Genomic DNA, 57,929 nt, shown 5'->3' with positions numbered 1-57,929 from the left:
GAACTGAGAAAAGGGGGGCCTTAAATAGGCTCAAACAGCCGCGGCAGCTATGCGTATGAGAATCGCCTTCGGAACAGATGTTTGCGTGTGGAGCTCCTGTGAAACAACCTCGAAACAACTATGCGGCACGAACTGCTCGCAGAACGGCCAAACGGTGAAATATTCATGCATACTCAATGTGGAACGTTCACGCGCATTCGGCGTTTCACGCATGAGAAGGAGTTTTGAAACTCCTATCAAATCAGGATCATTTCTCCCTTACCGATTAGATCATCTCATAACTTAATCAGACCTGACCTGGTTGAATCCAATTCAATCAAATTTGATCCAGACTTTTATGCTCAATCAAATTAAGATAATTAGTGATCTAATTACTAATTAATCCTCCATTAATGATAGAGTCTAAGTCTAGTGGGACTCTTCTCTAGGATCTTCGTCCAGTAGAACTCTTCAGTAGAGTCTCCGTTTAGTGGGACTCTTCAGATTAGCCATGTGATCAGAGAGAAACTTCTAATGTGTATAACCCCATAGGTTCGAACCTAAATCGGTAGCATAGAAATTGATTTCTGTACCAATTGGAGAACCATCTAGCAATGGTATCCGACGTTCGGATAGGTCGAATGTATGTAAAGCAATACTCAAGAACCTATTTGGATATAGTTATCATATAATTCATCCCTTTGACCCTTGATGCTAGGATGACTTAAAGTTTAAACTGTCAACTCTTAACAGTTCATCCATTACGTGTCTCAACCTGATAAATCCTGTAACTCCTTACAAGGATTGTCCTGGTCAAGGTCTTACTAAATTGAAACACAAAGCATTCTCTCTAATCTCTTCGAGTGGTCAATTCCATCTTGACTCATGCACCGACTTCACAAGTACTTGACTATGCCCAGAAATCTTTCGATCCTGAATTAGAAATTTAGATAGTCTAGCATCAAAGTACAGTGAGTTGCTTGTAAATCACCGTGGTGATCTTAGGTCGGAGGGATACTTATATCCATATCCCTTCGGAGTGACTCTTGATAGCAAAGTACTCCGGAGTTGATCACATTCAGTGAAATATACTCCTACATTTCACCTGCATACCATACCAGCATCTCCACACTTCTTGGTTAAAAAGACAACTAACTTATATGGTACACAACGACCTATACTTGATATGTCTATCATCCTAGTAATAGCATATCATTTGGTTGCGAACTCATTTAAGGACTAAATAATAAATCTTCTTTTATCAATTTAAAATAGTCCTAAGGATTTTCATCAAACATAGAAGTTCGATATAGAAGATATACAAGTTTATGATAAAAATTATCAAATAAATATTTTATTAATTAATTTATATACAATTATATTAATTAGTACAACCGTCAACAAGCTGATGATTGATTTTGGGACACATTTTCTAATACTGTAAATCTATGACTCATCTGTCCATAGGGGAGGTGAACCGTGCACTGATCTCAAATAGATTGATCACTGTCCTCCGTGATGATCCTTTGATCAAGAGTATTTAGAAATTAACCACTAATTAATGTATGTCTCAAATTCTTAGCTCTTTAAGAATATATAAAAATCATCTTTGTTAATTTATAGGATAAATTATGAACACATAAATATGATTGGAAAGAAAAAGTCCTTTATTAGTAATAAAAAGATTACAAGTATAAGTTTAGACTTTAAAATTACATAATGTGCCAGCCAACAATTGGCTTCTAGGACACAAATCTAACACTACTATCATTGGTGGCAATGGTGGCTGATGGACAATATTGTTAGGTCTGCTATTGGAAGAGTTGGGGAGTATGCAAGGAGAGGATCGAAGGAGAAGGGGGAGGATAGATAAAAATGTTTAAAAGTGATTAAAAATATAAATAATAAAAAATGATGAGTTTATGATAAGGCTTCGTGGAATCAGGATCGTCGATCTTCACAAAATTTATCAGGTAACTTATAATCCAGACTATGTACAAAATACAACTTTTTATTATTTTAATTATTTTAATATATATATAATAGATAAATAAAATAAAATAATTTTTAAAAAATTTGTATCTTGTGCATTGCACAGGATTATAAGCTAGTTTTACTTTGATGAAGCAACCATGGCTATAACGAGCAATGTGTTTTATCATTTTTGATGAAGATAGAGAGAGAATCCCTGACTATTATGATGGATGAAGAAAATTTCAAAGGCAATTACTATTTGTTGCCGGAAAAAAAAGAAAAAGAAAAAAAAAAGGTAATTACCATTTACCTCCTACCAAAAAAAACAAAAAAAAAAAACACACCTTTTCCCAAATTGAACTCCGTTTCCCCACCCACCCCGGCTCCTTTTACCGGGTTCGGATCTGAATCCTAGACCCTTTTAGAACGCCAGGGTCGTAGCCTTTCCGCCAAGTCACCGGAGGAGAACCCATTCCCCCGCCCTTCTCTCCACCGGCCTCCTGCTCCAAACCTCTCTGCTCTGCGCTCTGGGCGTCACCCTTCTCTCTGCTCTGGGCGTCACCCACTCGATCGATATGAAGAGGCCGAGATGTGTTCTTCTTCCCGGGATCTCGATTTTTCGTCTCGTCCTCATTTCTTGCGTCTTTCTGTTCTCTATTCCTAGTAAAGCAAACCAATTCTCTTCTTTTTCTTTAAAAAAATGTTATTTGTAAATATTTTGCATGGATTTCCCTCTTATTTAAAGACAGGAAAGAGAATAAATTGACTGCATGCATTTGGAGAAGTCTATCAAATTTTCTTGGGAAAAGTTGGGAGATTTCACAGGTTTCTAATTCATATCGTGAGAGAGAGTAAGAAAGGATAGAGGTTGGAAACTGCTAAAATCTAGTTGAATTTTAGATATGATTGGCAGGAGTAACAGAAATAATTAAGAAAATAAGAGTTGGCAGCCAGTTTGGGTAATAATGGTAAGAGGACAGGTTTTGTTTAGGATAGGTGTGAAATTATTATCGTTCATCAGATTCTTTATTGTTCATGAGTTTTTTTTTCCTCCGAAAAAAAACTTAAATATGAGCTTGAGGGTGTTTCCTAGGTTTGTTTTTTATGAATTGTTTTTCGTTTTCTTTGTGCTATTGCAATGGTTGATTTTGTCCCCCAATTGCAATTACATTATTTTCAGTTCCTTGAAAATTAATATAGGAATTTGAAGCAATGAGTCAGAAAATGAAGATCAGCTAAAATTTTTTGGAGCATGCTTTTCAGAGTCAAAGCATACGACGTATGCATGCTGACCTACAGTGCTTGATTGTTGCATGGGTAGTTTCTTTACCTAGAGAAATTTGTGGTTTACTATATCAACTACAAACATTATGGAAGTTACATCCAATCCAAGAGAGAGAGAGGGGTCATGGAATACTAGGAAACATTTGGATATTGAGTTATAAAGGAATTTGTGGTAGTTGATAGAATAGACGAAATAATTCAGTGCAAATGGAAAAGGATATTTGCTTTTATTTTTTTTTGTTCTTGGCATATGTATCTGTTGATTTATTAAAAGGTTAAAATTTGCAAGCACAATAAAGATTCATGGTTCGTGTGGTTTGATATCTTTCCATAAAATGCTCTCAAGTTGTCAACTTTATATTGTATTGGTTTCTATGATCATGGGTGAAGGTTTTAGAGTTTTCAGATTGGGACATATCTTTTTGCTTAAAGTTGTCACAGAACTTCTATTTCTGCAGGAGGTTTTTCATCAAAGGCAGTTACACTTGGGTCAATCCAAATTTCTAATACTCATGAATTTCTAGCTGGCAAGCCAACCATTTAATTTTACTGTAGAGGAGAGAAAAAGATAATATTGCCAGATGTGAAGGAGAAACACTTTTTCTACACTTTCAGGGGCAAAGAGTCTTGGCAGGTCTATAATTCTTTCATCACATAGATGACTCAAAATCTATTATGTTGCATAGTTATTTATGTTATGTTCTTATTTGTCGTCCACACTAGTTTCTCTTGGTGTAGAGCGAACAAACTTAGATAAATCATATTAGCACAAAATACATAAGCAACAATCATTCTCCCATCTATTCATTGCTAGCGTTAATAATTGTGCTCACCTTAGGAAATATTATCCTACCATGTCACTGGGTATATACCTGGTTTGGTTTCGAGGGAAGTTTTTACTAAATTTGCAAGCAAGAATTACTTCATATTTGGTCAATTTAAATTTGCAGCAATCAAAGAAAAAATTACTAATATATTGGTCCCCTTGGTGCTCCTATGCTTAAGACTGTTGGAGGCTTGATCTGAGTTATAACCAGAATACACCTTCTTTTGAGTGCTTATAACTAAAGGAGAAATGATTTGGTGATGTGTATAAGGTTATTGTTTTCTGAATCTACTCATGTCCTCATCTTATAGTGAGCTAGTGTTCTACTGCTATGATAACATAAACTCAGACTCAAGAATTTCTCTAGAAGTTTGCCAATGGGACTTGGTTCCCGCCATTAATCATAAAATTTTTTTCAAAAAAATCTAAAGTTCATGAGGTTTGTCCTTTTTAAGATGTTAATGACTGAATTCTTTCCTTCCCATTTCTGCATTCATCTTTCATTTCATCTAAAGCTAAATATTGTTCAAACAAAGAATTTTCAAAGATATTAGCTTCAGCAGAGTCAACATGCCCATCTGGCTGTTGTACTTCTGTGGGGAAGAAAGAACCTTGTATTTGTTTTTCCTACTATAAGTTGCAATAGGTTATTGTATGTTGATTCAGTAGCCACAATCATTGTCATGATCCTATTTAAGAGGCTAGAATTCTTATAGAGATGAGATGGGGCCTATAAAAATGTTCATTTGAGCACTTGTTATGGCAGCAAAGAAAATTTTCCCACTTTCCTCCAACTTTGATTGAAAAATGAATTTCTTCTTTAATTCATTATTTAAGAGTAAACTCTGGGTATGTTTTAGTTTTATATAACACTTTGTTCAGTTTCAAAAGTTTACTTTATTTTGTAGCTAGTTTTGTCAATTTAGTGTAACATTTTCATGAACAATTGATGCTTTTTATGTTTTTGTTACTGGCATGAAGAATAAATAGAAATCCATCTATGTTTATCTTAGCATGCTTCTAATTAATAACCACAAGACAAAATGACTTATTGTTTAGAGGTTTTGACAATGGTAAACAAATCTGGACAGCCCTCTGGTAACAATGGAGATCTTAAACTTTCAGAAAATTTTCTATTCTTACAAGCATAAAACATCCATAATGTCCTCTCTGTCATCTAAGGACACTTATTTTAAGCAATTAGGTCTGAACCCAATTTCATGGCTGAGCATGGAACTGGAATTTTGGGTGTCTATAGTTTAGAAAGCAGAGTTATTATTGTCGATATTATAATGCAGCATCATGATGTTAGCACTGGCTTAAAGAAAAATATTGGCAAATCACCAATATATCACTTCTGTTCTAAATTGCATATGGATATTGTAATCTGATGAAGGCTGGGCATGCTTCAATGTTTTGCTTAACATCTGACTGGGATCATAGATTTATAATTTCAGTTCCAAATGTATGTGTGGATAATCTTTTAAAAAGGAAATAACTTTGAAATACTTTATCTTTTAATTAGTTCCATCATTATATGAAAGATGCTCTTTGGAAAAGGATAACATCTGATGAAGATCAAGACATGCTTCTTCACATTCTCTTTGCTATCTCTGACTAATCTTCAGCATTGACAGCAGCTTTTCTTTTTCTTTTTTTTTTTGGAGAAATAGGAGGGCTAAAATGCCTGCCTACATTTCATTGAAATGATGAAAGGATATACAAGGTTTACATTGAAATTCTGGGGAAAACAATGTGGAACAGATAGTAGATATCTTATTTGCGATTTTGCCTGTCAGTTGGGAAGTTCAGTGGAGCTAGTTACCTCTGACTCAATCAGTAGTTGTCATGGCATCCTGGGTGGTCTTGTCAAAATTTCTGTTATTACTCTCTTTTGATACGCCAGATGCGTGCCATAGCTAGATTGTCCCATTCTTGCTGAATAGAAAGTTGCAAGTCATGTGTCCAAGTCGACCAGAGGGACATGAGTTTGGTTGGTGCAGGCTTGCTAATATTTCAACAAGCAGGAAATGTTGCCAAACCTGGGTCATAAAATTGCAAGATAAGAATAGATGATCATTAGATTCTGGTGCAGACTGACAGCACAAAATTTGAACTTTTGACTTGTTTTAGCTTTGAACTATTGTCTTTCATCAATACTACCATACTGGTGAATGTGAAAGTTCGCCAGCAAGCACTCTCTTAAGCAAAAAATTACCACCTATTGCAGATATTAAGGCACTTCAACAAATTCATAATTCTCTCCTATCCACAAGTCCTAGTAGCAATCAAGGACATTCTTATATCTGTTTTTGCCTGAGACCTCTACTTACTGACAGAGGATACTGCCATCTATCAATGTCTTGGCTTTAAATACAGAGACCTAGCTGCCAAGAAATGTTTGCATTCAGGCAATTCACTATGATATACTATTCTACTTGCAGCCTCTGACAGAGCTTACAGACAATAAGTGCAAGCGCTGTGGTTTGTATGAGATGGACAGTATAAAATCTGATGATGTTTTTGATGAGTGGGAACTGTGTCTTGATGATTTTGTTGATGGCAAATCTATACATTTTAAGCAGAAGGAGTTCAATGCCACATTCACATGCGAGGAGTGTAGAGCTGCTGCTGGTGCAAATCTCTCTCTCTCTCTCTCTCTCTCTCATGGGTGCGCGTGCGCGCACACACACAATGGCTTTGTATCTGCTTTGATGTTTTTGCCCTGACTATGTTGTTGACCATTGTTCCTGTTGTAGATGCTGGTATAACTTCTGGCTCAAAGAGTGGATCTGTTGACAACAAAATGCATGTGGTTCTAGTGATAGTTATCAGTGCATTGGTTTCTGTTATAGCTGCTGCTGGAACTGTTGGTGCATACAGATACTGGCAGAAGAGGAAGAGGGAACAAGAACAGGCTCGATTTCTAAAGCTTTTTGAAGACGGAGATGACATCGAAGATGAACTTGGTCTAGGGCAGATATAACAACACTGTGGCAGAGCTTGATTTTGATTGTCAGTGTACCATACAGAGACTGTCGTATCAATTTCTGATGGATGTTCAACGGACATCAGAAAACAGTATCTGGATCAGATACCAAGGGAGCTTACCGAGTGGACAAGTACTTGTATTCTTGATTCTTTATGCCAGCATAGTTTTGATGGTGTATATTGTTATTGGATCTAACACTGTGAGTTGAAGTTCCACATGGTGTTGTATCACTATGAGATGGGGCAGAACATATTCAAATAGACTTGCAAGAGAGAACTTGAGCCTTTGATAAGAATTTCATGGTCTTTTTATGCTTTGCTAAGCAAGAAACGGCAATCAAGTCATTCCTTCCCACCAGCTACAAGGAAATTTGATCATGTATAATCCTCATTAAGCTAGTCAAGCTGGCTCTTCTTTTAATATATATATATATATTAAAAATATTTACAGCACGATCATCTTTTGTATATATATATATATATATATATATATATATATATATATATATATATATATATATATATACATACATATATACATATACGCGCGCGCGCACACACATATATATATATATATATTAAAAATATTTACAACATGATCATCTTTTGTGATAATTAGAGTTAAACCATATGCATAAACCCCATGCACGTGTTTGGAGAGCAAAGAATCTCCCAGCATAGTTTTACCCTCCAATGTTTTTCCATGAATAAAGAAATCACTAATTCTGAGCAAATACATCGCAAGAGAGTTGGCACGCTGAGCCAAGGCGGTGAAAAAAGCTATTTTAAGTGCATTCAAACATTGCAAAACACCTGAGGGACATTGGAGAGGGAAGGAACAGAGAAAACATAGAAACAATCAATGAAAACAGAGGAAAGATAGAAAAAAAAAAATAATGAAAGGAAAGTACCACAGCCATCATCTAATTAAGCTTTCCTTTCGGCCATCCTTAGCTTTCATCTAAGCTTTCCTTTTAGCATCTCCAAGCCTCTCAACCGATTGGGACTCCTTAGAACGGGAAAATAGAGAAAAATAGAGAAAACATGAGAAAAATGAATGAAAATGAAAGAAAGATAGAAAAAAAAATTAAAAAAAAGCACCGAAGGGAGATTGGAGGGAGAAGGAATAGACACTATTAAAAAACTGAGATATATCTACATGAAAGATACATGAGTAAATATCTAAAAAATATGGAGATACACCTATACTTACGTTGGTACATATGTTTGGTTAAACATGGGTATGTCCGGTGCGGATGTAGCTTATACCCATATTATTTTTTTTTGTATGTGTATCATCTATTTTATCCATGTAACATCTAATGTAGGTGTGAGTGTAGACATGGATATAGATCTAGTATACACCCTTCTTTATTAAACGTGGGCAACTAAATACATACGAATCAGAATTTATAGGAGTTACCAAAGCATGGATATAAATAGACCTCTACTATTAATAATAAAATGTGGGTACATAATCAACTTTTAGACTTACTGTCTTGTCCAATTTAAAAAAAATAGATTACTTATAATAATAAATAAAATAGAAATGGTGTATTGATAACTTATTTAAGTATCCTATACCACTGAATAATATATGAAGATTAGTAGCTTTAAAGAAATGAAACAACTACAAATAAGATCATCTTCATCATTGTATTAAAGAAAATTGAATATATATAGTGGTAGTCTCAAAAAAAATATCCCAACAACCCTTTTAGTTTTATCAAAATCCAAACAACAAAGCCATACACCAATATCAGATTTATGAATATAAAAGAAAGTAAACACTAGAATTTAAAACATAGAATAATAAGTTCCAGCTGATCTCTTGCACTTTATACATAAGTTTTAAGCTTACTTTTGTTACACCAAAAAGAGAATAAAGTAAACTTGAATTGATGATACCAAAAAGTTAACTTTACAAAATTTAAGAGTTCATTAACTTATGAAGCCATCAGCAAGACAATTCTTATCTTTTTTTGGCACCATCCATCGTATCTCCGACCTGAATCTGCAAAAGAAAGAAAACATAAATTATATATATATATATATATCATTTTAGAGCTTAAGCTACTATTAAAAATATATGTGTAAAAATATATGTGTATAGATACATATATAATCTTTCTACCAATCAATATGAGTGCCCACAGTATGTTTCATTAAAGTTCGACTTTTGTCCTTTACAAGCAATGAAGCATCAGGCTCAGTTGTATAAGAAACAGAAACCTCACAAAACACATCTTCCAAACTCTTACCCATTAACATCTTACCTTTATTATCAGAAATGAATGTTCCTTTGTCTACTTTTTTCTATGGGACATTCAATAAAATAACTTCTTTATCCTGCAAGTACTGATTTCATCAGATCCAATCAACAAGTCCTGATGATTCACCACTATGATAACATCAAACCATTCTATTAAAATTTTTAAATTCATAAAATTAAATTTCACTTATCATTTTAAATGATTCAAGAATAGGTGGCGTGTTCACTTGAGGTGAGGTTTGTTCTGCTTGATCACCATTCTCTAAAACAACTGAGTTAGCCAGCTTTCTTAAAAAAATATTAAATTATGAGTGTGGCACAAAGTAATGATATCATAGATACCTCTGAGCTATGCTTGCTACTAATTTATGATATTTTATCTATCTTTGGCGAATGATAATCAGCTTCTTTCATATTGACAATACTCTATTAATAAATGAGTATAATTAACTTAAAATAAAAATCAAATGGTAAGTAGAGTGAATGGTCATCAGCTTTTTACATGATACTTTCACAATTTAAAAAAAATTAGATGACAATTCTGAAAATAAAGATTGAGTTATCCAATCTCATTCACATGGAAACAAAAAAAAATTACATATCCAACTAGAGTACCTACCGAAGCTGTTGAACCACAAATATTTACTATTTGGACTTGGAGAGTTTCGACTTATCCTGAGAAAACATAAGAACAATTAATGAAAATGAAAGAAAGATGAACAAAAAAAAAAAAAGACAGCACCCCAGCCATCATCTAAGCTTCCCCTTCAGCTGCTCCAAGTCTTCATCTAAGCTTCCCTTTCACCCACTCCACACCTCCCATCCGATTAGGACTCTTGAGGATGTGAGGATGGGAAAATAGAGGAAAGATGGAAAAAACATAAGAAAAATGAACGAAAATGAAGGAAAGATGGAAAAATAATTAAGGGAAAGAAAGCCTGAGAGAGATTGGAGGGGGATGGAACGGAGAAAACATAAGAAAAATCAATGAAAACTAAGGAAAGATGGAAAAAAACAAAATTAAAGGAAGGAAAGCACCTGATGGAGATTGGAAGGGGAAAGCTAAAGCCGATCATGATGGAGAGAAAGGTGACAGTGGACTGCGAGGGCTTGAGAAATAAAAAAATAACATCATGGAGACTTTCAAACTTGACATATAGCATGCCAGGAGATTATTCTATGTTCTTATATATCAGCACGGGATTTCACCCCTAATACCCATTTATCATTTTACTAATATTATATAGATGATTCTTGATGCTTCATGGATTATGTTATATAAATGTGGCTAGCTTGTGATTACTATCTATTGGCACAATTGTAGACTATGCATGGAAACCTGGTGATTAGCTAGCAACAAAAGAAAAGATCACCTAGATAAGAAAGCACACGGATATATTCAAGAATGAGAGCGATCAAGAATGCCCTAGATTCGAGAAGAAGGGAGAGAAGATAAGGCAACGGTAGAGTTTTTGGGAGAAAGATCTTTATTTCATATCTGTATTCAGCATACAATATAGGAGTATTATAATCCTTATCCTAATTACATGTATATATATCTACCTAAAAGGGTCAAGTCCAAGCTCAACAAAACTCCCAATAGCTAACCCATTGTACACTCACCGAGCTCATGTACATCTATATCTCGCTATGCACTCATTTTTTAGACTTAAACCTAGTCCAAATCATGGATTAGCCCCTTAAGATTTTTTTAATTAAGGTCCTAAGTCACCTAAGATCAGATCCGACCATAGGCCCAACCAGTAGACTTATACTGCTTCTATCCGACCTAGAAAATTGCCCAGCCGAGGTAATTGAGGATGCTCGAGCCAAATGAGCCGCACCACATATTCGAAGCAAATACCTCAGCTTTGTCTAATTCACCTCGATGTTTGGGTTGACAGCCACCAAGATAGCTCACTAACTTGAGCTACCCTCGATACCACATCGGTCCGAGATATTCCAATGTGAAGAACCCTTGATATCTCCCTGATCCGAGGTATCTGTAGTACCTCGGATCCCTTGATTTCTCTACTGCTTCTTTGGTTGATACTTCGGCTGGCTTGCTCCCTTAACTCCTTGCCTTTTCTGTATTTTAAAGGCTCGAAAGTACCACACCTGAGCTCACAATCTCTACCTTGGTGCTCTCAAGTCTTTGTAAACTCAGCTTTATCCTTCAAAACCATCCGAGTTTCACACATATAAAAATTATCTCAAGAAAGTACCTTCGTGAGTGCATTCGACTGGTTCTCCTTTGCATGGACTTTCATAAGCTCTACTTCACCTTCCTCCACCAGCTCTCTGATCCTGTAGTACCTCACATCTATATACTTTATTCGAGCATGATAGACTTGAAGGAACCAGATCTAGGATTTCAGGGTTAGATCTTGAAACTTTTTCAAGATCAGACAGCGGAAGACTAAAATAAATCAAAATTTATCTCATAAAATTAGAGAATCCCTAGATCTAAGATCTTATTATATGATTATTATATGGCATTAAATCAAAAATTAAAATATGAAGAGCAAAAACTACATGTTGATCATATCAACATGTTTCTATACTACATCTAATATATGTAAAATATAATAAATCAGATCTAATACCTTGCAAGTTAGACATTCTAACTTTGCTGATCCAAGCTTGAGGATGATGTTTCAAGCTGCACATGCGTCCGACCTCTAGGAGTCATCCACACGAGCCCACGAATCACGATCAGAAGTCTTGGTCCAAAAAATCAGCACAGTATGCTAGTACTGTGCTGATCCTTCTTCGATGGTCGATCAGATGCCTCTTTCTTCTTGATTTAGACTCTTCCAAAGATGAGAAGTAGGAGAAGGAGTTTTAGATATGAGACACTCTCAGAAAACTCATAGATAGAGGAAGAAAAGAGGTGAACTCAGCAATCCTAGAAGAAGACCCTCTTCTTCTTCTCTTTGCTCTAACCCAGACACTTAGTATTGTGTCTATTATATCTCTAGGCCCCAACATCATTTCTTCCTGATTTTCACATGCCCCAAAGGTCTCTCAATGCTCTATAATCCACAAAAATTTTAAGAAAAAATTTATCTTAAATAATGAGATATGAAGAATCCTTATCTAGATCAAATACCTAGTCAAGAAAAATCCAAAGAGGGCAAGACAAGTGGTGCCCAACTCTTGGACGCCTCCTCCTTTTTTTTCTACCATGGACCACCAGCAAAGGGTGCACAATATATGCCATAAAAGTCACAAAAATCTCAAAAAAAATTTGAGAAAAATCAGTGTTATAAGGAAAGAGTTTTGGTTTTCTAAAATTCTATCTCATAGAATTTGAAATCCAAACTAATTCCTACTTTGACTTGGTCCACAATCACATTCTATGTAAGAGAGAAAGAGTGGAAAGCTTTGGACATGCATGAAGGCCTGAGAGAGAAGGCTTTGTCACATAAAATAAGAAAGAGTAGGCATGGGGGGCTAAGGTGGCGCAAGGTGGAATCTTAGTCTTACTAGGATTCAATCTATGACCTGTTCAAATTTGGTTTCTCAAACCAAATCAACCCAATTAAAATAGGTCTTAACCCAATTGAGAACCTAATTTAATCAGATTAAATTAGATTTAAATCTAATTTAATTTTTTAATCAAATTAAAAATTAGGTTGACCCAAGTCCTAATTGGATTAGGATTAGTTTTTTCTTGCACTTGGCTTATCCAATAAACCAATTGGACTTGATCCAATCAAGCCCAAACCAAATCTAATTAAATCATATTCAATTAAACTTAATCTCAGCCCATTGGCTTAATCAAATTAAGCCAATTAGCAATCAAATCGCTAATCGATCCTCCTGCAACACTTGCACTAGGTTAAATGTCAATCGTATTGATCGTTTAACCCTAGAACGATTCTTAATCGTTGATCAACCATCCGATTGGATTGTGAACTTTAATGTATGTGATCTCATAGGTTCGAACCTAAGCTGATAGCATAAGAATAAATTTTTGTACCAATCGAAGTGACCATCTAGCAATGGTACCCGACGACCGGATAGATTGAATGTGTAGAACAACATCCTTAGAACCCATGCGGATATAGTTTCCATATAATTCATCTCCTTAACCAGAATGCTCATAGGATAGCTCAGAGTTCAACTGTCAACTCTGATCAAGTTGTCCACATTGTATTTCAAAATATCAAATCCATCTGATGGATTACCCTGGTCAAGGTTTTGCTAAATTGAAATACAGCGACTCATTCTTCTCCAACTCTTGGAGTGGTCAATCCCATCTTGATCACACTCCGACTTCACAAGTACTTGACTGTACCCAAAAGCTTTTCGTCATTGAATTAAAAATTCAGTTAGCCCAGTATCAAAGTACAGTAAGTTGCTTGCAAGTCACTGAGGCGATCTCAGGTCTAAGGGACACTTATACCTATATCCTATCAGAAATATTCTCGACAGTAGAATGCTCTGAAGTTGATCACGTTCAATGATGATGTACCCTTACATCTCACCTGTATGCCATACCAGTATCTCTACACTCCTTAGTTAAGAGGACAACCAACCCATATGGCCTACAGCGATCTATGCTCGATAAAAGCTGTCGTCCTTATTAACAGCCTATCATTTGGTCGTGAACAGTTTTAAGGACTAATCGATAAATCCTCTTTTTATCAAACCTAAATAATCTTAAATACTTCATCATAACAATAGAGTTCATTAGAAGATGAAAACTTGTGATGAAAATACCAAAATTATATTTTATTTATTAACAAATCAATTATAATACAAGATTGCTCAACCGTCAATAGGTTGACGATTGACTTTTGGAACATATTTTCAAACAACTCCCACTTGTCCTAAAGCCACTCGGCACAGTATCTAATACCCATCTTCGACTTGTGATTGTCGAACTCCTTTATCGCTAGGGCTTTAGTGAAGGGGTCGACCAGGTTCTTCTTTCCGTTGATCTTTTGAAGATCGACATCATCTCGATCCACGATCTTTCGGATCAGGTGAAAGCGGCGCAAAATGTGCTTCGTCCGCTGGTGTGCTTTGGGTTCCTTCGCCTGAGCTATGGCACCAGTGCTGTCACAGTAGAGCAGGATCGGACCATCGAGGGAGGGTGCTACTCCAAGCTCGGTGATGAATTTTCTCAGCCACACAGCTTCCTTCACGGTATCCGATGCTGCGATATACTCCACCTCACAACCAGAGTCTGCCACAGTATGCTGCTTGAAACTCTTCCAGCATATGGTTCCATCATTCAGAGTAAAGATATAATCCGACACGCTTCTGCTGTCATCATGGTCAGATTGAAAGCTGGAGTCTGTGAACCCTACAAGTTTCAGATCTGACTCAACATAAACCAACCATTGGTCCTTAGTATTTCTCAAATACTTAAGGATGGCTTTAACCACTTTTTAGTGATTTTCTCCAGGATCAGATTGGTATCTACTTACTACTCCTAGTGAGTATGCCACATCTGGCCTTGTACATGTCATGGCATATATGATAGATCTCACAGTCGAAGCATATGGGACTCTACTCATATGCTCTCTCTCTTTAGGAGTTATCGGACAATTCTTCTTAGAGAGAAATTTCATGGCCTATCGGTAGATAGCCCTTCTTAGAATTCTCCATGCTGAACCTCTTCAGCACAGTGTCTATGGACGTGGACTGGGATAACCCAAGTATATTTTTAGATCTATCCTTATAGATCTTTATCCCTAGGATGTAGGATGCTTCACTAAAGTCCTTCATGGAGAACTGCGATGACAACCAAATTTTTATTCCCTATAGTGTGGGGATGTCATTCTCGATTAAGAGAATGTCATCCACGTACAAGATAAGAAATACCACAACTGGATCATTTACCTATTAATAGATGCATGGCTCTTCTCCGTTCTTAACGAAGCCATACGTTTTGATCACCTTATCAAAATACATGTTCCAACTCCGAGAAGCTTGCTTCAATCCATAAATGGATTTCTGAAGCTTGCATACCTTGGACTCATCTATGGATGTAAACCCCTCAAGTTGTATCATATACACCTCTTTGGTCAGCTCTCCATTCAGGAAAGCTATCTTTACATCCATCTGCCAGATCTCACAATCCAGATAAGCAGCTATTGCAAGCATTATCCGAATGGATTTGAGCATTGTCACAGGGGAGAACATCTCGTTATAGTCAATACCATAATGTTGACGATACCTCTTGACAATTAGATATGCTTTATATTTCTCCACCTTTCCGTCTGCATTCTTCTTCCTTTTGAAGACCCATTTACACCCAATGGGTTTAACCCCTTCAGATGGGTCAACCAATGTCCATACTGTTAGATGTGTGCCCTAGATGCTAGATTGGCTGACATATTCCTGTACAAATCTAAAGATAAATTTATAATTTTGACTATAAATCAATAAATGGGTTATTCTTCTATCACATTGTGTATATTGTGTCTGTGATACATCCTTTGAGTTAGTAGAAATGTCAATTCATATTTTTAAGAGTTGAAAATTTAAGGCATGAATTTATATAACTAACTCATAAATAGCTCCTAACCATAGGATCATCATGAGGATGGTGATCGATCTGGAAGGTTAGTGTACGATCGCTTTCTTAGGGTAGATGTGCCTTGAATCTACTGTGTGGAGACACCAGAGTGAGAGTACAGGTATTCATTGAGAACGAGAGTACTGAGCATGACCATATTGAGCAGTCATAAGGAAGTCTACCTTCTCGTCGATAACTAGCTCGATGCTGCAGTTGTGTATCTAGTTCTTTGACCTGAGGTGTATCAACAGTTCACCTTGAGTGTGTTATAGTTTGACTACACCATAACTCGATCTCCTAGCCATTCAAAACCCTGAGGTGTATGTTGGCTGTAGCATATTCATTGTAGGAACTAGGTCGCACCAAGATGGGATCTATCAACCTCGGTAGATGAGAGGAGTAGTCCTATGATGATCGAAAGATCGAGTCCTTAAGTCCATAGCCATGGCAGAGTGAAATAATGAAAAAAAAAATTTCTATTGAGATTTCACATCGAACTCGGATCGATCGATTAACTCATATAACTGATATTGGGTTTGACGAGTTCACCTTAATCCTAATTCAGTCGGAACTCATGATAGAGGAACTCAATCACACAGATAGCTACACCGAGAGATTCATCTTCAGTTCTGATGGGTTGCCACCACATACTGCTAGGTGTCACTGGTGGATTTTGAGAGTAATTAGAATGATATTTGATGATCGATCATTCTAATTGTCTGAATCAGAAGAGTTCTGGTCCATCGAAAGGAGTTTCGATGATGTCGATGATGAGATCACGACATGTCTCATTATCATATAGAATTGAACCTAACTGGATCACACAATATAAAAATTTTATCAATAAAATCATTGACAACCTGCTCCTTACTGGTTAAGGCGGTGGATGGGCAATCCAAGGATTTTAAGTTCAAGTCATTGTTTTTGCTTATTATATATACTGCAATGCGAATGGAGATTATTATCCAAGAAGAAGATTTCCTCGATGAGCGATGATTTAATAAATAGAAACCCTAGATTTCTTGAAGGAGATGCTGCAAAGAAATCTTTATAGTTAGGGTTTCAAAGAGAAGGTGAATGAAGGTTCGCTCTTACCTCACTGGGAAACCTCCACCTACTGGGCCTGTCTACGCACCATCCCCGACGGACGATGGGGGAAGAACCTAAAAAATGTCGTGGTGGCCAAGCTCTGCAGGGTTCAGACAAGGGGCAGGCAGCTCCAGAGCCCGATGAGAACTGGACCGTCCAATTGATGAATCCGTCAGCGTTATCCCGACTGCTTTTTTTTGTGGCTAGCCGGTTCTACGAGAGAAGCCATGAGTGTGCGAAATTATCCGTTGCAGCATGGATCGAGATATGGACCCTAACGTGGGAATAGATAAAATAGCTAGACGTGCCAGCGATGGTGGTGGCTTGTGCCACCAACATTAAGTTCTGTCATGCGGCATCATTTTTTTATATTTTTAATTTTTTAAAAAAAATCAAAAATCAAAAATATATTTGATATAATTAATTTTCTAGAAATCTTATGTGTGTGTATTAAAATAGAGACTCTATGTTCCATCATATACCATAAATTTTCATGATATTTTTTTAAATTAGGAGAAAAAAATGCATTCCATAAAATCCTGCTACCATCATGTATTAATTAGGAGACATTTTAAATACAAGAGCTTTTCCATGGTCGATTTATCAAAGCCAATTCTGATAATGCATTGAGTAGAAAAGTTAAGGGGATAGCATATATTAATTGAATGGATTGGATATGATCCAAATCTAAACTTTTTTTTGACGATCTTGATCTGAAGCAATTATGTATCATATTAACAATGGATTAAATTTTTTTACTTGATCTGATGTGAAATATATTGTTATTTGTTATTAATTTAAAATTTTATATATGCATAATTTTTTAAGCAGTTGCACGTTTTTGTTTCCATACGAGTTCTTAATTCTAATAAAGAAAGATAAAAGGAAGATAATTTCTTTTAAGATCAAGCTTTCTTTTTTTAAATACATAAAGATAATATATTTTTATAATAATAAATATTTATTAATAATATTTCAAGAATATTGATGATTTTTAATAATATATCAATAAATTATTAAAAATATATACTTTATTAAAACTTATTAAAATTATTAGTAAAATAAATTCTATTAACACCATATATTTTATGAAATATTAATAAAATATATTATTATTCTAAAAAATATAATTACTAAAAATAGTATTTTAGATTTTTTAATAAAAAAATATGTTGCATATTGTGCAAGTTATACATTAATATAAACATAATGATGGTAGCCAAAATGACATAGTAGTGGTTGGAGTAATAAGAGCAATAATAATGGTGGTAGCAATCATGTCAATTGCAGTGCTAGTAATATAATGACACGAAAGTAGTGGTAAGATGCAAAAAAAAAATGTGTGATGATGATGATGATGGCATGGTAAAAATGGTGGCATTTTCTATGGTGGTGACTATGGTGTCATGGATGTGATAGGGGACAGTGATGGTAGCAGTTTTGATTATAGTGATATTGGGCATGATAATGACAGTGGCACGGATGATGGCCTAAATAATGGGGGTGGTAGTAATAATAATATTGAAGATAATAGAGATGATGTCGATGGTAGGGTTAGTAATGACATTAGCAATAGTAAGATGAGTAAAAAATATAATTTTTTATTTTTAAATAGTTATTTTTTAAAAAATAATAGAAGTAATTTTAATAATAAAAAAAATCAAATATATTTTATCTAAAATTCTATGATCCTATGTGTTTAAAATAAAAAATAGAGGCGATATAGATATCGTAGAGAATTCTGATGGACTATGCTTATGCTATCATGTGTTGATCATATTGCATGATTTCTATATCACCAAATATATTAAACTAGCATGAAACCCGCACTACGCTATGGGGCTTAATAAATAGAAGGCAGAGTAAAAAAATCATCAATTTTTGATATTTTTTGAATATTTGTTAAAAATATTACATAAAATAATGATTGTGTGCTTGAATGATAAAAATATTCATGAATTATAAATATTGACCAATGAATTCAAAAATATCTTTTTAATTAATGTTTCCTAATCTGAATGCATAGTTGGAAAAATAGAAGATCAAATAATAAATAGAAGAGCTATAGTTCCTTTACTTCATAAGCACCATAATTAGTTAATTTAAGAAATATTTTTTTATAAAAAAATCTTCACAAAAGAGAGGGTTAAGAATTGATTGATCCATAATTTTTTATTACAAATTTACGTTCATTAGAAAAAAAATTTAAATGAAACAAATAGAATTTTTATGCCTCATGCAAGAAATTAAACAACAAAAATTTAAAAAATGGATGAAAATTTATTTAAATAGAAGAAAAGAACCATACCGATTCAGTTATAGAAATGCAAGAAATCAAACTATATATATTATTTTTTTAAAATTTGAAATAAAAAATATTCAAAGAGAAAAAAATTCAAAAATATAGTTAGTTCACTTATAGAAAAATTATAGGATCATCTGCATAGACATACCTAAAATAATTTTTGTGCTGCCACCCTCATAAAATTTTTATGTACACTATTAATTTAAAAATAGCTTTCCTATATAATTTTTATGAGGATACCCTTATATATTTAATTTTTTTTTCTATGCATCAGAAACTCATAGAATTATCATGCGGCTATTTATTTTTCTTTTAACCCTAACCCTTTCTCATCGATCCGCTGCCACCGCTGCTTCGAAATCCTCTTCTACTCCCCCGCTTTCTTTTGACCACCATTGTCAGCCTTTTTTCATCAAATTTTCTCTATCAGTGGCTATTCTATGGTCAAGGAGGATGAAGGAGAGAGCGACATAGGCGGTCTTATGTTTTTTTTGGTCCCAATGTCGATTTTGGATTTTTTTTTCTTTATGTCTTTCATCTTCGGAGATGATGCGGTGGAGGATGGTGTTCCCAGAGACCCTACGATTAGTGGCGAAGGTGCTTTGCACCTTTTTTTGACCCATGCCAGCATCCTCATCTTCGAATGAACTAAGATAAATCTCATTTCTAAAATCTATTATTTCTAGCCAGCTTCAGATTCTATTACTTATTATTTTTTTTTTAATTTTCATTCCAAATCCAAACCCTATTCCTCTTTTCATCTTCTCCACCATCTATTTCTATTTTTTTCTGTTCTCATCTGATCCAACTTTCCCTACAACCTTGTCCTAATCCTAATCCTAATCCGCACTTATTAATTTTTTTCTATTTTTTCTTTTTTGTTTCAATTCAAATCATATTTCTTTCTTCCTCTTTTTGACCATTTATTTTTATTTTTTTGGGGGGTTATCTTCTCCAATCCAACCTTCTTTGCATCCCTATTCTAACCCTAACACTAACCTGAGCCTCAACCCCTAACCCTAACCCCAGCAGAAGCTAACCCTATCCCTAACCTTACCCGCCAGCAGAACCTGATCCTAACTCTAACCCTAACCAGCCCCTTAGCCTAATCCTAACCTTAGCTGGATAGCTAACTCTAATTGGATCCTCTATCATAACCCTAACCCTAATCGGATCCACTAACCTGTTAGTTGAATGACTATGACCCGTTTAATGTGCCTGTTAGCTGATTTGTATGGATCCGATTGCAATCCATCCCTAAACCCATTAACTCGTATCTTTTTTTCTCCTCTTAATCCATCCACTTTTTTTTGTTCACCGAACCCTAACCTAATCCATCAAAACTCATACATGTTTTTTTTTTTTTCTGTTCATCGAAAAGCTTCACAGCAAACCTCTGCTCCTTCCTCTTTCTATTCACTAGAAGGCTACCAAATCTTAGCAGCAACCGTGGTATTTTTTTTCTTTTATGTAGACATTGAGGAAGGCTACCATAGCATGGGAGCAACTCTTTGTCCCTCTCTTCCCTTACATGATGTTTGTAAATAAAGAAGTGGAAGGCTGCCAAAATGTAGGCAGCAACCCCCCTGCATTGCTAATAAGAAACAGAATGTTGTTTTCGATATTACGGTAAAAAAAAAATTTAACTGATGAAGAAATAAAAATTATAAATATTTGGTAAAAGCAGATCCAAAAAATAAACAAAAGTCTTTAAACTCACCTTCTCTAGCTCCCTTTACTCAATTTTTCTTGTCTACTGCCACCCTTTTCGATCTTTCCTTAATAAGCTTGATGAAAAATTAAAGAAGCAATAATCAGAAATAGACCCACTGAAAAAACACTCTTGATCTTACCTTTTCTATTCAGTATATATAGACTAAAGTACGAAAAAAAATCGATAAGACAATTCATGCTTTGCCATCAATGTTTTCTGTTTTTTCTCAAAAATCTTCTCTCCGAGATTTCTTTTCATCCAGACCCTCAATCGAAGCAACTGGGCCAGTAGCTCCCATAGAACCCTTCTTAAACCCAATGCCTCCATGCCCTCTGTCATTCACAAATAAATGCTCCATCTAATCCAAGCTCTCCACCATTCCCCCTGCCGTGCACAGTCACTATCTTCAACCTCTACAGTATATTTTTTTTTCCTCCTTCCAACAATGAGCAGCATAGTGACACATCACTGTACCTTTCTTATCAGACCATTTTTTCTTTTAATTATCTCCCAAATCTACTCTAAAGATCTGATCAACTATCAGATCAATAGTCCTACACCTCTCCTCTCTCCTCTCCCTCTTTGATTTTTTCTTCTTTTTTTTTTCATGTCAGATCATTTTCCATATCCATCACGCCCTGCTCTCCCAGTCCTACACCTCTCCTCTCCCCTCTCCCTCTTTGATTTTTTTCTTCTTTTTTTTCATATCAGATCATTTTTCATATCCATCACGCCCTGCTCTCCTTCCCCGTCTTCAATTTTTTTCAGACGTATGGGAACATTGCAACTGCATACATCAACGGTCATGCCGTGTGCACACAGCAAGGCAACTGGACACATTAGCTCCAACTATGCAACTGAATATGTTAGTGGAATGCTAGGTGGCACGTGGGGAGAGTGCAGGGATGCACTTTAATGTATAGTATAGATATTTTATAAAAATTTATAAAATAGGTATACAATTGGGTGTATAAAATGTATAAAATATATATACAATCAAGTGCCACTGGTTAACCTAAAATTAAGATTAAAATGAGGTAATTTTGGTTGTATATATGAGGTACTTGGGATTATTATTATTTTAGTAACCGAATAATATAACAATTTTCTAAGATTTGTCTCATGGCACGATTTGCTGCTCTTCTTCCTTATTTTTCTTGTTGTTATATTTCCAACCTAATTTTATTATATCTTATAAAACAACAAACTATAATAAAATAATACTTTTGATATAAAAACTTTTTCTGAAATTCATGTTTCATTAAACCAGCTTATATAAAAATGATAAACATGCAGCATCCTATCCAAAATAATACATCGTTCAAATGTAAATAGATTTTTAGCAAGATGATTTTTAGTTCAATTTCTATTAGAAGTCTTCGAATCAAAATTATATAAAGTGGAGCAAATTACTAAAAGATTGTCAAAACATCATGAGGTGTTTATGTATTTTCACCATAATGTTAAAATATTAGATAAAATAAATAGAGAACTAGAAATAAATCTCCAGCTCTACTTTCAACTTAAAAGCAGCTCCTCAAATGAGTTTTATATAAAAGTACTTATCCATTCCAAACATAAGTTAAAAGCAACTATCCATTTTGGCTGAAATTATCTTTATATTCTTATATCTTTTAAAATACTGCAGTATTACATTATTATAGTACAGTATTCCTTTACAATAAGATATTATTACACTATATTAATATTATATTTTTTATAATAATGTAGTGTTACTTTATTGTATTATATTAATATAGTATTCCTTTATAATAAGATAGTATTACATTATTTTAGTGTAGTATTTCTTTACAATAAAGTAGTATTACATTATATTAGTATAATATTTTTTATAATAATAGAGTATTATTTTATTATATTATATTAATATATTATTCTTTTACAATATGGTAGTATTATATTATCATAGCATAATATTTTTTTATTGTAGTATTATTTTATAACAATATAGTGTTACTTTATAATAGTATAGTATAATTTTATAATAGTGTGGTATTATTTTTATTATAGTACAGCATTGTTTTATAATAGTATAGTATTACTTTATAATAGTACAGTATTGCTTTATAATTGTAAGGACAATTGAATTATTTTATCCCATTTGTATAATTGCTTTTCAAATGAGGAGGATGTTTTATTTAAAACTTAAGTGGATAGCTATTTTAAATTTAAACTTAATTAGATAATTTTTAATAATTTTTTTTAAAATAAATGAGATATTTTATTCATCCAATCAACTATATCACGTGTTTATATCAATTATCACAACTTTTTTGTGAGACCGCAGAAAGAAAAGTATCTGGGCCGAAAGGCCCATAACCTAATAAAGGCTATCTAGGCCATCCCCGATCTGACACGTTTCAAAACAAAAATTAATTAAATGGACAATACGGATGATGCCAAAAGGATGTGACCAAAACGCAACGTGCAACAGCGGCATATACACCACCAACAAACAAGCACTCCTCTCTTGAGGTCCAAAAACTCCGGTCAGACCTCCGTCGAGTTGGTCAAAAGCCTGGTGCTTACCACCCGCACGTGCCCCGCACTCCCCACCGCAGCACGGCCCCACTGCGATACACAAACCCCCGCCACCCCCCCTCCTCGCTTTCCCGTGCGCCCAAGAAACGAATACAAAACCCACGACAAGGCGAAAGCAAATCATGCGGAGCCGCCCCTCTCCATAGAACGGAGGAATCGCCCCATCCGGCGGCGCCGCCGGCGACCACGACGACGTGATGGTGCCGCACCACGCCTACAGCCGCCTTGGCAGCCCCGGGGGGACGCCGTCCCCGCCGGCTTCGCCCCGCCGGTCGCCGAGGACCCACCGGCGGCCCTCCAAGTCTGCGTCCGGGAGGTTGCTCCAGTCCCCGCGGGCGCTAGTGCAGCGGATGGCGTGGATGCTCCTCTCGCTCCTCCTCCGGCGGCAGGCCATCTTCCTGTTCGCGCCGCTCCTCTACGTCGCCGGGATGCTTTTCTATATGGGCACCGTATCCCTCGAGGGCGTTCCCCGCATCATCTCCCGCCCCGCTCCCGGCTCCATCTACCGGAGCCCCCAGCTGTACCTCCGCCTCCGGACCGATATGAACGCCGATAACTCCTCCGATGCTGTCAGTTCTTGAACCCACCCCCTTCTTTAACGAATCCGTTTGGATCTGCGTTTTCTTGTCTTTTCTTGGCGCTTCGTGGCTACTTATTGCTCCTGGATTGCTCTCCGAGGGCGCTGAGATGATATCAAAATGTTGAATCTTGCCCAGGGAATGGATGGTTTTGGTTTCTAGGAACGAATTCATCCAAAAACGAGCAATAATTTATTTATGACAGCATATTACTTGCGGATGTCCTACTTCTGTGTTTGTTTTATGGGAACACTTCATGGGGGTTCATTCCCAAGACTATAAAATGACAATGTACCTAGTGTACATATTGAGTTTTATCAAACCTAACTCATCAAGCGTGATAGTAACATTTATCTGTGTTAAATATGACACTGATAGCGTATGCGTGGTGACTTCAAAATTCTTACCTAGCTTTGTTTTCGTTTTATTTTTTCCTTAAATATGTATAAATGCCTTGCCCCTCCTTTATTTAAGTATTTATTCACCTTATCCAAGGAAGGTTTCTCGCCGCATATCCTCAAAATGCTACCATAATACTCAACCGTTGATATTGCGCTTTCGCGGTGCAAATGACAGATATTAGGCATTAAAAAGGTTTTACCAATATAGGGAAGTTTCTTCTTGTAGTAAATAACAATTCTAGTTTTTCCTTTGTCATGTTTTTTGTCACATGCTGATGATAAAATACTGTTGTTGATGAGATGGATATGATGTTGGGTGCTGAAGTGGACCATGAAGATGTATACGGTTTATAAGGTTCTAAAAACTAGTAGAACTAGAATAAAGGGACTGCAGTTGTGGTAAAAAATGAATGAAAAAAAGTTTGTGATCAAATATAGGTGAGGTACCTTTCATATCTATGATACAAAATAATAGAGAAATAGATAAAGCCATTTGGTCAAACTTAAATCAAGAGAAGAATTGATGATGTGCTTCTATCTAGGATGTTATTTGACCAACATAAAATTTTAAGGACAAAATTATATTAGTATAAGTCATGTTTTATAGGGAGGATCCAAATAAATGAGATGACCTTGGTACATGCATGTTTCATTTTTAACGAGTGCCCGATTTGCTGAATCACGCTAAAAAAGTACTATATATTTTGGAGTTCTTTCTTTCCTTCTTTTTTTTTTTTGTTGAAGAAAGTATATTGGAATTTTTTGAATGTAGAATTATTGATTTATGTAGGGCATATTGATGAAGTTAAAGTTGCTTTCAAATGATTTTATTTATACCTGGGTTCAATAATCTGGATTTTATCATTTCCATTGTGGATAATTTAGTTTTCTTCAATAGTTCTTGACCTGTCACAGAAGATCCTTAATCCTATACTGAGTTGCAGTATATGTACACAAATTTTACCATGTATTGTTAAATCGTAGCATCATTTTTTTTATCGAAGAAAATGTGCCTTCTCTTTTTCTTAATTTTCTTTTATCTTATAAAATTTTTGTAATGCTGAATCTCATCTGTTATGAATGAAAATTCCCACTCTTTTTTGTAGTTAGCAACTGTATGGAGACACGCTTATAAAGGTGGAATGTGGCGACCATGTATAAATATGACTATGAATGGTATAGTATCTCTCTTAAATATCACACATTTAAACTTTTATTTGCTTATGCACATTGTAGAAACTTGAATCAGTTTGTCAGTCTACAAAGTTATTATTGTTGTAGTGGAGTCTGAATTTAGCATGCTATGTTTTTACCCTTATTTTTTTGGTGGGGGGGGGGGGGGGAATGTTCATGGGGTTATAAAACTCAAGTATGTATGGATTTTTTGAAATTTGGGTTATCATGCTATTACTTTGCTGTATTTACAGTTTTTTAGAAATATTAAGAAAAATGTTGAAATACCTTAATAAGGGATGTTCCCTCTTGTTGAAAGTTGCCTATATTTTCAATCTTCTGGATTCAGTTTGTCGACTCATAAAGTTTTGAATCTTGTTAGATGTGATTTATCTGATTGCTGCTAACAAATCTTGACTTCAGAACTTTCCATCTTATCTTTGCCCCCTTATTTTCTGTATCCATGTTGTCAAAATGTTCCAAATCATTCATCTATATAGAATTTATTTAAGCTCTCCCTTTCTAATATCAGAGTTGCCTGATTCTAATGGTTACATATATGTCGAAGCAAATGGTGGCTTAAATCAACAACGGGCATCGGTAATTCCTTTTCCTTTTCCACCTTAGCACATGTTGATTTTAACTTTTTTAAAGGCTTCTAGATATGTCATTTACTAATTTTCCCTCTGTCACTTATATATTTTTCCTGTTGTACATTTGATAGATATGCAATGCAGTTGCTGTAGCTGGATACCTAAATGCAACACTTGTTATCCCTAATTTCCACTACCACAGCATTTGGAGAGATCCTAGGTTTGTTAAGATCTCAATCTATTCTTTGTTGCCTAGCTTGTGTTGTCAATCTTTCTGTCTGGTTTTGGGATTACCACATTCTTAGGCTGAACAAATTTTGTCAGTTACTTTGATCCATCATCTCATATCAGTCTCATACTTTGTATAGAGGTTAGTTGAGGAGCACCTGATTTTGACACATAAGGCTTTGGTCTAAGACTTAGCTGTTTTGATATAAAAGGCACCAACAAATAAACCTATAAGTTTGTTAATCTTTTTTATAATCATGGCTTTAGACTAATTGTGAAGGTTGCATTTGACGGTTTAACTTTTTCCTAACCAGTTAACATATCTTTGCCTTTAACAAAATGCTAGTCTCTGTTGGTCTTGCAAGATTTACTCTTCCATTCCACATAATCCAAACATGATGTGAACAGCCAGTATGAAACACTTCATCTGTAACAGTTTGGTTATAAAAGCAAACTGTAACAGTTTGCATTCTGAGAGGTGTACACCTATCCTGAATCAGTTTGGCCTATTTTTTATGGAACTATCTAGTTTCATCCTGAACATGGAAAACTAAACATATGCTTTTTGTTAAATTTCAAGTTTTAACTCCTACTCATGACCTAAAATCTATGAGAAATTGAATTTTTGTAACATTGAAGATAATTGGCAGCAAATCCTCCGGTCTAAATATGTTCCTAACCAGTTAACATATCTTTGCCTTTAACAAAATGCTAGTCTCTGTTGGTCTTGCAAGATTTATTCTTTCATTCCACATAATCCAAACATGATGTGAATATCCAGTTAGAAAAGCAAACTGCAACAGTTTGTATTCCGAGAGGTGTATGCCTATCCTAAATCAGTTTGGCGGAACTATCTAGTTTCATCCAGAACATGCAAAACCAAATGTGTATATATATATATATATATATATATATATATATATATATATATATATATATATATATATATATATATATATATATATATATATATATATATATATATATATATATATATATATTTGTTAAGTTTCAAGTTTTAACTGCTACTCATGTCGTGAAATCTATGGCAAATTGAATTTTTGTAATCATTGAAGATAATTGGCAGCAAATCCTCCAGTCTAAGTATGTTCAGTGGATGATATTATAGACAATTATTTAATATCTCGTTGTATGAAACAGAAAGGTTTCCCCATAGTTTCAAGGATAATCTCATGTTGTTGTCAAAATCAGGGCTTCATGTTGTGAGGTTGAGTTTTTAAAACGTAAAAACCATTGTTTGTGTGGAAGATCAAACTCCTTTTTTTTTTGGTGATAGACAATGATTCTGCCTAATGTGGTCCTGCTCCTATTGAGGTCTACCTTTACCTTTTCGCAGTCTGTATTGTCCTAATGAAGCTAGAAAACACAATGGAAGAGGCTATAAGGAAGTTCTCTTCAAATGCTTGTAGGTTGGAGGTGAGTGTGATGAAATATTCAGATCGAGATCTAGTATGCAAACCTGAAAAATTTTAGGCATATGTCTGCAAATTCAGGGGAGAGGCTATAATTTGTGGACCCAAATGGCAACAACAAGTTTGTGTGGGATCAACATAGATGATATTTGAAGTCTGAAGTTTAAAATTATATTGTTGAGGTTGAAGAAAATGATCCTTTCTACTTGACCTTTAATTGAGGAAAATTTGGTGTTTTTTTTTTCGACATAGATATCTTGTGGTATTTTGGCATGGCAAGCAGTGCTCTAAGTAGAATTGGATACTCTACATCCTTATTTTTTATTGTTTCTTGATGATATGTCCTTTCTTGACTATGTGTTTGTTGAAGGAGGATAAGTGAGAGAAATGGTCCTCTATCTCTAGATTTGTTGTTGCAGCGATCCAATACCAAAGGAGTGAGTAGTTTAGGAGCTAGGAAACTTGAATTTAAGGGATCCTTCCTTTGTAGAAACCAAGTTGTTGATCGTATGTAAAGAACTGCATGCCTACATAAAACTAGTGCAGATTAAAGGATGATTTGTAAAGCATAATAGTTCAAGTTTTCAACAGATGTTGTTGTTTTCTTAAGAGGACTTATTAGGCACCTGTTCACAGGTTGTCTTCATTATTAGAACTATATAAGCTATAGGTTACTTTTCTTGATGGAGGAAAGAGATATAAACTTCCCCTTTGAATTTCTGATGCATTAGATGAATGACAAACGACCAAGTGGTTTGCTAGGAAAGTACCAAATCTGAAGGCTTTGCTTTGGAAGATTTGGCTTGTGAAACATAGTAGGAAATCTAAAAAGGTTTTCTGGTTAATTATGGAGTGGTGCACGATATTTCAGAATGGGCATATGGACATGAATGAATTATCTAATGAACTTTTCCTCATGCATTTTGCTTGAGTGGCTTGAGTGGTTTGCATTTTGTTCCCTCTCCTTGTTTATAAGTTGTGATAATGGGGTCTCATCTTCTTTTTCCTTTTTTTTTTTTGTGTGTGTGATTGATAATGGTGTTTATCAGTTGAGTGGTTTCACTTTATTTGGTTGTTTGATTTGTTTCCGACATTCAAGGCATCTCTCCTGAACTGGTTTGTTCTAAAGGTTGGGCTAGTTCCTTAGCTTTGGCACTTGTGTGTTATGTTCCCTCTTCTTCTTATACCACCTAGGATTTCATTAACAAACTACAGGTGGTTTGCTGCCAATTTTTCTAAAAATATGCAATCCAGTTGCTATTACCTACATACATAGTTTTTTCTTGATGTGTTTCATTATGCATTTTAGCATATTTATTTGTGGGTATATGAAGGAGTCGTTATATTTAGCACAAGATGTCATTTGTCAAGGTAGCTATCAAGCTAAATGCTTTATTCTGGAGATTCATAGAACTGACTGTTGGTGATCTCATTGCTTCCATTCGCTTCATAGTGTTAAATACTTAAATCTGTCAAGATGCTCTGGTCAGGGAGGATTAATGGAACTAATGCAAAGATGAAAATGGGGACACGTCACGAAGTTTCATTTTGATAGGGATATACTTGGTGATTGAAGGGTTTAGGGTGGCTAACTAATACCTGTATGATTTATTAGTTGGATAGAGGTACCAACACGATGGATGGATTTCACATTGTGCCATACCCAAATTGGGATATGGCCTTTATATGGTTTCCAACAATTTTGGGATGATTTATGAAACCTTGATGGTATGTTGCTAAATAGGGATAGAAGATGCTTACTGCATCGAAAGACATCATAATATCCTTTGTTTCTGTGACTTCATTGATGGTGGTGCTATTTTTTTTTTTTGGATAGTCAGACGACTCATCCAATGCTGGTATGAATACAATCCAAAATATAAAAAAAAAGAGTATCTTGAAAGGACAAAGGCAAAATAGAAGTAACAATCCAAAAGCTCCCTTCTGAATGTTGGGCAACATAGCTGGCTACCCAATCGGTGGCATAATTTGCCTTCTAGTATGTCTGATATCAACGGCGCTGCACCCTCTAAGTAGCCTCCACTATGCTATCCTGGGTGATGATATTGTCATTACGGGTGGTAAGGTGGCCTCTACCTATCGAGAGTTATTGGAAAAACTGGGTGTTACAGATGAAAGGGTGTGGAGCCGCTCCACTACTCTGGCTTTGCATCCAACCCACTATCTTGGCGAAATCCCCCTCAATCACTAGAGGATCAGCCTTCAAAACCTTCCTCGCATACATTGATGCGCTCCTATGCCGCTTGTAGTTCTGCACACAGTATAGTGGTCTCAAAGAGGTGGGTCCCACTAGTTGCAATCAAATTGGAATCCAGCCTCCAGATCACAAAATCAGCTCTGTCCCTATTGCTAGTAACACTACTATTGAAGTTGACCTTTAGAAAACCCAAGGATGGGGACTTCTAAGCGATGAAGACTCGTCGAGGTTCTACAATAGCATGAGGAGAGTCTCAGGTGTCCCGAGTCATAAAGATCGAACTGGTGGACTACAGATCAATAATCTTTGTAGCCTGGATCATGGTCCTCTCTAAGACCAACCTTATCGATATCCATCTTGCCTAAAAAATGCTGTTGTTCTGGATGAACTAGATATAATAGGCAATGTAAACAGTCCTGATACTAGCTAATCTAAAACCCTTGGCCACCATGCTCTGTCATAATACCTCCAAGAAGTCCTGCACCATCTCTACAAACCTAAGCACCTCAAGAAGAGCAATGGCAATCGCCAGAAGTGCACAGCTCTCAGATAGAGAAATAGTATGTGCTCCACCATCTCATTCTCCCGTTCTCACTCAAGGCAAGAAGATGGAATATCTATCCCTCGGGCCCTCAGCAATCTTCTAGTGGGATGACGACCCGACGCCATCTTCCAGAGAAATAGGCTCACTTTGTGCTGAGCCTCGACCCTCCAAATCCAAATCCCCTCATGTCTTCTGGTCGGCTCACTCCTGTATAGGTCATACAACTCCTTGGTTATCTTCCTTGGAGTGCATGAAGATCGCCAAACCCTAATGTCGGGTCCATCGTGGATGGGGATCGCCTGGACCAAAATCCGCTCAGCCAACTAACCTCCAAAGTAACGAGTCACTTGCTCTGCATCCCATCCTCTCCCCTCAGCCTACAAAAGGTCCTGAACTCGCATCGTCTCGCCAATCTCAGTGCTGACAAAAGTTAGCCACCAATAGAGTGGAAGTTTAGCTATCCATGGATCCAAAGTGATGTTAATTAAGTACCCATCACCCACCTGCCAAGACATTAAGGCCAATACCTTGGGAGCATGAGAGCAGATCTCCTTCCACACGAAGGAGAACCGCCGATTGGCCTAAATATCCTTTGCCATGGTCTAGGAACCATACCTCACGCACATCATCAAACTTCAAGCGCTGCTAAGCTGGAGCAAAAATCTAGTATGTCGAACAATCAGGGCCTCTTGTCGAACCACCAAGGGTTGTACTCCCAACCGTCCCTCACTGATTGGCTGATACACAACCTCCATGCTAAGAGATGCACCCTGCCCCATCTGTTATGCAAATCCCATAGGAAGTTCCTGAAGAGCCACTTCAGCCTCTAGAGGGAGGTCCTCAGAATGACAGTGTTGGATAGTAGATAGATGGGGATAGAGCTAATGACTGACTTGATCAAGGTCACCTTAGCCATTATCGATAAGGCTCTGGCTTGCCATCCCTCTAGGTGCTTCCGGATCGATGTCTCCATCTCTAGGCACTCAATCCGTCGTAGTCAATATCCAGTGATGGGAACTCCCAGATAGTGGAAGACCCCTGTCTGCTTCAAGATATCTATAATCCCCCTGATCATCTGTCTAAATTGGACTCCTATCTTTAGGCTGAAGAGCACAGCTGATCTGAGGAGATTCACCTTCTAACCAGAAGCAGCATAATACTCCTCCAAAATCTGACGGAAGGCTACTGCATTCCAAGCCAAGGCCTGAATCACCAAAATGCAGTCATTTGCAATAAGCAAGTGCGAGATCGGCTAGGCTCTTGGAACCAGGAGATATGGATCCACCGCCTGTCCAAGAGTTGCCAATCGCAAGGCATGAGAGAGGGCATCGGTGTAAATAATAAATAGGTAGAAGGATTGAGGACAATCTTGGTGGAGGCCAATCGAAGAGTGGAAGAAGTCCGCCGGGTGCTATTGATCAAGAAAGAGAAGGACGAAGCCCGAACACAATCCATTATCCAATTGATCTAGAGGTTGTGGAGGCCGAAACTCATCAAGACATAATGAAGTCCCAACGCACCCGATCGTAGGCTCTCTTCATGTCCAGCTTGATGGCCATGAAGTAGCGTTGAGCTAGTGCTTTCTGCAAATCAAACATGAACTCTTGGGCAATCAGTACATTTTTGAGATACTATGGCCACCGACGAAGGCTCGGCCTTGGCCATGGGCCTCGAGCCCGACCTAGAGTGATACCCAGCGCCTGGGCTCCTAGGCCGCTTGAAGTGAGCTGACCCAGAGCCCACTTCCAACATAGATAGATCCAATAGCCATGAGCCCTCCTTAAGGTCCGGCTCTATATTTTCACTGTCTGGCCCCGAGTCAAGCAGGATCGAGAAACCTAATCCGGACCTAGCTAGGGACTCTCTAGCCACTGATCCCCCTACATGCGCCGCCATGGTTGCTAGTCCGGTGACTACTGATAGGCCACCTTCGAGGGCTTTTGCCACCCCTCGGAGTTTGACGGAGGCTCCGGCAGGCTTGGATGTCTCGGATGCAGATCTGATCGAGATGAATTAAGAACCAATTCAGAAGGCCGAGCGCCAACATCCCCCTTCCCTTGCGACCCGGCCCTGACGACCTTGGGCAGTCGGAACTTTGACGTGAAGACCCATGGGCCCAGTCGGGGACAAACCACGCCCCCCCCCGATAGCCTCCGATCCTTGCTCAACTACCCCTTTCATCTGAGTCAGGTAGGCTTCCACGAAGTTTTCTAGCTGATGAGGGTGATTCTCAGTGTTCAATGGGGTATTAGCCGGTGGAGAAGCACAAATGTCATTACAATGTTCGATTTGCCAGCATTGAAAGCAAACCAACAATAGATTATACAAAGGTCTGCCAAAAGACCTTGCTCTTCCCCCTAATCAACACACCCAACTTCAATGATTGGGTTGAATTGATCTGCACCGTAATCCTAGCAAAACTCATCTTCTGGAGCTGGTCAATGACTTCATTGATCGCCAACGGTCACCCAGCCTCCTTGACAATGCCCCAGAGCTGCTTGGTGTTCTAATACTCAACTAGAAGGCCCGAAAGATTTAGCCAAACCATTGCTCTTTTAATAATGCTCATCCCCAGAATGAAGTCCGGCGCCCATGGCTCGATGGCCAACATCTGGCTGATGATGATCCAAGGACTCCCCTTAAGGATGGTTTCACACTCATCCGATTTGAAGCGACATAGTTGGTGGTCTGGTCTTCGTCTAAGGAGAAAGCCTCCACCTCACCCTGTAGCCCCCCCTCACCTTGAAATCCTTCTCAACCTGATCCACCGGCACCCTTCGGCCAAGACTTCTGGTTAGCATTGCCACATTCTCCCACTTCCCCCTTGATTCTTCCATCTTGTCCTCCGAAAATTCAAGAACCTTAGTGAAGAAGCATTGAAGCCGCTCGACCTCGACGTCCAAGATCTTGTGGGATGTCCAAGATGATGGGCATGGAGCACCCTGGGCCACCTTCACCTATGTCCGCCCCCCCTCGCCAGAGTACCCTAGCGCATGACCACCATCACTCCTAGTTGCCCCTTATTTCTGCATCAGCGAGAAACCCACACCAACCCCACATCACTTGTTCGACAAAATGTCCCACAGCCAGCACGAAATGTGATGCAATTGCTCACCGAGTGCACTAAAAATATAGTACTTTAATGTGATGGTGGTGCTGATTACTGCATAGCTTTTATGTAGATTTTCCTATCATACTCTGTAACAACAGAGTGGTTGCTAGCCACGAAAGGTATGACTGTGCCTAGTCAGTGTCAGCCAATAGAGCCACAAGCAGTATGGTGGAAGGCATGGGTGAGAAATTGAACACTGGAATTTATATATTTCAAGCATTTCTTTTTAGATCAATAGATCCATTTTATCTTCTGGGTCCGACCTGTGCCTTTTGGGCCTTAATTTAGGGAGTCGGTTAAGTAACCATTCTACTTGTTTTTGTTATGTGTGTTACCTATCTCAGTCTAACTCTTAGTTTTGGAGAACTTGCTGGCTCTTATCTTTCATTAAAGAGGGGTTGTTTTCTAGTAGTTTGGCATTTGTTTTTCCCTCCCTCTTGTTCAATATTGGACAACTTTTTACTGCTGCTTAATCATTCAAAAGGTAATATTGTTGTAGTCTAAACTTATGAATAGCGAAGGTGAGTCACATTTCTCTTTAGCTGATAGCATGAATTGCAGTGCTGGTGTATGCTTATGTCATGTAATGTGACAACTGGATATGGGCATCATACAACTAGCGTAGACTAGTATTTATTGACTCAAATTGGATCTTTTATTTTTTTTTTTATTTGTCTCTCTTTTGTTATGAGCCTTGCATGGGATGGCATCAGTGATGTCGTATGCTAGCCTGTGACCAGCATTGGTGCAGCAGATGGTACTTTAATCATTGGCTTGCAGTCCCCCCCCTCCCCCCCCCTTTTTTTTCTGTAATGCCTAAAACTCTGTTACCCTTAATTATCTTGTCAACTGCCAGAAGGAAAGTTGAATTAATTGGATTGGAGTCTTCTTGGCCTTCACATCTTGGACTTTTTTTTTAGTATTTCCCTCTATGGATTTCCTTAAAAGCAGTTGCACTATGCCTCAAAAAAATTATCACGGAAATAAACTATATTGCTTATGTTCGTTTTATCCATATTATTTCATATATACCTACATATTTATTGGTTTTGATATAATTTGTTTCCATGGAAATACGTGGCATGGTGGCTGGCACTTGCTGAGTGATACCTTTTATTTGTTGTGCATGAGTATTGCCTGCTCGTTGATTCTCCGCTGTTATACGCTTTATGGGATTGTAATTTCTTCCGGACTTTTTACTTTTGTTCCTTCAGTCATGATTGTATTAGTTTAAAGTCTTCTGACATTGGGTTTCTGGATATAAACCATACTGATTAATGCAGAAACGTATAAAAAATATTACTGTTACTTGTTAGCATGCTGTTTGCTAAGTAGTAGGTAAAGAATCCATTAATGATGATCTCACTGACATATTTATGGTTGCCTGCAGTAAATTTAAGGATATCTATGATGAGGAGTACTTTATCAATACCCTGAGAAATGATGTAAGAATAGTTGATAAGGTGCCTGACTTCATAATGGAAAGATTTGGTCACAATATGAGTAAGGTACATAACTTCAAGATCAAGGCTTGGTCTTCCATACCATATTACAAGGATGCTGTTCTGCCTAAGTTAATTGAAGAAAAGTGAGTTGAATATCCTGTCTATCTGCCACGTTTACTTGGCAGGTTGTTCTAGTAATTGCAGGTGTAATGAGAGTTTATTTAAGTTTTTTCTAAAGATTTTATTTTTCTCTGTGTAGCAGTTTCTAGGGACTATCTTTGTCATTCTATTGTAGGATTTTGCTAAATTTTTGTTTTACGTATTTATGTGTAACTTGATCTGTCTCATAAAGCTAATATAAGGTCTTATGTTCAAACTTCATGTGAGGCTACATGAAATTGCTACTTATAGTGGTATCAGCACTAGTACATGAGTGAAAAATATTTTGGGTCCTATGTGTTGAGCAAGATACCTGAACACATTCAAGTATATTGTAGTGATGTGATGTGGCTACAAAGTTGAGTTGGTTTTAGTTGGTTGTTGCATTGCTGTGCCTCTGATCATATATTACATACATAATTTCCTGTAGGCTAACAAATCCAATGTAGAATTCTGTGGTTCAAGCAGTTGCTACGCTTGCTACAACACTAATTTTAGAGAGGTGATGAACAGCTCTTAGAAAACATAATAATTCCACCTGATGCAAATTTCATATCATTGTCATCACTAAGATTGTACGAACCATTAGAAGGAATAGTTATTGCAAAATTGTTACTACTTTGAGGGTAACCTTTTTTAATTAAAATATAATCATATCATGATGTACAAAATGCTAAAATCTAGTGGAACATAGCTCAGATGTCATCAATTCATTAAATACTGAAACTTAGACAGTTCTTTCCATTCAAAACATATAAAGGATGGTACATCAGAAGCCCTTCATATTATATAGAACAGGTTTGTATACTTTTGTTCAGTGGAAAAAGTCTTGATGGTTATGGGATGCTGTGCCATACTGTCGTTATTTGTACTAGTTGAGTGGGTTTTGATATAGGCTTCCTTTGATTTTTATTATACATAAAAGCATTCTTATCATCATATCATTTATTGAGAAATAGATGCCTTAACTGTTTCTAAGTGCCTTTTGCTGGAAAGAAGCACCAGTACTGTGAAACAACATTTTAGATGATAGAAAATGAGGCATGAGACTGAGAGCTGTAGAAGGCTAGTTCATAAACAGGGGTTCTAATTTTGCAAACTTTCAAAATTTATAGTTTCTTGCGTAATTTGATAAAGAGGTCTGTTTTGACATAATCAGGAACCCCTAAAAGCAACTAAGCCTATTTGCTTGTGGTTTTATTACTGTAAGATTCCATGAGCAATGGTTTATAATAACTTGTTTTTTGATTGAAAATTCAGGTTTATAAGGATATCTCCTTTTGCCAATCGTTTATCGTTCGATGCCCCTTCTACAGTCCAACGCCTTAGATGCTTGGCAAATTTTGAAGCCTTACGCTTCTCAAATCCTATAGCAACTTTGGCTGAAAAGTTGATATCTCGAATGAAAGAACAAAGCACAGACAATAATGGTAGATATCTTGCAGTGCATCTTCGCTTTGAAGAGGTCAACTTGCCATAACCAATATTTTGTCTTCCGGTTGCTCTTGTATTTTCATTTCATGAACTTCATGGGATGGGAAATATAATAGTAAATCTGATTGTCGACCTCTTTTTCAGGATATGGTTGCATTCTCTTGTTGCATATTTGATGGTGGTGAAGAGGAGAAACAGGACATGAATGCTGCACGAGAAAGAGGTTGGAGAGGAAAATTTACTAAACCCGGACGTGTTATACGTCCTGGTGTAATTAGGATGAGTGGAAAATGTCCTCTTACTCCTTTGGAGGTTAATTTTTATCTAGCTTTTAATACTGTTTCATATCAAAATGCTGTAAAGTTTATGATTCCTGGAACTGTCTGTGTCATGCCTGTCTTCTTGCTTAACAAAAAAAATCTAACTTGAAGCTGCTTTTCATTAATCAGTTATTGATTCTTCAGAAATGGTTTGAACAGGATTCATCAAGATGACCCATATAGAAGGAACAGTGAGGAGGGTTGCTGGTTATGGTTATAAGTTTTATGGATATTTGCTTATCTTGATACACCTAGAATAGGTCTAAGTTTGTAGTAGTCCTTGTAGGCTTTTCCTTCTGTTTGCTTTGCTTTAGTGCTTTCATGCTACTTTGACCTCACAACCATGTGTTGTTCCTTTACCTCCAACAAGATCATTCTTCCATGATGCTTGGCATTGTATGTTTCTAAGGTGTGGTGCTTGAACTGATAAAGCATCTGTATCCCTTAAGGTCCTGTTAGGTTCTGCATAACTTTAACCGTGTTATTTGAATAAAAAAGCAGCCCACCCTTCCCGAAAACAAGAAGAAAAAACAATTGAGTAAGATTAACCTGATTCTTTTTTGGGTAGGAATAAGTTCAATTTGATTAGAAAGAAATAAACGTTGAAAGGCGTTCTTAATTTTTTCTAAAATCTCAAATGTAATCCACAATATTGTATCTTTATTTTGGTGCCCAAAAATCTGTTGCATGAATGAATCTTGAATAGAGCTGAATAGGGGGACTTTAGTTAAGTTTATTTAGGTTTCCTTGCAAATCAAAGATCAGTCGAAAGTTACATTGTTGATAACATCACTTGCTGTCACATTTGAGTCTACTTTGATTAACATCTGTATAAAGCAAAAGCTCCTATACATCTGTGGTGCAACTATCTGTGGACTTTTATTCATAAAAGAAGTTTTTCCTGTCAAGAGCAGGAGAAATACCATGAGATATCATCATGATAGGCACAAATATGAGGACTGTTGCTTCATGCATGGGACACTGAGGAGCTAGGCAGCTAGCGTAGATCTTGAGCAAGGCTAAATCAAGGAATTATTAAAGCACAATTTTAGATGGTTTAGTTATTAACATTTTTTTTTTGTGTGTGTGAAAATAAGCACCTAAGGTGACTCATGATTTCGCAAAATTCAGTCACTTTATCAGCAATGGATCAGCTTTCTTCAGTTAGCATGGCTCATGCTTTAGGAAATAGTTTGTTTCGATGATTCTGAAATTACTAATTTGTATATATGTAGATGTTTTTTTTTTGGTTTTTTGGTAGATTTGTTATGTTTGATGCATTATCATGCACTTGGAATTGCCTGTTCTTACCTCATTATCTTTTGTGCTCAGGTTGGCTTGATTCTCCGAGGCATGGGTTTCAGTAATAATACGGCTATATATTTGGCTTCAGGAAAAATTTACAAGGCAGAGAAGGCTATGGCTCCACTTCTTGAAATGTTTCCCCTTTTGCAAACTAAAGAGACATTAGCATCAGCTGAGGAGCTTGCTCCATTTAAGGTAATGTTAGTTTGTTTTTGTGGTTATTGAGACTTTATACTGTAGATTATGCCTATGACATAATCTTTTACGATTTATTGTTTTAACTTGAATTATAATTTCCAGAACTATTCATCTAGGATGGCCGCTGTGGACTATAGCGTTTGTCTTCATGGCGAAGTGTTTGTGACAACTCAAGGTGGGAATTTTCCTCACTTTTTGATTGGCCATCGAAGATATTTGTATGGTGGACATTCTAAGACTATCAAGCCTGATAAAAGGAAGTTGGCCTTGCTGTTAGACAATCCAAAAGTTAGGTATGTTTTTATGAACGAATATATGAACAGTCCAGTTTATGTATACAGGTTGTGAGCTATCATTTTTATTGATTTTTCTTTTCATTGAAATATTTTTTCATGTTAATACATCCATTGCTTGGAGATCATTAGGGAGTAAGTATTTATGGTTAACCAAATTATATCCAAAATCTTAGTTCATAAGGAGCAGCAGAAATACAAGTTAACCATTTCATGATGCTCTTATGAGCAGCATATACCTTGGTGGCTTAAAGGAAAAAGTAGAACAATGATGAGGCTTGCAATGTTGCATGGTCAAAATGTTGGACAAGGAAGAGGTTCCAGAAAAACAATTTGAATGTAGCATATTTGAGAATATTGAGGTAGATTTGTGAGTAGGACTGGTAGAATGAGAGATGGGTATACTGGAGGAGCTCTAGAGTTGCACAATTAAGGACAAAGGGATAGGGAATTCATTGTGATGATATGGGCATGTATAATGAATATCTAAGGGAGCTTCAATAAGGATGTGGTCCCTTGGTGAATGTTGGAAGAGGAGGGGAAGGCTCAAGGTTATATAGATCACAGTTGTGAGCACAGAAGCCAGGAAACATGTTTTCCCCTCAAACAGAAGTTTCTTGGAAACTGAGTTGGGAGACCGGTGCCAAGTGTGTTTTGAGAAATGCAAAGTTCGCATACTCAAGGAAAGGAATATGCCCTATCCAGCATTCTCAATTTTTTTTACTATTTAAAAATTATCATGTTCAGTTTTACATAATTTTGATTCACATCAAACTAGACTTCATAAAATAATGGACCTTCCCACAAAATAAGGAAAGAGGTTTTAAACCAAATTGGGTTTCTTTTAGTTAGAACTGAATCAAATCAAATTGGTAAGATAAGGAAAGAGGTCTTAAACCAAATATGGTTGGGAGTGCTTGGGGTGGGGTGGGGTGGGGGGTTGTGGGGGAAGAGGAGATCGACAGAGGAGTTGGAGGTGGAGGGATTTGGGAGAGGCTTGGGGAGAGAAGACGCCATCATGGGGTTCTCGCAGTTCCACTTTCTGACTTTGCAACTAACCAACATCATAGAGTGTTACTTTTGTTTCTTTTTGATTTTTTAAGAACCATTTATTCATTCATTCCAACATTAAGTTGTTTTTTGGATTATTTGTTCATAATTGTTCATCCACATTTATAATTTTTTAATATTTTTTATAACATGTTGCCTTTCCTGCTTTAGGAAACCTCTTCTACCAGCTTTCCCGCATTTGTTTTATTTCTCAAATTCATTTCCCATGATGTTGACCAATGTCATGAGACAGCATGTGAAAAAGCTTGAAATAACGTCAAAGCAAACCTAAAGAATGTCTTTTTTCTTTTTTTTTTTTAATGAGATGAGAATGGGGTTAAACTCTAAATAAGAATTTTGGAGTAAAGCCTTGGAAGTTAAGGATAAGAAATTCAATAGAACTAGAAATGAGCGAGGGAGTGAATGCAACTTTAGTCAAAATAAGTATAAAAACTAAGACTTTGTTAATGCAAATGACTAGGATATGACCTGGTGTGGATGAAAAACTGGGAAGACAGATGCAGAGGTATCTAAAAGTCCTTGAGTTGGTGAAAGTGAGTATCTGGAATGAAAGTACGTCTTTCAGACTGAACATCTCATAAAATAAAAGAGAAGGCATGTTATATTTTGTGGTCCATAGTTGTAGGCACTGAAGGCATCCCATTGCTTCCTAAACATTGATGGTATGCATGTTCTGGCAATCACACACACTTCCACCTTCCAAACTCAGCTTTTTTGCTTGACTGTTCATCTGACTAATAAAGGAATTTGGAAGAAATATTCTTCCACATTATCAGAGCATATAATGTTTAAGAAGGAAAGCTACTTATATTATCAGTTTGTTCTAAACACAGCTACAGCTTTGCTTCCCCTTTTGCATACTTATTAATCATTTAGCCGGTTGGATTTTTTTTTTTTTTTTTTGGTAGTGAGATTTTACTGCACATGCATAATCAAACCCTTTTCCCCTTATTTTGGAACAGTTGGAAGGCCTTGAAGCGACAATTGTTAAACATGCGAGCTCATAGCGATGCCAAGGGGATAGAGATTAAAAGACCAAATGACTCAATATACACCTATCCCTGCCCAGACTGCATGTGCCGCTCCAACAAATCAGAAGTTTTAAAATCTCCACCAGCTCGATAATATTAATTATGGAGATTTTGGTTAACATTCATTGCAATTCGCCTGATTTTCACATTGGTGTGCGATTCATTTTTTTCATTAGCATTTGGTGGAGTGCTGTCTTTTTTTGGAAGCTTGCAGGCTCCAGCAAAAAGCACATTGGTACAATTCCTTTTGGCTTGTGATATCGGCATCCTCTTGTATAGCTGGAAGAGATGATCAAAGATAGGATTTTTTTCATCCGAAAGAGTTATCTTGGATGCTGACGGAGTTTCACTTGCATCTGCAGCCTGTGTCTAACAATTCGGAAACCATTGTGTTTCGTCACATTTGCACCCTCGGTTTTGGTGGAGGCTTGTATATGAATTGACTTTTGTCTGGTTATATCCAGATGTTCGTGTAGAGAGGGAGGGAAACGAAAATTATCAAGCATTTGGGGCGCTAGTATTTTGGGTTTATTTCTCTATTATCATTTTGTATATTTCTTGGTTATCGTCCCAAGCAAGTCCCAATATTCTTTAAGAGGCAATTATTAGATGAAGGGTATTATCCTTCCTTTCTCTGTAACAATGATGTTCAAATTTAGACTTTTGGCCCTACCATGAGGGTGAGAAGATACACAATATTGATTGCCAAGTTATACCTCATTCGTTCTTTTCATAATTATTCTCAATTTGATGTGATAAGGCTTGCTATTAAGATTGGTCATATTTCTTTTTTTTTCCAATTTTCTTCAGTGTCATAAGTGGAAAAATCAGTCCCAGAGTTCTGATAATGGCTCTAGCAATCATGCCGGCACGAAGAGAGCCAACGGAAAGAATTCCAAGCACAAGCCTCTCTTTCAAGCAGCAGAGATATGAGACCATGTGTTGCAAGATTGTCCCAGAAAGCTACACGCTTTATCATTGAAATCATTCTCTTGTAGATTTGCGGGTAAAAAACTTGTGGCTGGAGGAATTTTTATCAACTTCCTCGTAGTTTATTCTGCAACACTCGGCGGATTTTTATTTGTATATTTCAATGCTTAGAGCATACAAATCCATTCCATCATTATGCGCTGATTATTAAGAATACTGTGTTTCAATCTGTGCGATTCCAGGAATGGCGAATTGGCGATTCAGTCTAGTTGGTGGGACACTTGATAGCACCATAGTAATAGATATCTGTCTGTCTAAAATTGTGCAATGCTGATGAGCATGTTTCTGGTGCGCATTCGATGGTGGTTGGAAAATGACCTGAATAAACCGACTAGGATGGCATGAACTAGCGGGGAAAAAAAAAAAAAAAGCTTTGACCAACGTTTTCTTGCATACGGGAAGTGTGATGAAGGTCCAGCTGTGTGGCTGACGAGTGGATTGTCCCTAGTCTTCCAAAGGGAAAAAAAAAAAGGAATTCTGAACCATGAATCGTGCTGAGTGGTTAAAGATACCATATGGTAGTTGTTGGGATAAATTCTCATCGTTAAACCGATCAGGCACAATCCCAATCCCCATCAGCTGAACGTATGATCGATTACAAAAATCATGCCGACCCTATTCTCTACCGACAATTTAACTTAGGATTTAGCTGATGATGATCGATTACACTAAGTAAGGCTTGGATCGACTCCGACATACTGCCGACAATATCCAATCAAATACCAATTCGGATTTTTCCCGACTATCTCAGTCCTCGAGAAAATAGAAGCTAAACGACAGTTATCCAATACGGACGTTAATTTCCCACATTCGGAGAATCGTAAGGCATAACAACTTTCCACTGGTTCCCATTACTCGATCTTAATGACAATTAAGGAAGTAACCATCCACCGATAATAATAATGCCCATATTTCGGATTCTAAGGGGACGGAAGTTATACGATAATCATACTTTTTACCCCATATAAAGTGATAAGCAGAGAAATTGGATAAGCTTTTTTTTTTTTTTGATTACTAAATATTCTACTCTCGTATTTTAGATTTTTCGATTGATTTTTTTCTCCGATTGACTTAAGCATTGGAAGATTCTCCATCGATCAACTTTCGACAAGTGAATTTGATTTTACAGATTTTTAGCTATCTAGCAAAGAGGCGCAATACCTCGATTTTCAGCTAACCATCTCATCAAAGATTCACGACAATAATAATTAAATTAGTTTGACAGTTATACTCTCTCCTCGATCTGCCTTGTATTGTTCCAAGCAACCAAATCGGTGCATCACTCTCTCAAACTCCTTGAAAGCCATACCTCTCTCTCTCTCAAACTTCTTAATTAGTTGGAATATTTTGAATATTATTTTTTTTATTAAAATAAGATAAGAGTCAGAGGGGGACGATCCGACGTATTTATTTATTTTGAATATTATCATAAAATTTTAATTTTTATTAAAGAATATTTTGAATACTATTGAAGTAGAATTTTAGTATTACTATTAAGTGTAGGTGCTTTTTTTGTACATGAGTTGTTTTTTTTTTTTTTTAATTTTTCCATGTGGCGTGAGAAAATTTGTGCAACTCGTGACATGAAAGCAATGTAAGATGATGGTTGAACTTTAAATATCCTTTCTCCAAGGCCTCAAATTATAGAACATTCTGCGATTGGAGATAATAAATGACGAGTGCTTTCTTTTCATTGGACTTATAATATTATTTTTCTTATCTACAAGCTTAAAATATTATTCTTGTTATTTTTAAACTTTGGATTCCCATTCAATTGGTTGAAAATTGAAAATTACCCTCACACCACATCCTCTGGCAACTTTACTCGCACTCAAGTTGCCGATGTTTTATATACATTAAAGTTGTACAGCGCTTTTTGTGAGGCTATTAATTGCAAATCAGCAAAGGAGTACCAAATCGAATACACATTAGAGAGTATTGATTATACGCATATGTTACGATTCAAGTGTATGGTATAATGGACTGCAAGATTCACAGGATCGGTGCGGTTCAATATCAAATTCGCTTGCTGCTTGTCACGCATGCCTACATCTACTCACGGAAGACCTATATGTAAAAGTGGCCGTTAGGTGTAATGTTTTTTTCCAAAAGGAAAAAGGTTATTAAGAGCTAAACAGTGATCTCCACTTGATCATGTCACAATCAGCACCAGCATGGACGCCGCTTTTGTCGTCGAGCAGTGGCAACATTTGCGACAATCCTAAGGAATAATCACATCTTTTAGGTAATTAAAAGCTAGCCGGACGTGAGCTGGACTCCAAATCCTCTCCCTACCATGATGAGGCAGCGATACTCTCTCATCCGACCAAGAATTATTGGTTGGGTTAGACCCACCACTGAGCTGGTGGATTATCCAACAACAAATGAACATGGTCAATCACCCAAAAAAAAGACACAGAGGAGGGAAAACGAAGCCAGGTGCGTCCTCCTCTATGTTAATTTATAGTTGGATCGGTACATCAGCTCTAGAGATGGCAACGGATCAGACGAATCCAATAGACTCATATTCATATCCTCCTGATATGTAAAAATTTTATAGTACATGTCCATCCTATACTCATCCCATATCAGCTCAACTAGAGATAAGGTGCTTGAAATTATCGAACCACGTGACTAATCATTGCAGGTCATTTAAGTCATGATCTAGTTGTTGCTTATAGTTAATCTATGTGTCATTTGTTATGAAGACGGCCACCACTCATCTTCCAAAATGGGCCACCGGTCTTTCTTCATAAATGGAAGATTGAAAATTCTCAAATAAGCTCTCAAGCTCGCCCAAGAGTTCTTATTCTCTCGCTCTCTCATTTTTTTTTTTTTTTTCCACTGATCTTTAAATTTTGATTGATTTGAATATCGAAGAATTTTTGTTTAAAAAACCTCCAATTTTTATCCGAGCTTCGATGATCTCACCGATTTGAGTTCATTTGGATCCTACTGATCTCAGCCTAATTTTAGAGCTAAGCAACAGCAGGAACTCTCATCCAACCTTCTCTAGCACTCCTCGTTCATGAGTAAGGATAGTAGTCGGATGGATTTTTTTAGATATCTGATCCATCCTAAACATTAATAGGATCCGTTTAGCATATCCTAATAAAGTTTGGGATGGATTTCGAATTTAAAATTAAAATCTATTTGAATTTAGGATTTATCCCTTGGATACCCGCTATCTGAACCCACTCATATATAAACAAGAGAATGTAAATCCTAGCCAATGTCTAAGCTTTTCTATTAGCTGCTCCAAGCCTCCAACCTGATTGAGATTCTTGAGGACGAAAAAAACAAAGAAAAAATAGGAGGAAAACAAAGGAAATATCAAGGAAAAAGCCAAGAAAAAGCGAAAAAGATCGAAAGATAAGACATTTTCGCATATGGATTGATCAATTTTTTTTCTTCTCTCTTCTTGTTTTTTTCATTTCATTCTCTTTTTCTAGAGATTTGTGGGAAAGGAGAGCACTTGAGAGAGATGGGAGGGGTTTTTTAGGTTCTCGTTGAGGCTTTTTCTCGAGCATATGGGATTTTGTGGGAGTTGTGGTAGTTAGTTCTTTTAGGTTTTGAGAGCTTAATCTTGGTAGAAGCATGATATTTTATGTGATTTGAGGGATTTTTGATCGAAAGGCTCCAAGCCTCCCACCCAATTGGGACTCCTTGGGGGTGGAAAAAATAAAGAAAAAACCAAAGGAAGACATAGAAAAATCAACGAAAAAGAAAAAAGTTAAAAGGTAAGATCTTCTCCCACATAGATTGGTAATAGTTTTTTTTCTTTTTGCTTTTTTTCTTTTCATTTCATTCTTTATTTTGAATATCTATGGGGAAGGAGAGATCCCAAAGGAGGTCGGATGGGGTTTTAGGTTCCATTTGTGGCGGTGTGAGTTGGCCTCTTGGGTTTTTGAGAGCTTAATCTTGGTAGAAGCATGACATTTTAAAGGATACGGGGATTTTTGATCAAAATAATTTTTTTTTACCATAAAATTTTTTTATTTTTGGATCCTATTCTTATGGCAATATGAATAAGAATAAGGATTAGTCGGGCATGTTTGGGTACCTGCTGGATATACCAATTTTAAATGGGATGTATTATAGATGACCACTTCAGCCTTGGTGATTATGTCTTTGGCTTTTACCAAGGATCAGTGGAGTTCGGACTTCGGTGTATATAGGAATAAGAGGCTAGTTTCAGCTAGCCTAAAGAAATCAAACATAGAAATCAGAACCAATGTATTTGCAGGACAATCACCTTATAGACAGCAGTTCGGACCTTGGCTTTGATTGAAGTGATTGGGCTTGTACGTTGGCCATGGATGAGGTGCTCGGAGGCCGACCGAAGTCGAGCTCAGGAAGATGCATAAAAGGTAGCAACCCTTGTTTGGAAAGTCCACCACCTTTACGACTCTGGAGAGTCCAGATAAGGAAGGAGATTGTTAGAATTAAAATCATGTCCCAAATGAAAACCAGCAGCTATCTCCACATCGCAAACATGGAAATGATTGTCGCTAGCTTGATCCATGTATAATAATCAAAAATTGGTTAGTCGTTTGGGTATGCACAACTCCAATCCCTCCGCTATAAATAGAGGGGCATGGGGATCCCTAAGGTAAGCTCTCAAAAATATTCTCTCTTTCTCCTTATTCTTCATCTTTTAACTTGAACATTGGAGGATCCTCATTAGAAAACACCCTAGTCAGGATTTTTTATAGATCTTGAGCTAGCCCCTGGAGATCGTCGCTTCTGCATAATTCTACCACCTCAGCTGCAGAGACCATCCTCGACCTTCGACGTGGGATTTGGTAGCAACAGTTGGCGCTAGAAGGAGGGCCCCCAAACTTTGTTTCGAGGTTTATTCTGAGAAGGAGAGACTCACCAATCACCATGAGATCATGAAGAGGACCATTGAATGCATCTCGCCGTTCGAATGGAGCATGGACGAACAATATTCGTCAAGAGGACATTGCACTTGAACTAGTATAGGAGAACCCTCCCCCACAACCGGCACCAACAATTTTCAACAAACAGTATAATAGCCTCATCTAGTTGTACAAGTTTTCTCTACTATGGTACGAGGAGTGTAGCAAACTGTCACACTTAAACCTATTCCAAAAATTCCATAGCAGGATTTACCTCCATGTAATTCGAGGCTGGAAGCTGGCCACCTTAGTTGATCGGTTAGTCCATCTGACGAAGGCACAGGTGCTCGTCGACCCCATAATTGGAGAGGAATTTTATTCTAGGCAATTTTTCTCCCCATCGCTATTCCGCTCAACATGACAAAATAGAGAGAAAACTTAAAGAGGTACAGCATCAGCTTAATGCGTTGTAGAACCAGGCCCCATAGCAATAGGGCATGGAGCTTGACTTCAATACTGATCCCCCGTTCATCCAAAAGATTCTGGACAAGCCGCTTCTAGCATGATTTAAAATGTCATAGCTGGAGCCATATGATGGGACTGCTAATTTTGTTGATCATTTAGAGAGCTTAAAGGATTTGATGCTCCTTTATGGAGTAATGGATGTGATCCTCTACCAAGTGTTCTCTTCGATCCTAAGAAAAGCCTCTCGACATGGGTACTCAAGCCTTCAGCCGGACACGATCAATTTCTTTAATCAGCTCAAGTGAATGTTCGTCACCCACTTCGTCAGTAGTTGTCGACAATGCTGAAACTTAGACTCTCTTGTTAGTATCAAATAATGAAAAAAAAGAACCCCTCCAAGATTACATCAATCGCTTCAACGTGACCTTAGAGGTGCAAAATCTGAACCAATTAATGGCCATGACGGTGCTTAAAGCCGGGCTGCTAAAAAATGACCTCCTCTTTTTGCTTGAAAAAAAGTATCCCAGGAACACCAAAATGTAAGAGTGAGCAGAAAAGTATATGAATGTAGAAGAGGCCTGAGATTGGCATGGAGAGAAGCCCTATAGCAAGCCCTAGGCAAAAGATGGCCAGAGGAGGAAGAAGAAACATAGGCAGGAAGGCTGGCGTGATGAATAGAGATCGCGTAGATTACGAACTCCTTCTCGGAATGGCTAAATTGAATCTTCACTCAGATGATGCTAGTCTAGGTCCTTACCTCAGAGGTTTAGAAATTTTACCCCACTCAACACTCTCCGAGCATAGATACGGATAGAGATAGAATATCAAGGAGACCTTCTGAGATTGAAAAAGATGACAACCCCATTACATGCAAGGAATATGAAAGGGTATTGCCAATATCATCAGAATCACGATCATGATTTCAAGGAGTATTGGTAGCTTAAAGAGGACATTGAAGCACTCATTCGATGGAGGTGACTGCAGCGATATGTTGATGAATGACCAAACCGAGAAGAGCCCAGAGGCAAACGACCTTTTATGAAGACCCTCAAAGGGATAGGTCGGTGGTAAGAATGATCTATACCATCTTTGGGGGGCAGCTCGGTAGCACCATCTCTAAGCCGAGCCAAGATAAGGAAAAGGAGTCGAAGAAGAGAAGGATTGAAGAAGAAGTCACCTCCTCTGAGGCCGATCTAAAGAGAATAAAATATCCACATAACAACTCTATTATCGTGACTTTAAATGTTTCAAGTTATGATGTATATCATATTTTGATTGATAACAGAAGCTTTTTGGATGTCTTATTTTATAATGCTTTTATACAAATGAGTTTAGTTTTCGAACAACTGAAGTAGTAAAACTCTTCTCTAGTTAGATTCACTGGTGACACTATGTTGGTAGAAGGAGTCTATCTCCCTTTCCATGATAGTAGGATGGACTCTTAGGCAATCGATTATTAATATTGACTTCTTAGTCGTGAAGCTTTCGTCTATCTACAATGCCATACTAGGTCGATTTGGATTGAACTCTCCTTGAGTTGTGGTATCGATTTATCACTTGATGATGAAGTTTCCTACTCCTAGTGGACTTGGCGAGCTTTGAGGAGACCAGCAGTTGGTTAGAGAATGCTATATGGCGACATTGTGAGGAGAAGCACTCAAAGAGCCTCGATTGTAGAAGAACTTGACATCTAGGATGAGCTGATAGAGCAACAAGGGCAACTAGTGGAGGACGTCGTTCCAGTCCCAATGGATGAGTCCAACCCTACCAAGATTGTTCAGGTCGGCTCTAACCTATGTGATGAAGACTGCCAACATCTCGCTTCATTCCTCCAATCCAGTGTAGATATGTTCATCCGGTCAGCTTTAGACATGTCAAGTATAGATGTAGATGTCATTATCCACTATCTAAATATGGATCTAAAATGTCACCTAATCAGACAGAAGAAGAGGAGGTTCACATCGGAACAACAGAGAGCCATAGAAAAGGTTGATAAGCTCTTGAAGGTTGGGCTTATTTGAAAGGTTTATTATCCTGAATGGCTGGCCAATATAGTACTGGTCAAAAAGATGAAGAGAAAGTGATATGTCTGTATTGACTATTCCAATCTCAATAAGATATATCTCAAAGATAGTTACCCACTGTCATAGATCGACCAACTCGTGGATACTACCTTAAGGCATCAACTCGTCTCCTTTATGGATATCTTTTCTGGCTACAACTAAATCTGCATGGTTGTTGAGTATGAGGAGAGAATAATTTTTATTACTGATCAAAATCTATTTTATTATAGGATTATACCTTTTGGCTTAAAAAATATAGGAGCAACTTACCAAAGGCTCATCAACAAGGTCTTCAAAAAATAGATTGAAAAGAATATGAAGGTATACATTGATGATATGCTCGTCAAAAGTCGAGCCATAGAGCATCACATCGTAGACCTCAAGGAGACCTTTGTAACATCGCAACACTTTTGAATGAAGCTCAGTCCTAATAAGTGTGCTTTTGGAGTAACTTCTGATAAGTTTCTCGATTTCATAGTGTCATAATGTGAAATTGAGGCTAACTTCAAGAAAATTCAAGCACTTCAGGAGATAAAGCCACTCAGGACTATTAAGGAGATGCAGCACCTCATGGGGAGAATAGTTGCCCTCAATATATTTTTCTCAAGATCGATTGAGAAGAGCCTCTCCTTTTCTGGGGCCTTTAAGCGGGTGAAAGACTTTTAATAGATGGAGGAATGTCCAGCTACATTTGACGAGCTAACAAAAATACCTCGGGTCCTCACCTCTCTTGAGTAAGCCAGAGACTGCAGAGGTTTTATACTTGTACCTCATAGTTTTTCTGTAGACAATTAGTTTGATCCACATCCAACAAGAGGGGACGGTCAGAAACCTATGTACCATGTAAGATGAGTTCTCTATGACACAAAGACTAGATACACAATATGAAAAGATGGTAAATGTGCTCGTAACTTCGATAAAAAAATTGTGCCCATATTCCAAGCACACACCATTACCATCCTCATCGACTAGCCCATCAGGTCGATGCTTTACCGATCCAAAATTTTGGGTTGACTGGCTAAGTGTGCTATCAAGCTTAGAAAGTTCGATATTAAATACCTCCTTAGGCCATCTATCAAGGCCTAGTCCTTGGCAGATTTTATTTTAGAATGCACCATCCCCGAAGAAGGGCCCAAAGCTGAAATAGAAGTTGGAAAGTCTGAGGAATGTTGGATTCTCCATATAGATGGCTCCTCCAATACAATGGGCTCAGGACTCGGGTTGATCTTAACCCACCCGAAAGGAGTGGTAGCCAAATACGTCCTGCGTTTTGGATTTCAGATCTCAAACAATGAAGCCGAGTATGAAGTCCTAGTCACTGGCCTCAAGATAGCAAAGAAAATAAGAGTCTGGCACATGAGAGTCTATAGTAACTCTCAGCTTGTTGTCGAGCAAGTATAGAGCGAGTATGAAGTACAAGAGCCTAACATGGTGAAATATATACAAAAAGTTAAAGACCTTGCCTTTAGCTTTACCACCTTGAATGTTCTACAAATCTTAAGGTCCAAGAACACGAGGGCTGATCTTTTATTGAAGCTTATGGAAACCTTAGAACATCTTAGCATTGAGGAAGCCCCAGTGATGCAAAATGATCATGAGCTGAGCTGGATTGATCCAATCATCTATTTTCTGCAAGAAGGGACTCTACTAGCTGATCGTAAAGAAGCAAAAAAATTGGAGCACCTGGCATCTCAATATTTGATATATGAAGAAAAGTTATACAAAAGATCATACTCATTTTTGGTGCTTCAATGTCTCCACCCTTTAGAGACAGAGTATGTTCTTTAAGAGGTCCATGAAGGTATCTACAGAAACTATCTAGGGGATAGAGCACTTACCTTTAAGGTGCTCCGATAGGGCTATTTTTGGCCAACTATATGACAGGACGCAGCCGACTTGATGAGGTGTGATCAATGCTAGAGGAATGCCAATATTCAGCATCAACCTTTAACTCTTCTGGTATCGATCATGATGCCTTGGCCTTTTGTCCAATAGAGAATGGACATCTCCAGACCCTTTTCAATCATAGCTACTCAAAAGAAATGTTTACTCATCACAATTGACTACTTCATGAAGTGAGTAGAAGCTGAAGCATTGGCAATCATTATCAAGGCCAAAGTTTATGATTTTGTATGAAAGTCCATTATCTACCGATTCGATCTGCCATGGGCTATTATTATCAACAATGGATGATAGCTTGACAATGTAAAGTTTACAAAATTCTGCAAGGAGTTAGAAATTTTTTACCATTTGACTTCAGTGGCTCATCCTCAGAGTAATGAAAAAGCTGAAGTGACTAATCGAACTTTACTGCAGGGATTGAAGGCGAGGCTGGACCGAGCCAAAGGATTGTAGGTTGAGGAGCTCTACAACATATTTTGGACATACCAAACAATGCAGTGGATTCCTACTAGAGAAATATCCTTTAACTTAGCTTTTGAAAGTGAGGCCATAATACCACTTAAGGTTGGCCTGCCCTCACTCCGGATGGAGAAGTTTAAAGACAAAAGCAACTCGGACAACTTAAGGGCAAATTTCGTCCTACCATAGGAGACACAAGAGCGTGCTCAACTTTGGATGACGAAATACTAGCGAAGAGTGGCCCGATACTATAGCTCAAGGGCTAAGAGAAAAGTCTTCCAAGTGGAAAAACTCATCCTACAAAGAGCCAAGGTGTCTCAACCTATAGAATAAGAAAAACTCTCTCAAAATTGGGAAGGCCCATACCACATCGATGAAGTGGTGTGCTTGGGAGCATAACAATTTCACTGACTAGATGGAACTCTGGTTCTCCAAACTTAGACTTCTGAAAAATTATGAATTTATTATCCTGGATGTAATTTTTTGATGGAATTGCAATGAAAGTTCTTATTTTGTAGATCACAACGCCTTCTCAATAGGTGCATCGACCAACTGGCACTTCTCATACTCTTACGAGTCGAACAGAGGCCATGTCTCCAATAGCCAACTAGTGTTCCTCATCTTTGTACAAGTCGAATGGAGACTACATCTCTATCAGCTAACTGGTACTTCTCGTCCTCCTACGAGTCGAGTGAAGGTCACATCTTCAATGATCAACTGACGCTTCTCATCCTCGTACGAGTTGAGTAGAGGCCATATCTTCAAGGGCCAACTTATGCTCCTCATGCTTGCATAAGTTGAGTGGAGGTCATATCTCAAAAAGCCACTTTGTGCTCCTCATCCTTGTACTAGTCGAGTAGAAGCCACATCTTCAATGGCCAACTAGCACTCATCATACTCGTATGAGTCGAGCAGAGACCATGTCTTCAACGGTCAACTAGCGCTCCTCATCCTTGTACAAGTCGAGTGGAGGCCACATTTCCATCAGTCAATTAGCACTTCTTATCCTTGTATGAGTTGAGCAGAGGTCACATCTCCATCAACCAACTGGCACTCTTCATCCTCATACAAGTCGAGTGGAGGCCACATCTCCAATGGCTAACAGGCACTCTTCATCCTTGTATGAGTTGAGCAGAGGCTACATCTCCATCGGTCAACTTATGCGCATTCTCATATGAATCGAGCAGAGGCTATATCTCCAAAGGTCAATTTGTGCTCCTCATCCTCATATAAGTCGAGTAGAGACCATATCTTCATCGGTCAACCGACGCTCCTTATCTTCATATGAGTCGAGCAGAGGCCACATCTTCAAGGGTCAATTTATGTTCCTCATCCTTGTATGAGTCAAGCAGAGGTCACATCTTTGATGGCTGACTTATGCTCCTCATCCTCATATAGGTCGATCAGAGGCCCTAACATCACCATTGGCTAACTTAGGCTCCTCATCCTGATACAAGTCGAGCAGTGGCCCTAAAATCGCCATTAGTTAACTTGCACTTTTTATCCTCGTACGAGTCAAGCGGAGGCCAAGTACCAGAATGGATAATTACTTCTCATCCCCAATGAGCCTCACCTCGCTTTTTAGATGCAAATCCTCACAAACCAAAGATTGGATCGATCGACCATGAAGATCCGATCCCTACAACTTGGACCTATAGCTAATAAGTAAAGGTGAAAGCGATGGAGACGACCTGAAGAAAGCCAAGCTTGCATTAAGAAGAAAATGTGTATACATGAGTCATGTAGAGTTTGAGATTTTTTCGGATATCTAATCCATCCCAAATACTAATTATAGGACCCATTTAGCATATCATGGTAGAGTTTGGGATTTAAAATTAAAAACCATTCGGATTTGGGATGGATTTGAAATTTATCTCTTGGGTATCTACTACCCGAGCTGCTCATATATAAACAAAGGAATGTAAAACCTAGCTAGTGTCTAAGCTTTTCTATCAGTTGCTCCAAGCCTCCCACCCGATTGAGATTCTTGAGGATTGAAAAAATAGAGGGAAAATGGGGGGAAACCAAAGAAAATATCAAGAAAAGCAAAGGAAAAGTGGAAAAAATCAAAAGGTAAGATATTTTCCCATATGAATTGATCAATTTTGTTTCTTTTCCCCTCTTTTTTTTTCCATTTCATTTTTTTTCTTTGAAGATCCATGGGAAAAGAGAGCACTTGAGGGAGATGGGAGGGGTTTCTTAGTTTTCGTTGAGGTTTTTCTCTCTAGAATATGAGATTTTGTGGGAGTTGGTCTCTTTATAGGTTTTGAGAGTTTGATCTTGGTAGAAGCATAATATTTTGTGTGATTTGGTAGATTTTTGATCGAAAGGCTCCAAGCCTCCCACCCGATTGAGACTAATGGGGATGGAAAAAATAGAGGAAAAATCAGAGAAAACATAGAAAAATTAATAAAAAAGGAAAAAATTACAAGATAAGACCTTCTCCCACGTAGATTGGTAATGTTTTTTTTTTCTTTTTGCTTCTTTTTCTTTTCATTTCATACTCTGTTTCGGAGATCTGTGGGGAAGGGGAGATCCCAAGGGAGGTCCAAGGGGTTTCTAAGTTCTGTTTGTAGCAGTGCCAGTTGGTCCCTTGGGTTTTTTGAGAGCTTAATCCTGGTAGAAGCATGATATTTTGTAGGATAGGGAGATTTTTTATCAAAGCGATTCTTTTTTGGCTACAAAATTTTTGATTTATGGATCCTGTTCTCATGATAATATGAAAAAAAAGAATAAGGGTTGGTTAGATGGATTCGGATATTTGGCGGGTATATCAATTTTAAATGGGATGGATTTGAAATTTTTGGTTAATTTCATAATCAGATTTGGGATGGATTTGGATAATCTATATAATAATAGTAAAACGATACACAGATATTAAGAGTGATATTTTATATTGACACGTAAAATTATAAGATCTTCGCCTGCAATATCACATGTCAAATTTTATTTTATTATTTTATATTTTTTTAAATAAAAAATATAAATATAAATAATATGATAAAAAATAAAAAATATTTTAAATTATTATAATTTAATTTTATTATAAAAAATAAAAAATAAATAAAATTATGATCATCAAAAATTAGAACCTTTTGCCCTTCTCTTATCTTACTACCAATGCTGCATCCGAGCTTGTGTTCTCCGTCTCTGATAACCCACCATCACGATGTGATTTGATTGGCTGACAGTTGAGAAGGAAGACAAGAAGGCAAGGAGTTATTATGGTGGAGCTTTGAATTTAAAACTGAGGGATAAGCAGCCTTGTCTTGTACGGCCTCGGCCATAATCGTATTGAGAAGCCCATCCCCAAGGAACCCTCCATAGTCGTTGCTGCTTGAGAGAATCCGTGGCCTAGCATCACCCTGGAGGCCACCCAGCCTTACCTCCTAAATTGTGAGAGTCGAGGAAGCGGCTGAGGGTTGGGGAGGGCAGGTGGGTGTGCATTAGCTAAGGGAGCGCAGTAATGCTCGAGGTGGAGAAAAGAGGGAAGAGCACGTAAATGATGCTGGACATATGTGGGGAGACAACGTGGGGTTCACCACCGCCACTAACTCTGCCTCATCGTCAAGGGCAAAAGGGGATGATGGCGGATTGTTGGAGGTAGAAAACACAAGTTTTGGAAGCGATGTTGGCGGTGGGATGGAAAGAGGGCAAAAGATTTTAGTTTTTGACGATCGTAATTTTATCTATTTTTTATTTTTTTAAAATAAAATAAAATTATAATAATTTAAAATATTTTTTATTTTTTATCATATTATTTATATTTATATTTTTTATTTAAAAAATATAAAAATAAAATTTGATATATGATATTGTAGGAGATTATCCTATAATCTTACATGTCAATACGAAATGTTATTTTTAACATTCATGTATTACTTTACTATTATTACACAATAGTTGAGTCATCTTCAACAACTATGGTTTGCTCCCAACACCTTCCATGCACGTACAACTTCAGTTCAAATTGCACGAAGATCTGCTCTAGAAATTATTGGCTCAAATAAATAGTGGCCCCCTACCATCATCAGATTGGAATCAGATCCTCAAATGATAAAGCCAGCACCGACATTTCTATCCTTAATGCTCCCATCAAAATTAACCTTTAAGTATCTTGGAGATGGAGGTTCTCAAATAATGAACATTCGTCGAAATGCTATATAAGTAAGATGAGAGTTCTAAGACGTCTTCGAAGATCTAAAGATCAGAAAGAAACAATCATACATTCTGATAAAAATTAAATAATTTAAAATAAAATATTATATACTCCATAATCTATTATATTTAGTACATTATAAACATCATAAATTATTTATTTTTAAATAATTTTATTATTTCAGTACATTTTGGCTTGAACTATTATTTAATTTATTTTTAATTTATTTTAATTAAATTTAATTATTATATTTTTATTTTTTATATTAAAATTTATTATTATAATAATTATTTTTTATATTTGTAAAGTCAATAGATTCGGACATCCTCCAGTTGCTATACTAGTAAGATTTTAAATGGGTTCGATACGGATTGGGCAAATTTGGCGAGTGCCCTGTCTATTGCCATCCCCGTTTCATCACGAGAATCTCGGGTGACGTAGGATATATTACGGGTTCGGTAATTTGCCAGGGCCTCCGGCGCTTCCTCCAGGTAAACTACAAGTCGCGGACGCCAAGTGTTGACTTCCAACCCCCGGCCACCCGGCCCGCGTCGCTAGCACTCGTCACGCGAAAACTCCAAGCGGGCGTACCATGGCCTCCCCTAGCTAGAGACAGCTCTCGCGGGCCCCGCTGGTCCTAGTGAGTTCAGGGGTCCGCGGCCGGTTGGTACCTTTCTGGGTCTCCGTGGTCCTGTTTCTGGGAGTCGAATAAGAACGGACACAGCTGTCGCTGGACCTGCGGGTCCCACGATCCACTATAATAGTCGGAAGGACGAAGTTGCCCTCGACATAGTGACGTGATCGGTGATACTTGTTCAGGCGAACGCCAGGTCGGGGATTCCTTTTCGTTTGTTTGACTGTGGGCCACATGGCGGGTTCCTTCTGTCACCACCCGGAGAAACCCGCCAGCTTCCCGTTGGCCGATCGCACACTCCATTCTTCTCTCCGTGCATGATTTGGAAGACAACCTTTTTCTTACAGCAGACGGACTTTAGGATTAATTAGTGATCGAAATTTAGAGTATGACTAATGCTCAAATGGTTTAGTGTGCTGTTCTGTTGGCATGATACTCTTTGGTCGGTAGTGAAGAGGGGCACTCTCCAGTTTAGGATATCCATGACCGATCTTCTTCTTCAATTTTATAATATTTCTTTTTCCGAATATGTCTTTTTTTTCATCTAATTTAAATTATTTGATTTATGAAAAATTGAAAGGCACTCTCACAGGATGAAATAGTGTTGATTATGTGATAGAACTGTATTGTTGGGTATAAAATACCCACAGCCGAAGTCCTCAGCAGAATCGGCTCCCACGAGAGCCGGACTTCGTCCTCGACACCAATGGCTGCAGACAGATTTCGTCCGGACTCCTACGGGAACCAGACTCCACCGACTTCAACCGCAAGTAGACTCCGCCCGGACTCCTACGGGAGCCGGGCTCCATCCTCAAACATCAGCTGCCGGTAAGCCTTGTCCGGACTCCTACGGGAGCCGGACTTCGCCTTTAACTTTAATTGCAGGAATACTCCGCTCGGACTCCCACGGGACCCGGGCTACGTCCTCGACACCAACGGCTGCAGACAGATTTTGTCCGGACTCCTACGGGAACCGGATTCCACCGACTTCAACCGCAAGTAGACTCCGCCCGGACTTCTACGGGAGCCGGGCTCCATCCTCAAACATCAGCTGCCGGTAAGCCTTGTCCGGACTCCTACGGGAGCCGGACTTCGCCTTTAACTTTAATTACAGGAAGACTCCGTCCGGACTCCTACGGGAGCCGGGCTTCGTCCTCGACTCCAGCGGCTGCAGACAGACTTCGTCCGGACTCCTACGGGAGCCGAACTCCGCCAACAACCTCAACCACAAGTAGACTCCGCCCGGACTCCTACAGGAGCCGGGCTCCGTCGCCAACTTCGACTGCCGGTAAGACCCGTCCGGACTCCTACGGGAGCCGGACTTCGCA

The 57,929-nt window shown here is 37.6% G+C and overlaps 2 protein-coding genes across 7 annotated transcripts; both read left to right on the top strand.

The window, feature by feature from the left end:
• The first annotated feature begins 2,383 nt into the window (after positions 1-2,383).
• LOC140852078 (uncharacterized) lies at positions 2,384-7,350 on the top strand. Of its 4 annotated transcripts, none has more exons than XM_073244831.1 (4): positions 2,384-2,544; positions 3,696-3,871; positions 6,508-6,697; positions 6,823-7,350. In XM_073244831.1, exons 3-4 carry the CDS (start codon positions 6,559-6,561, stop codon positions 7,047-7,049), a joined length of 366 nt encoding a protein of 121 aa, XP_073100932.1. In that variant the 5' UTR covers positions 2,384-2,544; positions 3,696-3,871; positions 6,508-6,558; the 3' UTR covers positions 7,050-7,350. The 4 variants fall into 4 exon arrangements, with proteins under 4 accessions (XP_073100932.1, XP_073100929.1, XP_073100931.1 ...); XM_073244828.1 differs by having other exon boundaries at positions 2,384-2,616; XM_073244830.1 differs by having other exon boundaries at positions 2,384-2,616; positions 5,737-6,697.
• A 16,242-nt stretch (positions 7,351-23,592) lies between these two features.
• On the top strand, positions 23,593-42,142 carry LOC105052219 (protein ESMERALDA 1). Of its 3 annotated transcripts, XR_012134945.1 has the most exons (11): positions 23,593-24,100; positions 25,617-25,686; positions 26,216-26,283; positions 26,408-26,496; positions 35,202-35,399; positions 36,676-36,880; positions 36,994-37,161; positions 38,502-38,669; positions 38,775-38,965; positions 40,999-41,747; positions 41,878-42,142. XR_012134945.1 is itself a non-coding variant. In XM_010932956.3 (10 exons), exons 1-10 carry the CDS (start codon positions 23,729-23,731, stop codon positions 41,159-41,161), a joined length of 1,692 nt encoding a protein of 563 aa, XP_010931258.1. In that variant the 5' UTR covers positions 23,593-23,728; the 3' UTR covers positions 41,162-41,787. The 3 variants fall into 3 exon arrangements, 2 of the variants coding, with proteins under 2 accessions (XP_010931258.1, XP_029122618.1); XM_010932956.3 differs by lacking the exon at positions 41,878-42,142 and having other exon boundaries at positions 40,999-41,787; XM_029266785.2 differs by lacking the exons at positions 35,202-35,399; positions 41,878-42,142 and having other exon boundaries at positions 40,999-41,787.
• The last annotated feature ends 15,787 nt before the right edge of the window (positions 42,143-57,929 follow it).

Source organism: Elaeis guineensis, chromosome 10, assembly GCF_000442705.2.
Source record: "Elaeis guineensis isolate ETL-2024a chromosome 10, EG11, whole genome shotgun sequence".
NCBI lineage: Eukaryota > Viridiplantae > Streptophyta > Magnoliopsida > Arecales > Arecaceae > Elaeis > Elaeis guineensis.
Note: the sequence above shows the minus strand (reverse complement) of the source record. Positions and strands in the feature narration are given on the sequence as shown.

Coding starts and splice junctions, on each gene's coding strand:
- LOC105052219 (XM_010932956.3), top strand. CDS start 23,729: ATGGTGCCGCACCACGCCTACAGCCGCCTTGGCAGCCCCGGGGGGACG. Junction 25,687..26,215: donor TATAAATATGACTATGAATG/GTATAGTATCTC, acceptor TTCTAATATCAG/AGTTGCCTGATTCTAATGGT. Junction 26,284..26,407: donor TAAATCAACAACGGGCATCG/GTAATTCCTTTT, acceptor TACATTTGATAG/ATATGCAATGCAGTTGCTGT.
- LOC140852078 (XM_073244831.1), top strand. CDS start 6,559: ATGGACAGTATAAAATCTGATGATGTTTTTGATGAGTGGGAACTGTGT. Junction 6,698..6,822: donor GGAGTGTAGAGCTGCTGCTG/GTGCAAATCTCT, acceptor TTCCTGTTGTAG/ATGCTGGTATAACTTCTGGC.